The following is a 68,688-nucleotide window of genomic DNA, read 5'->3' as shown; positions in this document are numbered from 1 at the left end:
ATCTGTCTGACCCAGCGAACTCGCTCCGTCTGTCTGCCCCAGCGAACTCGCTCCGTAAGTCTGCCCCAGTGAATTCGCTCCGTCTGTCTACACCAGCGAACTCGCTCCGTCTGTGTGCTCCAGAGAAATCGCACCATCTGTCTGCCCCAGCAAACTGGCTCTGTCTCTCTTCCCGTGCGAACTCGATCTGTCTGTCCGTCTGAGCGAACTCGCTATGTCTGTATGCCCCACCAAATTCGCTCCGTCTGTCTACCCCAGCGAACTCACTCCATCCGTCTGCCCCAACGATCTCGCTCCTTCTGTCTTCCCCAGCGCACTCGCTGCATCTGTCTGCACCTGCGAACTCGCTCCGTCTGTCTGCCACCGTGAAAATGTACCTTCTGTCTGCCCCAGCGAACTCGCTCTGTTTCTCTGCCCCAGCGAAATCACTATGTTTCTCTGCCTCAGCGAACTAGCTCAGTCTGTCTGCCCCAGCGTACTCCCTCTGTCTGTCTGCCCCTGCGAACTCGCTCTGTATCTCTGCCCCAGTGAACTCGCTCAGTATCTCTGCCCCAGCTCAATCACTCTGTCACTCAGCCCCAGCGAACCCACTCTGTCAATCTGACCCAGCCAACTCCGTCTGTCTGTGTGCCCCAGCAAACTGGCTCTGTCTCTCTGCCCCAGCAAACTGGCTCGGTCAGTCTGCTCCAGCGAAATCGCTCTGTCTGTTAGCTCCAGCGAACTCGCTCTGTATCTCTGCCCCAGCGAACCCGCTCTGTCACTCTGCCCCAGCGAACTCGCTCCATCCGTCTGCCCCAGCGAACTCGCTCCGTCTGTCTGCCCCAGCAAACTCGCTCCACCTGTCTGACCCAGCGAACTCGCTCCGTCTGTCTGCCCCAGCGAACTCGCTCCGTAAGTCTGCCCCAGTGAAGTCGCTCCGTCTGTCTACCCCAGCGAACTCGCTCCATCTGTGTGCTCCAGAGAAATTGCACCATCTGTCTGCCCCAGCAAAATGGCTCTGTCTCTCTGCCCGTGCGAACTCGATCTGTCTGTCCGTCTGAGCGAACTCGCTATGTCTGTATGCCCCATCGAAATCGCTCCGTCTGTCTGCCCCAGCAAACTCACTCCATCCGTCTGCCCCAACGATCTCGCTCCTTCTGTCTTCCCCAGCGCACTCGCTGCATCTGTCTGCACCCGCGAACTCAGTCCGTCTGTCTGCCACAGTGAAAATGTACAGTCTGTCTGCCCCAGCGAACTCGCTTCATCTGTCTTCACCAGCGAACTCGTTCCGTCTGTCTGCCCCAGAGAATCTGCTCTGTCTGTCCGAGCGAACTCGCTCTGCCTGTCTTCCCCAGCGAACTCGCTCTGACTGCGAGCCCCAGCAAACTGGCTCTGTCTCTCTGCCCGAGTGTACTCGATCTGTCTGTCTGCCCCAGCAAAATCGCTCCGTCTTTCAGCCCCAGCGAACTCGCTCTGTCAGTCTGCCTCAGCGAACTCGCTCGGTCAGTCTGCCCCAGCAAACTGGCTCGGTCAGTCTGACCCAGCAAAATCGCTCCGTCAGTCTGCCCCAGCGAACTCACTCCGATTGTCCGCCCCAGCGACATTGCTCTGTCTGTCTGCCCCAGCGAACTCCCTCCATCTGTCTGCACCAGCGAACTCGCTCCGTCAGTCTGCCCCAGCGACCTCGCTCCGGCTGTCAGCCCCACCAGACTTGCTCCGTCTGTCTGACCCAGCGAACTCACTCTGTCTGTCTTCCCTTGCGAACTCGCTCCGTCTGTCTGCCCCGGCGAACTCACTCCGTTTCTCTGCCCCTGCGAAATCACTGTGTTTCTCTGCCTCAGCGAACTAGCTCAGTCTGTCTGCCCCAACGTACTCCCTCTGTCTGTCTGCCCCAGCGAACTCGCTCTATATCTCTGCCCCAGTGAACTCGCTCTGTATCTCTGCCCCAGCTCACTCACTCTGTCACTCAGCCCCAGCGAACCCAACCTGTCAATCTGACCCAGCCAACTCCGTCTGTCTGTGTGCCCCAGCAAACTGGCTCAGTCTCTCTGACCGTGCGAACTCGATCTGTCTGTCCGTCTGAGCGAACTCGCTGTGTCTGTATGCCCCACTGAAATCGCTCTGTCTGTCTGCCCCAGCGAACTCACGCCATCCGTCTGCCCCAACGATCTCGCTCCTTCTTTCTTCCCCAGCGCACTCGCTGCATCTGTCTGCACCCGCGAACTCGCTCCGTCTGTTTGCCACAGTGAAAATGTACCGTCTGTCTGCCCCAGCGAACTCGCTCCATCTGTCTTCACCTGCGATCTCGTTCCGTCTGTCTGCCCCAGCGAACATGCTCTGTCTGTCTGCCCGAGCGAACTCGCTCTGCCTGTCTTCCCCAGCGAACTCGCTCTGTCTGCGTGCCCCAGTAAACTGGCTCTGTCTCTCTGCCCGAGTGAACTCGATCTGCCTGTCTGCCCCAGCGAAATCGCTCTGTCTGTCAGCCCCAGCGAACTCGCTCTGTCAGTCTGCCCCAGCGAACTCGCTCGGTCAGTCTGCCCCAGCAAACTGGCTCTGTCTGCGTGCCCCAGCAAACTGGCTCTGTCTCTCTGCCCGAGTGATTTCGATCTGTCTGTCAGCCCCAGCAAACTCGCTCCGTCTGTCTGACCGAGCGAACTCGCTCCGTCTGTCTGCCCCAGCGAACTCGCTCCATAAGTCTGCCCCAGTGAAGTCGCTCTGTCTGACTGCCCCAGCGAACGCGCTCCGTCTGTGTGCTCCAGAGAAATCGCACCATCTGTCTGCCCCAGCAAACTGGCTCTGTCTCTCTGCCCGTGCGAACTCGATCTGTCTGTCCGTCTGAGCGAACTCGCTATGTCTGTATGCCCCACCGAAATCTCTCCGTCTGTCTTCCCCAGCGAACTCACTCTATCCGATGCCCGAACGATCTCGCTCCTTCTTTCTTCCCCAGCGCACTCGCTGCAATTGTCTGCACCCGTGAACTCGCTCCGTCTGTCTGCCACAGTGAAAATGTACCGTCTGTCTGCCCCAGCGAAATCGCTCCATCTGTCTTCACCAGCGAACTCGTTCCGTTTGTCCGCCCCTGCGATCCTGCTCTGTCTGTCTGCCCGAGCGAACTCGCTCTGCCTGTCATCCCCAGCGAACTCGCTCTGTCTGCGTGCCCCAGCAAACTGGCTCTGTCTCTCTGCCCAAAAGAACTCGATCTGTCTGTCTGCCCCAGCGAACTCGCTCTGTCTGTCTGCCCCAGCGAACTCGCTCCGTCTGTCTGCCCCAGCAAACTCGCTCCATCTGTCTGACCCAGCGAACTCGCTCCGTCTGTCTGCCCCAGCGAACTCGCTCCGTAAGTCTGCCCCAGTGAAGTCACTCCGCCTGTCTACCCCAGCGAACTCGCTCCGTCTGTGTGCAACAGAGAAATTGCACCATCTGTCTGCCCCAGCAAACTGGCTCTGTCTCTCTGCCCGTGCGAACTCGATCTGTCTGTCCGTCTGAGCGAACTCGCTATGTCTGTATGCCCCATCGAAATCGCTCCGTCTGTCTGCCCCAGCGAACTCACTCCATCCGTCTGCCCCAACGATCTCGCTCCTTCTGTCTTCTCCAGCGCACTCGCTGCATCTGTCTGCACCCGCGAACTCACTCCGTCTGTCTGCCACAGTGAAAATGTACCGTCTGTCTGCCCCAGCGAACTCGCTCCATCTGTCTTCATCAGCGAACTCGTTCCGTCTGCCCCAGAGAATCTGCTCTGTCTGTCTGCCCGAGCGAACTCGCTCTGCCTGTCTTCCCCAGCGAACTCGCTCTGACTGCGAGCCCCAGCAAACTGGCTCTGTCTCTCTGCCCGAGTGAACTCGATCTGTCTGTCTGCCCCAGCAAAATCGCTCCGTCTTTCAGCCCCAGCGAACTCGCTCTGTCAGTCTGCCTCAGCGAACTCGCTCGGTCAGTCTGCCCCAGCAAACTGGCTCGGTCAGTCTGACCCAGCGAAATCGCTCCGTCAGTCTGCCCCAGCGAACTCACTCCGATTGTCCGCCCCAGCGACATTGCTCTGTCTGTCTGCCCCAGCGAACTCCCTCCATCTGTCTGCACCAGCGAACTCGCTCCGTCAGTCTGCCCCAGCGACCTCGCTCCGGCTGTCAGCCCCACCAGACTTGCTCCGTCTGTCTGACCCAGCGAACTCACTCTGTCTGTCTTCCCTTGCGAACTCGCTCCGTCTGTCTGCCCCGGCGAACTCACTCCGTTTCTCTGCCCCAGCGAAATCACTGTGTTTCTCTGCCTCAGCGAACTAGCTCAGTCTGTCTGCCCCAACGTACTCCCTCTGTCTGTCTGCCCCAGCGAACTCGCTCTATATCTCTGCCCCAGTGAACTCGCTCTGTATCTCTGCCCCAGCTCACTCACTCTGTCACTCAGCCCCAGCGAACCCAACCTGTCAATCTGACCCAGCCAACTCCGTCTGTCTGTGTGCCCCAGCAAACTGGCTCAGTCTCTCTGACCGTGCGCACTCGATCTGTCTGTCCGTCTGAGCGAACTCGCTGTGTCTGTATGCCCCACTGAAATCGCTCTGTCTGTCTGCCCCAGCGAACTCACTCCATCCGTCTGCCCCAACGATCTCGCTCCTTCTGTCTTCCCCAGCGCACTCGCTGCATCTGTCTGCACCTGCGAACTCGTTCCGTCTGTCTGCCTCAGCGAACATGCTCTGTCTGTCTGCCCGAGCGAACTCGCTCTGCCTGTCTTCCCCAGCGAACTCGCTCTGTCTGCGTGCCCCAGTAAACTGGCTCTGTCTCTCTGCCCGAGTGAACTCGATCTGCCTGTCTGCCCCAGCGAAATCGCTCTGTCTGTCAGCCCCAGTGAACTCGCTCTGTCAGTCTGCCCCAGCGAACTCGCTCGGTCAGTCTGCCCCAGCAAACTGGCTCTGTCTGCGTGCCCCAGCAAACTGGCTCTGTCTCTCTGCCCGAGTGAACTCGATTTGTCTGTCAGCCCCAGCAAACTCGCTCCGTCTGTCTGACCGAGCGAACTCGCTCCGTCTGTCTGCCCCAGCGAACTCGCTCCATAAGTCTGCCCCAGTGAAGTCGCTCTGTCTGACTGCCCCAGCGAACGCGCTCCGTCTGTGTGCTCCAGAGAAATCGCACCATCTGTCTGCCCCAGCAAACTGGCTCTGTCTGTCTGCCCGTGCGAACTCGATCTGTCTGTCCGTCTGAGCGAACTCGCTATGTCTGTTTCACTCTGTTTCTCTGCCCCAGCGAACTAGCTCAGTCTGTCTTCCCCAGCGAACTCACTCAGTCCGTCTGCCCCAACGTACTCCCTCTGTCTGTCTGCCGCAGCGAACTCTCTCTGAATCTCTGCCCCAGCTCACTCACTCTGTCACTCAGCCCCAGTGACCCCGCTCTGTCTGTGTGCTCCAGAGAAATCGCACCATCTGTCTGGCCAGCAAACTGGCTCTGTCTCTCTGCCCTAGTGAACTCGATCTGTCTGTCTGCCCCAGCGAAATCGCTCTGTCTGTCAGCCCCAGCGAACTCACTCTGTCAGTCTGCCCCAGCGAACTCGCTCATTCAGTCTGCCCCAGCAAACTCGCTCCGTCTGTCTGACCCAGCGAACTCGCTCCGTCTGTCTGACCCAGCGAACTCGCTCCGTAAGTCTGCCCCAGTGAAGTCGCTCTGTCTGTCTGCCCCAGCGAACTCGCTCCGTCTGTGTGCTCCAGAGAAATCGCACCATCTCTCTGCCCCAGCAAACTAGCTCAGTCTGTCTTCCCCAGCGAACTCACTCAGTCTGTCTGCCCCAAGGAACTCCCTCTGTCTGTCTGCCCCAGCGAACTCTCTCTGTCTGTCAGCCCCAGCGAACTCTCTCTTGCTGTCTGCCCCAGCGAACTCTCTCTGTCTGTCTGTCCCAGCGAACTCTCTCTGTCTGTCTGCCCCAGCGAACTCGCTCTGTCTGTCTTCCCCCTCAAACTCAATCCATCTGTCTGCCCCAGCGAACTCGCTCTTGTCTGTCTGCCCCAGCGATCTCGCTCCGTCTGTCTGCCCCAGCGAACTCACTCCGTCTGTCTGCCCTTGCGAACTCGCTCCGTCTGTGTGCCCCAGCGAACTCACTCTGTTTCTCTGCCCCGGCCAAATCACTCTGTTTCTCTGCCCCAGCGAAATAGCTCAGTCTGTCTTCCCCAGCGAATTCACTCAGTCTGTCTGCCCCAACATACTCCCTCTGTCTGTCAGCCCCAGCGAACTCGCTCTGTATCTCTGCCCCAGGGAACTCGCTCTGAATCTCTGCCCCAGCTCACTCACTCTGTCACTCAGCCCCAGCGACCCCGCTCTGCCTGTGTGCTTCAGAGAAATCGCACCATCTGTCTGGCCCAGCAAACTGGCTCTGTCTCTCTGCCCGAGTGAACTCGATCTGTCAGTCTGCCCCAGCGAGCTCGCTCAGTCAGTCTGCCCCAGCAAACTCGCTCCACCTCTCTGACCCAGTGAACTCGCTCCGTCTGTCTGACCCAGCGAACTCGCTCCGTCTGTGTGCTCCAGAGAAATCGCACCATCTCTCTGCCCCAGCAAACTGGCTCTGTCTCTCTGCCCGTGCGAACTCGATCTGTCTGTCCGTCTGAACAAACTCGCTATGTCTGTATGCCCCACCGAAATCGCTCTGTCTGTCTGCCCAAGCGAACTCACTCCATCCGATGCCCGAACGATCTCGCTCCTTCTTTCTTCCCCAGAGCACTCTCTGCATCTGTCTGCACCCGCGAACTCGCTCCGTCTGTCTGCCACAGTGAAAATGTACCGTCTGTCTGCCCCAGCGAACTAGCTCCATCTGTCTTCACCAGCGAACTCGTTCCGTCTCTCTGCCCCAGCGAACCTGCTCTGTCTGTCAGCTCCACCAGACTTGCTCCGTCTGTCTGACCCAGCGAATTCAATCTGTCTGTCTGCCCTTGTGAACTCGCTCCGTCTGTCTGCCCCGGCGAACTCACTCTGTTTCTCTGCCCCAGCGAAATCACTCTGTTTCTCTGCCCCAGCGAACTAGCTCAGTCTGTCTTCCCCAGCGAACTCACTCAGTCTGTCTGCCCCAAGGTACTCCCTCTGTCTGTCTGCCCCAGCGAACTCTCTCTGTCTGTCAGCCCCAGCGAACTCTCTCTTGCTGTCTGCCCCAGCGAACTCTCTCTGTCTGTCTGTCCCAGCGAACTCTCTCTGTCTGTCTGCCCCAGCGAACTCGCTATGTCTGTCTTCCCCATCAAACTCAATCCATCTGTCTGCCCCAGCGAACTCGCTCTTGTCTGTCTGCCCCAGCGATCTCGCTCCGTCTGTCTGCCCCAGCGAACACACTCCGTCTGTCTGCCCTTGCGAACTCGCTCCGTCTGTGTGCCCCAGCGAACTCACTCTGTTTCTCTGCCCCAGCAAAATCACTCTGTTTCTCTGCCCCAGCGAAATAGCTCAGTCTGTCTTCCCCAGCGAATTCACTCAGTCTGTCTGCCCCAACGTATTCCCTCTGTCTGTCTGCCCCAGCGAACTCGCTCTGTATCCCTGCCCCAGGGAACTCGCTCTGAAACTCTGCCCCAGCTCACTCACTCTGTCACTCAGCCCCAGCGACCCCGCTCTGTCTGTGTGCTTCAGAGAAATCGCACCATCTGTCTGCCCCAGCAAACTGGCTCTGTCTCTCTGCCCGAGTGAACTCGATCTGTCTGTCTGCCCCAGCGAAATCGCTCTGTCTGTCAGCCCAAGCGAACTCACTCTGTCAGTCTGCCCCAGCGAACTCGCTCGGTCTGTCTGCCCCAGCAAACTGGCACGGTCAGTCTGCCCCAGCGAAATCGCTCCGTCAGTCTGCCCCAGCGATCTCACTCCGTTTGTCCGCCCCACCGACATTGCTCTGTCTGTCTGCCCCAGCGAACACGCTTCTTCTGTCTGCACCAGTGAACTGGCTCGGTCAGTCTGCCCCAGCGAAATCGCTCCGTCAGTCTGCCCCAGCGATCTCACTCCGTTTGTCCGCCCCAGCGACATTGCTTCGTCTGTCTGCCTCAGCGAACTCGCTTCCTCTGTCTGCACCAGCGAACTCGCTCCGTCTGTCTGCCACAGCGACCTCGCTGCGGCTGTCAGCCCCACCAGACTTGCTCCGTCTGTCTGACCCAGTGAACTCACTCTGTCTGTCTGCCCTTGTGAGCTCGTTCCGTCTGTCTGCCCCGGCGAACTCACTCTGTTTCTCTGCCCCAGCGAAATCACTCTGTTTCTCTGCCCCAGCGAACTAGCTCAGTCTGTATTCCCCAGCGAACTCACTCAGTCTGTCTGCCCCAACGTACTCCCTCTGTCTGTCTGCCGCAGCGAACTCTCTCTGAATCTCTGCCCCAGCTCACTCACTCTGTCACTCAGCCCCAGTGACCCCGCTCTGTCTGTGTGCTCCAGAGAAATCGCACCATCTGTCTGGCCCAGCAAACTGGCTCTTTCTCTCTGCCCGAGTGAACTCGATCTGTCTGTCTGCCCCAGCGAAATCGCTCTGTCTGTCAGCCCCAGCGAACTCACTCTGTCAGTCTACCCCAGCGAACTCACTCAGTCAGTCTGCCCCAGCAAACTCGCTCCACCTCTCTGACCCAGCGAACTCGCTCCGTCTGTCTGCCCCAGCGAACTCGCTCCGTCTGTGTGCTCCAGAGAAATCGCACCATCTCTCTGCCCACGAAACTGGCTCTGTCTCTCTGCCCGTGCGAACTCAATCTGTCTGTCCGTCTGAGCAAACTCGCTATGTCTGTATGCCCCACCGAAATCGCTCTGTCTGTCTGCCCCAGCGAACTCACTCCATCCGATGCCCGAACGATCTCGCTCCTTCTTTCTTCCCCAGAGCACTCTCTGCATCTGTCTGCACCCGCGAACTCGCTCCGTCTGTCTGCCACAGTGAAAATGTACCGTCTGTCTGCCCCAGCGAACTAGCTCCATCTGTTTTCACCAGCGAACTCGTTCCGTCTCTCTGCCCCAGCGAACCTGCTCTGTCTGTCAGCTCCACCAGACTTGCTAGGTCTGTCTGACCCAGCGAATTCAATCTGTCTGTCTGCCCTTGTGAACTCGCTCCGTCTGTCTGCCCCGGCGAACTCACTCTGTTTCTCTGCCCCAGCGAAATCACTCTGTTTCTCTGCCCCAGCGAACTAGCTCAGTCTGTCTTCCCCAGCGAACTCACTCAGTCTGTCTGCCCCAAGGTACTCCCTCTGTCTGTCTGCCCCAGCGAACTCTCTCTGTCTGTCAGCCCCAGCGAACTCTCTCTTGCTGTCTGCCCCAGCGAACTCTCTCTGTCTGTCTGTCCCAGCGAACTCTCTCTGTCTGTCTGCCCCAGCGAACTCGCTATGTCTGTCTTCCCCATCAAACTCAATCCATCTGTCTGCCCCAGCGAACTCGCTCTTGTCTGTCTGCCCCAGCGATCTCGCTCCGTCTGTCTGCCCCAGCGAACACACTCCGTCTGTCTGCCCTTGCGAACTCGCTCCGTCTGTGTGCCCCAGCGAACTCACTCTGTTTCTCTGCCCCAGCAAAATCACTCTGTTTCTCTGCCCCAGCGAAATAGCTCAGTCTGTCTTCCCCAGCGAATTCACTCAGTCTGTCTGCCCCAACGTATTCCCTCTGTCTGTCTGCCCCAGCGAACCCGCTCTGTATCCCTGCCCCAGGGAACTCGCTCTGAAACTCTGCCCCAGCTCACTCACTCTGTCACTCAGAGCGACCCCGCTCTGTCTGTGTGCTTCAGAGAAATCGCACCATCTGTCTGCCCCAGCAAACTGGCTCTGTCTCTCTGCCCGAGTGAACTCGATCTGTCTGTCTGCCCCAGCGAAATCGCTCTGTCTGTCAGCCCAAGCGAACTCACTCTGTCAGTCTGCCCCAGCGAACTCGCTCGGTCTGTCTGCCCCAGCAAACTGGCTCGGTCAGTCTGCCCCAGCGAAATCGCTCCGTCAGTCTGCCCCAGCGATCTCACTCCGTTTGTCCGCCCCACCGACATTGCTCTGTCTGTCTGCCCCAGCGAACACGCTTCTTCTGTCTGCACCAGCGAACTGGCTCGGTCAGTCTGCCCCAGCGAAATCGCTCCGTCAGTCTGCCCCAGCGATCTCACTCCGTTTGTCCGCCCCAGCGACATTGCTTCGTCTGTCTGCCTCAGCGAACTCGCTTCCTCTGTCTGCACCAGCGAACTCGCTCCGTCTGTCTGCCACAGCGACCTCGCTGCGGCTGTCAGCCCCACCAGACTTGCTCCGTCTGTCTGACCCAGCGAACTCACTCTGTCTCTCTGCCCTTGTGAGCTCGTTCCATCTGTCTGCCCCGGCGAACTCACTCTGTTTCTCTGCCCCAGCGAAATCACTCTGTTTCTCTGCCCCAGCGAACTAGCTCAGTCTGTCTTCCCCAGCGAACTCACTCAGTCTGTCTGCCCCAACGTACTCCCTCTGTCTGTCTGCCGCAGCGAACTCTCTCTGAATCTCTGCCCCAGCTCACTCACTCTGTCACTCAGCCCCAGTGACCCCGCTCTGTCTGTGTGCTCCAGAGAAATCGCACCATCTGTCTGGCCCAGCAAACTGGCTCTGTCTCTCTGCCCGAGTGAACTCGATCTGTCTGTCTGCCCCAGCGAAATCGCTCTGTCTGTCAGCCCCAGCGAACTCACTCTGTCAGTCTGCCCCAGCGAACTCACTCAGTCAGTCTGCCCCAGCAAACTCGCTCCACCTCTCTGACCCAGCGAACTCGCTCCGTCTGTCTGCCCCAGCGAACTCGCTCCGTCTGTGTGCTCCAGAGAAATCGCACCATCTCTCTGCCCCAGCAAACTGGCTCTGTCTCTCTGCCCGTGCGAACTCGATCTGTCTGTCCGTCTGAACAAACTCGCTATGTCTGTATGCCCCACCGAAATCGCTCTGTCTGTCTGCCCCAGCGAACTCACTCCATCCGATGCCCGAACGATCTCGCTCCTTCTTTCTTCCCCAGAGCACTCTCTGCATCTGTCTGCACCCGCGAACTCGCTCCGTCTGTCTGCCACAGTGAAAATGTACCGTCTGTCTGCCCCAGCGAACTAGCTCCATCTGTTTTCACCAGCAAACTCGTTCCTCTGTCTGCCCCAGCGAACCTGCTCTGTCTGTCAGCTCCACCAGACTTGCTCCGTCTGTCTGACCCAGCGATCTCACTCTGTCTGTCTGCCCCGGCGAACTCACTCTGTTTCTCTGCCCCAGCGAAATCACTCTGTTTCTCTGACCCAGCGAACTAGCTCAGTCTGTCTTCCCCTGCGAACTCACTCAGTCTGTCTGCCCCAACGTACTCCCTCTGTCTGTCTGCCCCAGCGAACTCTCTCTGTATCTCTGCCCCAGCGAACTCGCTCTGAATCTCTGCCCCAGCTCACTCACTCTGTCACTCAGCCCCAGCGACCCCGCTCTGTCTGTGTGCTCCAGAGAAATCGCACCATCTGTCTGGCCCAGCAAACTGGCTCTGTCTCCCTGCCCGAGTGAACTCGATCTGTCTGTCTGCCCCAGCGAAATCGCTCTGTCTGTCAGCCCCAGCGATCTCACTCTGTCAGTCTGCCCCAGCAAACTCGCTCGGTCAGTCTGCCCCAGCAAACTGGCTCGGTCAGTCTGCCCCAGCGAACTCGCTCCGTCAGTCTGCCCTTGCGAACTCATTCCGTATGTCCGCCCCAGCGACATTGCTCCGTCTGTCTGCCCCAGCGAACTCGCTCCATCTGTCTGCACCAGCCAACTCGCTCCGTCTGTCTGCCTAAGCGACCTCTCTCCGGCTGTCAGGTACCAGACTTGCTCCATCTGTCTGCCCCAGCGAACTAGCTCCATCTGTCTGCCCCAGCGAACTCGCTCCGTCAGTGTGCCCCAGCGAACTCACTCTGTTCCTCTGCCGCAGCAAAATCACTCTGTTTCTCTGCCCCAGCGAACTAGCTCAGTCTGTCTTCCCCAGCGAACTCACTCAGTCTGTCTGCCCCAACATACGCCCTCTGTCTGTCTGCCCCAGCGAACTCCCTCTGTCTGTCTGCCCCAGCGAACACTATCTTTCTGTCTGCCCCAGCGAACTCTCTCTGTCTGTCTGCCCCAGCGAACTCTCTCTGTCTGTCTGCCCCAGCGAACTCGCTCTGTCTGTCTTCCCCATCGAACTTGCTCTGTCTGTTTGCCCCAGCAAACTCGCTCCGTCTGTCTGCCCCGGCGAACTCACTCTGTTTCTCTGCCCCAGCGAAATCACTCTGTTTCTCTGACCCAGCGAACAAGCTCAGTCTGTCTTCCCCAGCGAGCTCACTCAGACTGTCTGCCCCAACGTACTCCCACTGTCTGTCTGCCCCAGCGAACTCTCTCTGTATCTTTGCCCCAGCGAACTCGCTCTGAATCTCTGCCCCAGCTCACTCACTCTGTCACTCAGCCCCAGCGACCCCGCTCTGTCTGTGTGCTGCAGAGAAATCGCACCATCTGTCTGGCCCAGCAAACTTGCTCTGTCTCTCTGCCAGAGTGAACTCGATCTGTCTGTCTGCCCCAGCGAAATCGCTCTGTCTGTCAGCCCCAGCGAACTCTCTCTGTCGGTCTGCCCCAGCGAAGTCTCTCTTTCTGTCTGCCCCAGCGAACTCTCTCTGTCTGTCTGCCCCAGCGAACTCTCTCTGTCTGTCTGCCCCAGCGAACACGCTCTGTCTGTCTTCCCCATCAAAATCGCTTTGTCAGTTTGCCCCAGCAAACTCGCTCAGTCTGTCTCCCCCAGCGAACTCGCTCCGTCTGTCTGCCCCAGCGAACTCGCTCAGTCTGTCTGCCCCAGCAAACTCGTTCCGTCTGTCTGCCCCAGCGAACTCGCTCCATCTGTCTGCCCCAGCGAACTCGCTCCGTCTGTCTGCCCCAGCGATCTTACTCCGTCTGCCTGCCCCTGCGAACTCACTCTGTCTGTCTGCCCTTGAGAACTCGCTCCGTCTGTGTGCCCCAGCGAACTCACTCTGTTTCTCTGCCCCAGCAAAATCACTCTGTTTCTCTGCCCCAGCGAAATTGCTCAGTCTGTCTTCCCCAGCGAATTCACTCAGTCTGTCTGCCCCAACGTACTCCCTCTGTCTGTCTGCCCCAGCGAACTCGCTCTGTATCTCTGCCCCAGCGAACTCGCTCTGAATCTCTGCCCCAGCTCACTCACTCTGTCAATCAGCCCCGGCAGCCCCGATCTGTCAATCTGCCCCAGCAAACTCCATCTGTCTGTGTGCCCCAGCAAACTGAATCTGTCTCTCTGCCCGAGCGAACTCACTCTGTCAATCTGCCCCAGCAAACTCCGTCTGTCTGTGTGCCACAGCAAACTGGATCTGTTTCTTGCCCGAGCGAATTCGATCACTCAGTCTTCCTCAGCGAACTCGCTCGGTCAGTCTGCCCCAGCAAACTGGCTCAGTCAGTCTAACCCAGCGAAATCGCTTCGTCAGTCTGCCCCAGCGAACTCACTCCGATTGTCTGCCACAGCGACCTCACTCCGGCTGTCAGCCCCACCAGACTTGCTCCGTCTGTCTGACCCAGCGAACTCTGTCTGTCTGCCCTTGCGAACTCGCTCCGTCTGTCTGCCCCGGCGAACTCACTCTGTTTCTCTGCCCCAGCGAAATCACTCTGTTTCTCTGTCCCACCGTACTCCCTCTGTCTGTCTGCCCCAGCGAACTCTCTCTGTCTGTCAGCTCCAGCGAACTCTCTCTGTCTGTCTGCCCCAGCGAACTCGCTCTGTCTGTCTTCCCCATCGAACTCGCTCTCTCTGTCTGCCCCAGTGAACTCTCTCTGTCTCTCTGCCCGAGCGAGGCTGATTTGTCTGTCTGCCCGAGTGAACTCGTTCCGTCTGTCTGCCCGACCGAACTCACTCTGTTTCTCTGCCCCAGCAAAATCACTCTGTTTCTTTGCCCCAGCGAAATAGCTCAGTCTGTCTTCCCCAGCGAATTCACTCAGTCTGTCTGCCCCAACGTACTCCCTCTGTCTGTCTGCCCCAGCGAACTCGCTCTGTATCTCTGCCCCAGCGAGCTCGCTCTGAATCTCTGCTCCAGCTCACTCACTCTGTCACTCAGCCCCAGCGACCCCGCTCTGTCTGTGTGCTCCAGAGAAATTGCAACATCTGTCTGCCCCAGCAAACTGGCTCTGTCTCTCTGCCCGAGTGAACTCGATCTGTCTGTCAGCCCCAGCAAACTCGCTCTGTCAGTCTGCCCCAGCGAACTCGCTCGGTCAGTCTGCCCCAGCAAACTGGCATGGTCAGTCTGCCCCAGCGAAATTGGTCCGTCAGACTGCCCCAGCGAACTCACTCCGTTTGTCCGCCCCAGCGACATTGCTCCATCTGTCTGCCCCAGCGAACTCGCTCCATCTCTCTGCACCAGCGAACACGCTCCGTCTGTATGCCACAATGACCCGCTCCGGCTGTCAGCCCCACCAGACTTGCTCCGTCTGTCTGACCCAGCGAACACACTCTGTCTGTCTGCCCTTGCGAGCTCGCTCCGTCTGTCTGCCCCGGCGAACTCACTCTGTTTCTCTGCCCCAGCGAAATCACTCTGTTTCTCTGACCCAGCGAATTAGCTCAGTCTGTCTTCCCCAGCGAACTCACTCAGTCTGTCTGCCCCAACGTACTCCCTCTGTCTGTCTGCCCCAGCGAACTCTCTCTGTCTGTCTGCCCCAGCGAACTCTCTCTTTCTGTCTGCCCCAGCGAACTCTCTCTGTCTGTCTGCCCCAGCGAACTCTCTCTGTCCGTCTGCCCTTGCGAACTCGCTCCGTCTGTCTCCCCCGGCGAAGTCACTCTGTTTCGCTGCCCCAGCGAAATCACTCTGTTTCTCTGCCCCAGCGAACAAGCTCAGTCTGTCTTCCCCAACGAACTCACTCAGTCTGTCTGCCCCAACGAACTCCCTCTGTCTGTCAGCCCCAGCGAACTCTCTCTGTGCGTCAGCCCCAGCGAACTCTCCCTGTCTGTCTGCCCCAGCGAACTTGCTCTGTCTGTCTTCCGCATCGAACTCGCTCTGTCTGTTTGCCCCAGCAAACTCGCTCAGTCTGTCTACCCCAGCGAACTCGCTCCGTCTGTCTGCCCCAGCGAACTCGCTCAGTCTGTCTGCCCAAGCGAACTCGCTCCGTCTGTCTGCCCCAGCGAACTCACTCCATCTGTCTGCCCCAGCGAACTCACTCAGTCTGTCTGCCCCAACGTACATCCTCTGTCTGTCTGCCCCAGCGAACTCGCTCTGTATCTCTGCCCCAGCGAACTCGCTCTGAATCTCTGCCCCAGCTCACTCACTCTGTCACTCAGCCCCAGCGACCCCGCTCTGTAGGTGTGCTCCAGAGAAATCACACCATCTGTCTGCCCCAGCAAACTGGCTTTGTCTCTCTGCCCGAGTGAAGTCGATCTGTCTGTCTGCCCCTGCGATATCGCTCTGTCTGTCAGCACCAGCGAACTCGCTCTCTCACTCTGCCCCAGCGAACTCGCTCAGTCAGTCTGCCCCAGCAAACGGGCTCGGACAGTCTGACCCAGCGAAATCGCTCCGTCAGTCTGCCCCTGCGAACTCACTCCGTTTGTCCGTCCCAGCGACATTGCTCTGTTGTCTGCCCCAGCGAACGCGCTCCATCTGTCTGCACGAGCGATCTCGCTCCGTTTGTCTGCCACAGCGACCTCGATCCCGCTGTCAGCTCCACCAGACTTGCTCCGTCTGTCTGACCCAGCGAACTAACTCTGTCTTTCTGCCCTTGCGAACTCACTCCGTCTGTCTGCCGCGGCGAACTCACTCTGTTTCTCTGCCCCAGCGAAATCACTCTGTTTCTCTGCCCCAGCGAACTAGCTCAGTCTGTCTTCCCCAGCGAACTCACTCAGTCTGTCTGCCCCAACGTACTCCTTCTGTCTGTCTGCCCCAGCGAACTCTCTCTGTCTGTCTGCCCCAGCGAACTCTCTCTTTCTGTCTGCCCCAGCGAACTCTCTCTGTCTGTCTGCCCCAGCGAACTCTCTCTCTCTGTCTGCCCCAGCGAACTCGCTATGTCTGTCTTCCCCATCGAACTCGCTCTGTCTGTTTGCCCCAGCAAACTCGCTCAGTCTGTCTGCCCCAGCGAACTCGCTCCGTCTGTCTGCCCCAGCGAACTCGCTCAGTCTGTCTGCCCCAGCGAACTCGCTCCGTCTGTCTGCCCCAGCGAACTCGCTCCATCTGTCTGCCCCAGCGAACTAGCTCCGTCTGTCTGCCCCAGCGATCTCGCTCCGTCTGTCTGCCCCAGCGAACTCACTCTGTCTGTCTGCCCTTGCGAACTCGCTCCGTCTGTGTGCCCCAGCGAACTCACTCTGTTTCTCTGCCCCAGCAAAATCACTCTGTTTCTCTGCCCCAGCGAAATTGCTCAGTCTGTCTTCCCCAGCAAATTCACACAGTCTGTCTGCCCCAACGTACTCCCTCTGTCTGTCTGCCCCAGCGAACTCGCTCTGTATCTCTGCCCCAGCGAACTCACTCTGAATCTCTGCCCCAGGTCACTCACTCTGTCACTCAGCCCCAGCGACCCCGCTCTGTCAATCTGCCCCAGCAAACTCCATCTGTCTGTGTGCATCAGCAAACTGGATCTGTCTCTCTGCCCAAGCGAACCCACTCTGTCTATCTGCCCCAGCAAACTCCGTCTGTCTGTGTGCCCCAGCAAACTGGATCGGTCTCTCTGCCCGAGCGAACTCGATCAGTCAGTCTGCCCCTGCAAACTCGCTCGGTCAGTCTGCCCCAGCAAACTCGCTTGGTCAATCTGCCCGAGCGAACTTGCTCTATCTGTCTGCCCCAGAGAACTCGCTCTGTCTGTCTGCCCCAGCGAACTCGCTCTGTCTGTCTGCCACAGCGACCTCGATCCCGCTGTCAGCCCCACCAGACTTGCTCCGTCTGTCTGACCCAGCAAACTAACTCTGTCTTTCTGCCCTTGCGAACTCACTCCGTCTGTCTGCCCCGGCGAACTCACTCTGTTTCTCTGCCCCAGCGAAATCACTCTGTTTCTCTGCCCCAGCGAACTAGATCAGTCTGTCTTCCCCAGTGAACTCACTCAGTCTGTCTGCCCCAACGTACTCCTTCTGTCTGTCTGCCCCAGCGAACTCTCTCTGTCTGTCTGCCCCAGCGAACTCTCTCTTTCTGTCTGCCCCAGCGAACTCGCTGTGTCTGTCTTCCCGATCGAACTCGCTCTGTCTGTTTGCCCCAGCAAACTCGCTCAGTCTGTCTCCCCCAGCGAACTCGCTCAGTCTGTCTGCCCCAGCGAACTAGCTCCGTCTGTCTGCCCCAGCGATCTCGCTCCGTCTGTCTGCCCCAGCGAACTCTCTCTGTCTGTCTGCCCTTGCGAACTCGCTCCGTCTGTGTGCCCCAGCGAACTCACTCTGTTTCTCTGCCCCAGCAAAATCACTCTGTTTCTCTGCCCCAGCGAAATTGCTCAGTCTGTATTCCCCAGCAAATTCACACAGTCTGTCTGCCCCAACGTACTCCCTCTGTCTGTCTGCCCCAGCGAACTCGCTCTGTATCTCTGCCCCAGCGAACTCGCTCTGAATCTCTGCCCCAGCTCACTCACTCTGTCACTCAGCCCCAGCGACCCCGCTCTGTCAATCTGCCCCAGCAAACTCCGTCTCTCTGTGTGCCCCAGCAAACTGGATCGGTCTCTCTGCCCGAGCGAACTCGATCAGTCAGTCTGACCCTGCAAACTCGCTCGGTCAGTCTGCCCCAGCAAACTCGCTTGGTCAATCTGCCCCAGTGAACTTGCTCTATCTGTCTGCCCCAGTGAACTCGCTCTGTCTGTCTGCCCCAGCGAAATCTCTCTTTCTGTCTGGCCCAGCGAACTCTCTCTGTCTGTCTGCCCCAGCAAACTCTCTCTGTGTGTTTGCCCCAGTGAACTCTCTCTGTCTCTCTGCCCGAGCGAGGGCGATTTGTCTGTCTGCCCGAGTGAACTCGCTCCGTCTGTCTCCCCCAGCGAACTCACTCTGTTTCTCTGCCCCAGCAAAATCACTCTGTTTCTTTGCCCCAGCGCAATATCTCAGTCAGTCTTCCCCAGCGAATTCACTCAGTTTGTCTGCCCCAACGTACTCCCTCTGTCTGTCTGCCCCAGCGAACTCGCTCTGTATCTCTGCCCCAGGGAACTCGCTCTGAATCTCTGCCCCAGCTCACTCACTCTGTCTCTCAGCCCCAGTGACCCCGCTCTGTCTGTGTGCTCCAGAGAAATCGCACCATCTGTCTGCCCCAGCAAACTGGCTCTGTCTCTCTGCCCGAGTGAACTCGATCTGTCTGTCAGCCCCAGCAAACTCGCTCTGTCAGTCTGCCCCAGCGAACTCGCTCGGTCAGTCTGCCCTAGCAAACTGGCTCGGTCAGTCTGCCCCAGCGAACTCACTCCGTTTGTCAGCCCCAGCGACATTGCTCCGTCTGTCTGCCCCAGCGAACTCGCTCCATCTATCTGCACCAGCGAACACGCTCCGTCTGTATGCAACAACGACCTCGCTCCGGCTGTCAGCCCTACCAGACTTGCTCCGTCTGTCTGACCAAGCGAAGTCACTCTGTCTGCCAGCCCTTGCGAGCTCGCTCCGTTTTTCTGTCCAGGCGAACTCACTCTGTTTCTCTGCCCCAACGAAATCACTCTGTTTCTCTGCCCCAGCGAACTAGCTCAGTCTGTCTTCCCCAGCGAACTCACTCAGTCTGTCTGCCCCAACGTACTTCTTCTCTCTGTCTGCCCCAGCGAACTCTCTCTGTCTGTCTGCCCCAGCGAACACTCTCTGTCTGTCTGCCCCAGCGAACTCGCTCTGTCTGTCTTCCCCATCGAACTTGCTCTGTCTGTTTGCCCCAGCAAACTCGCTCAGTCTGTCTCCCCCAGCGAACTCGCTCCGTCTGTCTGCCCCAGCGAACTCGCTCAGTCTGTCTGCCCCAGCGAGCTCGCTCCGTCTGTCTGCCCCAGCGAACTCGCTCCATCTGTCTGCCCCAGCGAATTCGTTCCGTCTGTCTGCCCCAGGGATCTCGCTCCGTCTGTCTGCCCCAGCGAACTCACTCTGTCTGTCTGCCCTTGCGAACTCGCTCCGTCTGTGTGCCCCAGCGAACTCACTCTGTTTCTCTGCCCCAGCAAAATCACTCTGTTTCTCTGCCTCAGCGAAATTGCTCAGTCCGTCTTCCCCAGTAAATTCACACAGTCTGTCTGCCCCAACGTACTCCCTCTGTCTGTCTGCCCCAGCGAACTCGCTCTGTATCTCTGCCCAAGCGAACTCGCTCTGAATCTCTGCCCCAGCGCACTCACCCTGTCACTCAGCCCCAGCGACCCTGCTCTGTCAATCTGCCCCAGCAAACTCCGTCTGTCTGTGTGCCCCAGCAAACTGGATCTGTCTCTCTGCCCAAGCGAACCCACTCTGTCAATCTGCCCCAGCAAACTCCGTCTGTCTGTGTGCCCCAGCAAACTGGATCGGTCTCTCTGCCCGAGCGAACTCGATCAGTCAGTCTGCCCCTGCAAACACGCTCGGTCAGTCTGCCCCAGCAAACTCGCTTGGTCAATCTGCCCCAGCGAACTTGCTCTATCTGTCTGCCCCAGAGAACTCTCTCTGTCTGTCTGCCCCAGCGAACTCGCTCTGTCTGTCGGCCCAGGCGAACTCGCTCTGACTGTCTGCCCCAGCGCACTGTCTCTCTCTCTCTCTGCCTCAGCGAACTCTCTCTTTCTGTTTGGCCCAGCGAACTCTCTCTGTCTGTCTGCCCCAGAAAACTCTCTCTCTCTGTCTGCCCCAGTGAACTCTCTCTGTCTCTCTGCCCGAGCGAGCCTGATTTGTTTTTTCTGCCCGAGTGAACTCGCTCCGTCTGTCTGCCCCAGTGAACTCACTCTGTTTCTCTGCCCCAGCAAAATCACTCTGTTTCTTTGCCCCAGCGAAATAGCTCAGTCAGTCTTCCCCAGCGAATTCAATCAGTCTGTCTGCCCCAATTTACTCCCTCTGTCTGTCTGCCCCAGCGAACTCGCTCTGTATCTCTGCCCCAGCGAACTCGCTCAGTATCTCTGCCCCAGCTCACTCACTCTGTCACTCAGCCCCAGCGACCCTGCTCTGTCTGTGTGCTCCAGAGAAATCGGACCATCTGTCTGGCCCAGCAAACTGGCTCTGTCTCTCTGCCCGAGTGAACTCGATCTGTCTGTCAGCCCCAGCAAACTCGCTCTGTCAGTCTGCCCCAGCAAACTGGCTCGGTCAGTCTGCCCCAGCAAAATCTCTCCGTCAGTCTGCCCCAGCGAACTCACTCCGTTTGTCAGCCCCAGCGACATTGCTCCGTCTGTCTGCCCCAGCGAACTCGCTCCATCTGTCTGCACCAGCGAACACGCTCCGTCTGTATGCCACAACGACCTCGCTCCGGCTGTCAGCCCCACCAGACTTGCTCCGTCTTTCTAACCCAGCGAACTCACTCTGTCTGTCTGCCCCAGCAAACTCGTTCCGTCTGTCTGCCCCAGCGAACTCGCTCCATCTGTCTGCCCCAGCGAACTCGCTCCGTCTGTCTGCCCCAGCGATCTTACTCCGTCTGCCTGCCCCTGCGAACTCACTCTGTCTGTCTGCCCTTGAGAACTCGCTCCGTCTGACTGCCCCGGCGAACTCACTCTGTTTCTCTTCCCAAGCGAAATCACTCTGTTTCTCTGCCCCAGCGAACTAGCTCAGTCTTTCTTCCTCAGCGAACTCACTCAGTCTGTCTGCCCCAATGTATTGCCTCTGTCTGTCTGCCCCAGCGAACTCTCTCCGTCTGTCTGTCCCAGCGAACTCTCTCTTTCTGTCTGCCCCAGCGAACTCTCTCTATCTGTCTTCCCCATCGAACTCGCTCTGTCAGTCTGCCCCAGCGAACTCGCTCGGCCAGTGTGCCCCAGCAAAATGGCTCGGTCAGTCTGCCTCAGTGAACTCGCTCCGTCTGTCTGCCCCAGTGAACTCACTCCGTTTGTCTGCCCCAGCAACATTGCTCCGTCTGTCTGCCCCAGCGAACTCGCTCCATCTGTCTGCACCAGCGAACTCGCTCCGTCTGTCTGCACCAGCGACCTCGCTCCGGCTGTCTGCCCCACCAAAATTGCTCCATCTGTCTGCCTTAGCAAACTGGCTCTGTCGCTCTGACCGAGCGAACTCAATCTGTCTGTGTGCTCCAGAGAAATCGCACCATCTCTCTGCCCAGCAAACTGGCTCTGTCTCTCTGCCATTGCGAACTCGATCTGTCTGTCCATCTGAGCGAACTCGCTATGTCTTTATGCCCCACCGAAATCGCACCGTCTGTCTGCCCCAGCGAAATCACTCCATCTGTCTGCCCCAACGCTCTCGCTCCTTCTGTCTTCCCCAGCACACTCGCTGCATCTGTCTGCACCCGCAAACTCGCTCCGTCTGTCTGCCAGAGTAAAAATATACCGTCTGTCTGCCCCAGCGAACTCGCTCCATCTGTCTGCACCTGCGAACTCGTTCCGTCTGTCTGCCCCAGCGAACCTGCTCTGTCTGTCTGCCCGAGCGAACTCTCTCTGCCTGTCTTCCCCAGCGAACTCGCTCTGTCTGCGTGCCCCAGTAAACTGGCTCTGTCTCTCTGCCCGAGTGAACTCGATCTGCCTGTCTGCCCCAGCGAAATCGCTCGGTCTGTCAGCCCCAGCGAACTCGCTCTGTCAGTCTGCCCCAGCGAAATCTCTCCGTCAGTCTGCCCCAGCGAACTCACTCCGTTTGTCAGCCCCAGCGACATTGCTCCGTCTGTCTGCCCCAGCGAACTCGCTCCATCTGTCTGCACCAGCGAACACGCTCCGTCTGTCTACCCCAGCGAACTTGCTCCGTCTCTCTGCCCCAGCGAAATCACTCTGTTTCTCTACCTCAGCGAACTAGCTCAGTCTGTCTGGCGCAGCGTACTCCTTCTGTCTGTCTGCCCCAGCGAACTCGCTCTGTATCTCTGCCCCAGCGAACTCACTCCGTTTGTCAGCCCCAGCGACATTGCTCCGTCTGTCTGCCCCAGCGAACTCGTTCCATCTGTCTGCACCAGCGAACTCGCTCCGTCTGTCTGCCACAGCGACCTCGCTCCGGCTGTCAGTCCCACCAAGACTTGCTCCGTCTGTCTGACCCAGCGAACTCACTCTCTCTGTCTGCCCTTGCGAACTCGCTCCGTCTGTCTGCCCCGGCGAACTCACTCTGTGTCTCTGCCCCTGCGAAATCACTCTGTTTCTCTGCCCAGGCGTACTAGCTCCGTCTGTCTTCCACAGCGAACTCACTCAGTCTGTCTGCCCCAACGTACTCCCGCTGTCTGTCTGCCCCAGCGAACTCTCTCTGTCTGTCAGCACCAGCGAACTCTCTCTTTCTGTCTGCCCCAGCGAACTCGCTCTGTCTGTCTGCCCCAGCGAACTCTCTCTGTCTGTCTGCCCCAGCGAACTCGCTCTGTCTGTCTTCCCCATCGAACTCACTCTGTCTGTTTGCCCCAGCAAACTCGCTCTGTCTGTCTCCCCCAGCGCACTCGCTCCGTCTGTCTGCCCCAGCGATCTCACTCAGTCTGTCTGCCCCAGCGAACTCGCTCCGTCTGTCTGCCCCAGCGAACTCGCTCCGTCTGTCTGCCCCAGCGAACTCACTCAATCTGTCTGCCCCAGCGATCTCGCTCCGTCTGTCTGCCCCAGCGAACTCATTCCGTCTGTCTGCCCTTGCGATCTCGCTCCTTCTGTCTGCCCCAGCGAACTCACTATGTTTCTCTGCCCCAGCAAAATCACTCTCTTTTTCTGCCCCAGCGAAATAGCTCATTCTGTCTTCCCCAGCGAATTCACTCAGTCTGTCTGCCCCAACGTATTCCCTCTGTCTGTCTGCCCCAGCGAACTCGCTCTGTATCTCTGCCCCAGCGAACTCGCTCGGAATCTCTGCCCCAGCTCACTCACTCTGTCACTCAGCCCCAGCGACCCCGCTCTGTCAATCTGCCCCAGCAAACTCCGTCTGTCTGTGTGCCCCAGCAAACTGGATCTGATTCTCTGCCCTAGCGAACCCACTCTGTCAATCTGCCCCATCAAACTCCGTCTGTCTGTGTGCCCCAGCAAACTGGATCTCTCTCTCTGCCCGAGCGAACTCGATCAGTCAGTCTGCCCCTGCAAACCCGCTCGGTCAGTCTGCCCCAGCAAACTCGCTTGGTCAATCTGCCCCAGCGAACTCGCTCTATCTGTCTCCCCCAGCGAACTCGCTCTGTCTGTCTGCCCCAGCGAACTCGCTCTGTCTGTCGGCCCAGGTGAACTCGCTCTGTCTGTCTGCCCCAGCGCACTGTCTCTCTCTGTCTGCCCCAGCGATCTCTCTCTTTCTGTCTGGCCCGGCGAACTCTCTCTGTCTGTCTGCCCCAGCGAACGCTCTCTGTCTGTCTGCACCAGTGATCTCTCTCTGTCTCTCTGCCCGAGCCAAGTCGATTTGTCTGTCTGCCCGAGTGAACTCGCTCCGTCTGTCTGGCCCAGCGAACTTGCTCCGTCTGTCTACCCCAGCGAAATCACTCTGTTTCTCTACCTCAGCGAACTAGCTCAGTCAGTCTGGCGCAGCGTACTCCTTCTGTCTGTCTGCCCCAGCGAACTCGCTCTGTATCTCTGCCCCAGTGAACTCGCTCTGTATATCTGCCCCAGCTCACTCACTCTGTCACTCAGCCCCAGTGAACCCACTCTGTCAATCTGACCCAGCCAACGCCGTCTGTCTGTGTGCCCCAGCAAATTGGCTCTGTCTCTCTGCCCAAGCGAACTCGATCTGTCTGTCTGCCCCAGCGAAATCGCTCTGTTTGTCAGCCCCAGCGAACTCGCTTGTTCAGTCTGCCCCAGCAAACTGGCTCGGTCAGTCTGCCCCAGCAAACTCGCTCCGTCTGTCTGCCCCAGTGTACTCACTGCGTTTGTCTGCACCAGCAACATTGCTCCGTCTGTCTGCCCCAGCGAACTCGCTCCGTCTGTCTGCACCAGCGAACTCGCTCTGTCTGTCGGCCCAGGCGAACTCGCTCTGTCTGTCTGCCCCAGCGCACTGTCTCTCTCTGTCTGCCCCAGCGAACTCTCTCTTTATGTCTGGCCCAGCGAACTCTCTCTGTCTGTCTGCCCCAGCAAACTCTCTCTGTCTGTCTGCCCCAGCTCACTCACTCTGTCACTCAGCCCCAGCGACCCCGCTCTGTCTGTGTGCTCCAGAGAAATCGCACCATCTGTCTGCCCCAGCAAACTGGCTCTGTCTCTCTGCCCGAGAGAACTCGATCTGTCTGTCAGCCCCAGCAAAATCGCTCTGTCAGTCTGCCCCAGCGAACCCGCTCGGTCAGTCTGCCCTAGCAAAATGGCTCGGTCTGTCTGCCCCAGCGAACTCGCTCCATCTGTCTGCACCAGCGAACACGCTCCGTCTGTATGCAACAACGACCTCGCTCCGGCTGTCAGCCCCACCAGACTTGCTCCGTCTGTCTGACCCAGCGAACTCACTCTGTCTGTCTGCCCTTGCAAGCTCGCTCCGTCTGTCTGCCCCGGCGAACTCACTCTGTTTCTCTGCCCCAGCGAAATCACTCTGTTTCTCTGCCCCAGCGAACTAGCTCAGTCTGTCTTCCCCAGCGAACTCACTCAGTCTGTCTGCCCCAACGTACTCCTTCTGTCTGTCTGCCCCAGCGAACTCTCTCTGTCTGTCTGCCCCAGCGAACTCTCTCTTTCTGTCTGCCCCAGCGAACTCTCTCTGTCTGTCTGCCCCAGCGAAATCTCTCTGTCTGTCTTCCCCATCGAACTCGCTCTGTCTGTTTGCCCCAGCAAACTCGCTCAGTCTGTCTGCCCCAGCGAACTCGCTCCATCTGTCTGCCCCAGCGAACTCGCTCCGTCTGTCTGCCCCAGCGATCTCGCTCCGTCTGTCTGCCCCAGCGAACTCACTCTGTCTGTCTGCCCTTGCGAACTCGCTCCGTCTGTGTGCCCCAGCGAACTCACTCTGTTTCTCTGCCCCAGCAAAATCACTCTGTTTCTCTGCCCCAGCGAAATTGCTCAGTCTGTCTTCCCCAGCAAATTCACACAGTCTGTCTGCCCCAACGTACTCCCTCTGTCTATCTGCCCCAGCGAACTCGCTCTGTATCTCTGCCCCAGCGAACTCGCTCTGAATCTCTGCCCCAGCGCACTCACTCTGTCACTCAGCCCCAGCGACCCTGCTCTGTCAATCTGCCCCAGCAAACTCCGTCTGTCTGTGTGCCCCAGCAAACTGGATCTGTCTCTCTGCCCAAGCGAACCCACTCTGTCAATCTGCCCCAGTAAACTCCGTCTGTCTGTGTGCCCCAGCAAACTGGATCGGTCTCTCTGCCCGAGCGAACTCGGTCAGTCAGTCTGCCCCTGCAAACACGCTCGGACAGTCTGCCCCAGCAAACTCGCTTGGTCAATCTGCCCCAGCGAACTTGCTCTATCTGTCTGCCCAGAGAACTCGCTCTGTCTGTCTGCCCCAGCGAACTCGCTCTGTCTGTCGGCCCAGGCGAACTCGCTCTGTCTGTCTGCCCCAGCGCACTGTCTCTCTTCTCTGCCCCAGCGAACTCCCTCTTTCTGTTTGGCCCAGCGAACTCTCTCTGTCTGTCTGCCCCAGCAAACTCTCTCTGTCTCTCTGCCCCAGTGAACTCTCTCTGTCTCTCTGCCTGAGCGAGGCCGATTTGTCTGTCTGCCCGAGTGAACTCGCTCCGTCTGTCTGCCCCAGAGAACTCGCTCCGTCTGTGTGCCCCAGCGAACTCACTCTGTTTCTCTGCCCCAGCAAAATCACTCTGTTTCTTTGCCCCAGCGAAATAGCTCAGTCAGTCTTCCCCAGCGAATTCACTCAGTCTGTCTGCCCCAACGTACTCCCTCTGTCTGTCTGCCCCAGCGAACTCGCTCTGTATCTCTGCCCCAGCGAACTCGCTCTGTATCTCTGCCCCAGCTCACTCACTCTGTCACTCAGCCCCAGCGACCCCGCTCTGTCTGTGTGCTCCAGAGAAATCGGACCATCTGTCTGGCCCAGCAAACTGGCTCTGTCTCACTGCCCGAGTGAACTCGATCTGTCTGTCAGCCCCAGCAAACTCGCTCTTTCAGTCTGCCCCAGCGAACTCGCTCGATCAGTCTGCCCCAGCAAACTGGCTCGGTCAGTCTGCCCCAGCGAACTCGCTCCGTCTGTCTGCCCCAGCGACCTCGCTCCGGCTGTCAGCCCCACCAAACTTGCTCCGTCTGTCTTCCCCAGCAAACTGGCTCTGTCGCTCTGACCGAACGAACTCAATCTGTCTGTCTGCCCCAGCGCACTCGCTCAGTCTGTCTGCCCCAGCGAACTCTCTCTGTATCTCTGCCCCAGCTGACTCGCTCTGTCACTCTGCCCCAGCGAACCTCTATTGTCAATCTGCCCCAGCGAACTCGGTCCGTCTCTCTGCCCCAGCGAAATGCCTCCGTCTGTCTGCCCCGGCGAACTCGCTCCGTCTATCTGCCCCAGCGAACGTGCTCTGTCTGTCTGCCTCAGCCAATTCGCTCCGGCTGTCTGTCCCAGCGAACACGCTCCGTCTGTCTGCCCCAGCGCGCTCCCTCTGTCTCTCGCCCCCAGCGAAATCGCTCCGTCGGTCTGCCCCAGCGAAATCGCTCCGTCTCTCTACCCCAACGAACATGCTCCCTCCGTCTGCCCCGGCGAAGGCGCTCCGTCCGTCTGCACCAGCGAACTCACTCCGCCTTTCTTCCCCAGCGAACTCTCTCTGACAGTCTGCCCCAGCGAACTCGCTCTGTCTGTCTGCCCCAGCGAACTCGCTCTGTCTGTCTGCCCCAGCTCACTTGCTCTGTAACTCTGCCCCAGCGAACCCGTTCTGTCAATCTGCCCCAGCGAACTCGCTCCGTCTGTCTGCCCCAGCGAACTCGCACTGTCTATTTGCCCCAGCGAACTCGCTCTATCTCTCTCTGCCAGCAAACGCGCTCCGTCTGTCTGCCCCAGCAAACTCGCTCAGTCAGTCTGCCCCAGCGAACTCGCTCTGTCTGTCTTCCCCAGCGAACTCGCTCTGTCTGTCTTCCCCAGCGAACTCGCTCTGTCTGTCTGCCACAGCAAACTCGTTCTGTCTGTCTTCCCCAGCGTTCTCGCTCTGTCTGTCTGCCACAGCGAACTCGCTCCGTCTGTCTGCCCCAGCGAACTCGCTCTGTCTGTCTGCCCCTGCGAACTCGCTCTGTCTGTCTGCCCCAGCGAACTCGCTCTGTCTGTCTGCACCAGCAAACTCGCTCAGTCTGTCTGCTGCAGCAAACGCGCTCTGTCTGTCTGCCCAAGCGAACTGGCACTGTCTCTGTGCCTGAGCGAACTCGATCTGTCTGTCTGCCTGAGCGAACTTGCTCTGTCTGTCTGCCCCAGTGAAAACGTACCGTCTGTCTTCCCCAGCGAACTCACTCTGTCTGTCTGCCACAGCGAACTCGCTCTGTCTGACTTCCCCAGCGTTCTCGCTCTGTCTGTCTTCCCCAGCGAACTCGCTCTGTCTGTCTGCCACAGCGAACTCGCTCTGTCTGTCTTCACCAGCGTTCTCGCTCTGTCTGTCTGCCACAGCGAACTCGCTCCGTCTGTCTGCCCCAGCGAACTCGCTCTGTCTGTCTGCCCCTGTGAACTCGCTCTGTCTGTCTGCCACAGCAAACTCGCTCTGTCTGTCTACCCCAGCGAACTCGCTCTGTCTTTCTGCCCCAGCAAACTCGCTCTGTCTGTCTGCCCTAGCAAACTCACTCTGTCTGTCTGCACCAGCAAACTCGCTCAGTCTGTCTGCCGCAGCGAACGCGCTCTGTCTATCTGCCCAAGCGAACGCGCTCTGTATCTCTGCCCCAGCTCACTGGCTCTGTCACTCTGCCCCAGCGAACCGGTTCTGTCAATCTGCCCCAGTGAACTCGGTCCGTCTGTCTGCCCCAGCGAACTTGCTCCGTCTGTCTGCCCCAGCGAACTCGCTCCGTCTGTCTGCCCCAGCGAATGCAATCCGTCTGTCTGCCCAATCAAATGCGCTCCATCTGTCTGCCCCAGCGAACTCGTTACGTCTGTCTGCCCCAGCGAACTCGCTCCAACTGTCTGCTCCAGCGAACTCGCTCCGTCTATCTGCCCCAGCCAAATCGCACCGTCTTTCTGCCCCAGCAAACTGGCTCTGTCTCTCTGCCTGAGCGAACTCGATCTGTCTGTCTGCGTGAGCGAACTCGCTTTGTCTTTCTGCCCCAGCGAAATTGCTCTATCTGTCAGCAACAGCCAACTTGCTCCGGCTGTCTGTCCCAACGAACCCGCTCAGTCTGACTGCCCCAGTGATCTCCCTCTGTCTCTCTGCCCCAGCGAACTCTTTCTGTCCGTATGCCCCAGCAACCTCGCTCTGTCTGCCTGCCACAGTGAACTCGCTCCGTCCGTCTGCCCCAGCGAACTCACTCTGTCTGTTTGCCATAGCGAACTCGATCTGTCTGTCTGCGGCAGCGACCTCGCTCCGTCTGTCTGCCCCGCGACTTCACTCCATCTGTCTGCCCAGCGAACCCGCTCTGTCTGTCTTCCCCAGCGAACTTGCAATGTCTGTTTGCCCAAGCGAACTCGTTCTATCTGTCTGCCCCAGCGAACTCGCTCTGTCTATCTGCCCGAGTGAGCTCGCTGTGTCTGTCTGCCCAGGCAGACTCGCTCTGTTTGTCTGCCGCGGCGAACACTCTCGGTCTACTGCCCCAGCGAACTCTCTCTGTCTGTCTGCCCAAGTGAACTCTCTCTGTCTGTCTACCCCAGTGAACTCTCTCTGTCTGTCTGCCCAGGCGAACCCGTTCTGTCAATCTGCCCCAGCGAACTCGGTCCGTCTGTCTGCCCCAGCGAACTCCCTCCATCTGTCTGCCCCAGCGAACTCGCTCCATCTGTCTGCTCCAGCGAACTCACTCCGTCTATCTGCCCCAGCCAAATCGCACCGTCTGTCTGCCCTAGCCAACTGGCTCTGTCTCTCTGCCTGAGCAAACTCGATCTGTCTGTCTGCCTGAACGAACTCGCTATGTCTGTCTGCCCCAGCGAACTCTCTCTGTCTGTCTGCCCCAGCAACCTCGCTCTGTCTGTCTGCCACAGCGAACTCGCTCCGTCTGTCTGCCCCAGCGAACTCGCTACGTCTGTCTGCCCCAGCGAACTCGCTCCATCTGTCTGTCCCAGCGAATAGGCTCCGTCTGTATGCCCCAGTGAAAACGTATCATCTGTCTGCCCCAGCGAACTCGCTCCATCTGTCTTCACCAGCGAACTCGTTCCGTCTGTCTGCCCCAGCGAACATGCTCCGTCTGTCTGCCCCAGCGAACTCACTCTGCCTGTCTTCCCCATTGAACTCGTTCTGTCAGTCTGCCACAGCGAAATTGTTCTGTCTGTCTTCCCCAGCGACCTCGCTCCATCTGTCTGCCCTAGGAACCTTGCTCTGTCTGTCTGCCCCAGCAAACTCGCTCTGTCTGTCTGCCCCAGCTAACTCGCTCCGTCTATCTGCCCGAGCCAAATCGCACCGTCTGTCTGCCCCAGCAAACTGGCTCTGTCTGTCTGCCTGAGCGAACTCGATCTGTCTGTCTGCCTTGTCGAACTCGCTATGTCTGTCTGCCCCAGCGAAATCGCTCTATCTGTCAGCCCCAGCCAACTCACTCCGGCTGTCTGTCCCAGCGAACACGCTCCTTCTGTCTGCCCCAGCGAACTCGCTCTGTTTGTCTGCAGCAGTGATCTTGCTCCGTCTGTCTGCCCCGTGATCTCGCTCCGTCTGTCTGCCCAGCGAACCCGCTCCGTCTGTATTCCCCAGTGAACTCGCTCTGTCTGTTTGCCCCAGTGAACTCGCTCTATCTGTCTGCCCAGGCGAATTCGCTCTGTCTGTCTGCCCGAGCGAACTCGCTCTGTCTGTCTGCCCAGGCGTACTCGCTCTGTCTGTCTGCCCCAGCGAACACTCTCGGTCTGTCTGCCCCTGCGAACTCTCTCGTTCTGTCTGCCCCAGTTAACTCACTCCGTCTGTCTGCCCTTGCGAACTCGCTCCGTCTGCCTGCCCCAGCGTTCTCACTCTGTTTCTCTGCCCCAGCAAAATCACTCTGTCTGTCTGCCCCAGCGAACTCTCTCTGTCTGTCTGCCCAGCGATCTCTCTCTGTCTGTATGCCCCAGCGATCTCTCTCTTTCTGTCTGTCCCAGCGAACTCTATCTCTCTGTCTGCCCCAGAGAAACCTCTTTGTCTGTCTGCCCCAGTGAACTCATTCGCTCTGTCTCCCCCAGTGAACTCTATCTGTCTCTCTGCCCCAGCGAACTCTCTCTGACAGTCTGCCCCAGCGAACTCGCTCTGTCTGTCTGCCCCAGCGAACTCGCTCTGTCTGTCTGCCCCAGCTCACTTGCTCTGTAACTCTGCCCCAGCGAACCCGTTCTGTCAATCTGCCCCAGCGAACTCGCTCCGTCTGTCTGCCCCAGCGAACTCGCACTGTCTATTTGCCCCAGCGAACTCGCTCTATCTCTCTCTGCCAGCAAACGCGCTCCGTCTATCTGCCCCAGCAAACTCGCTCAGTCAGTCTGCCCCAGCGAACTCGCTCTGTCTGTCTTCCCCAGCGAACTCGCTCTGTCTGTCTTCCCCAGCGAACTCGCTCTGTCTGTCTGCCACAGCAAACTCGTTCTGTCTGTCTTCCCCAGCGTTCTCGCTCTGTCTGTCTGCCACAGCGAACTCGCTCCGTCTGTCTGCCCCAGCGAACTCGCTCTTTCTGTCTGCCCCTGCGAACTCGCTCTGTCTGTCTGCCCCAGCGAACTCGCTCTGTCTGTCTGCACCAGCAAACTCGCTCAGTCTGTCTGCTGCAGCAAACGCGCTCTGTCTGTCTGCCCAAGCGAACTGGCACTGTCTCTGTGCCTGAGCGAACTCGATCTGTCTGTCTGCCTGAGCGAACTTGCTCTGTCTGTCTGCCCCAGTGAAAACGTACCGTCTGTCTTCCCCAGCGAACTCACTCTGTCTGTCTGCCACAGCGAACTCGCTCTGTCTGTCTTCCCCAGCATTCTCGCTCTGTCTGTCTTCCCCAGCGAACTCGCTCTGTCTGTCTGCCACAGCGAACTCGCTCTGTCTGTCTGCCCAAGCGAACTCGCTCTGTCTGTCTGCCCCAGCGAACTCGCTCTGTCTGTCTGCCACAGCAAACTCGCTCTGTCTGTCTACCCCAGCGAACTCGCTCTGTCTTTCTGCCCCAGCAAACTCGCTCTGTCTGTCTGCCCTAGCAAACTCACTCTGTCTGTCTGCACCAGCAAACTCGCTCAGTCTGTCTGCCGCAGCGAACGCACTCTGTCTGTCTGCCCAAGCGAACTCGCTCTGTACCTCTGCCTCAGCTCACTGGCTCTGTCACTCTGCCCCAGCGAACCGGTTCTGTCAATCTGCCCCAGCGAACTCGGTCCGTCTGTCTGCCCCAGCGAACTCGCTCCGTCTGTCTGCCCCAGCGAACTCGCTCCGTCTGTCTGCCCCAGCGAATGCAATCCGTCTGTCTGCCCAATCGAATGCGCTCCATCTGTCTGCCCCAGCGAACTCGCTACGTCTGTCTGCCCCAGCGAACTCGCTCCAACTGTCTGCTCCAGCGAACTCGCTCCGTCTATCTGCCCCAGCCAAGTCGCACCGTCTTTCTGCCCCAGCAAACTGGCTCTGTCTCTCTGCCTGAGCGAACTCGATCTGTCTGTCTGCGTGAGCGAACTCGCTTTGTCTTTCTGCCCCAGCGAAATTGCTCTATCTGTCAGCAACAGCCAACTTGCTCCGGCTGTCTGTCCCAACGAACCCGCTCAGTCTGACTGCCCCAGTGATCTCCCTCTGTCTCTCTGCCCCAGCGAACTCTCTCTGTCCGTATGCCCCAGCAACCTCGCTCTGTCTGTCTGCCACAGTGAACTCGCTCCGTCCGTCTGCCCCAGCGAACTCACTCTGTCTGTTTGCCCCAGCGAACTCGATCTGTCTGTCTGCGGCAGCGACCTCGCTCCGTCTGTCTGCCCCGCGACTTCACTCCATCTGTCTGCCCAGCGAACCCGCTCTGTCTGTCTTCCCCAGCGAACTTGCAATGTCTGTTTGCCCAAGCGAACTCGTTCTATCTGTCTGCCCCAGCGAACTCGCTCTGTCTATCTGCCCGAGTGAGCTCGCTGTGTCTGTCTGCCCAGCCAGACTCGCTCTGTTTGTCTGCCGCGGCGAACACTCTCGGTCTACTGCCCCAGCGAACTCTCTCTGTCTGTCTGCCCAAGTGAACTCTCTCTGTCTGTCTACCCCAGTGAACTCTCTCTGTCTGTCTGCCCAGGCGAACCCGTTCTGTCAATCTGCCCCAGCGAACTCGGTCCGTCTGTCTGCCCCAGTGAACTCCCTCCGTCTGTCTGCCCCAGCGAACTCGCTCCATCTGTCTGCTCCAGCGAACTCACTCCGTCTATCTGCCCCAGCCAAATCGCACCGTCTGTCTGCCCTAGCCAACTGGCTCTGTCTCTCTGCCTGAGCAAACTCGATCTGTCTGTCTGCCTGAACGAACTCGCTATGTCTGTCTGCCCCAGCGAACTCTCTCTGTCTGTCTGCCCCAGCAACCTCGCTCTGTCTGTCTGCCACAGCGAACTCGCTCCGTCTGTCTGCCCCAGCGAACTCGCTACGTCTGTCTGCCCCAGCGAACTCGCTCCATCTGTCTGTCCCAGCGAATAGGCTCCGTCTGTATGCCCCAGTGAAAACGTATCATCTGTCTGCCCCAGCGAACTCGCTCCATCTGTCTTCACCAGCGAACTCGTTCCGTCTGTCTGCCCCAGCGAACATGCTCCGTCTGTCTGCCCCAGCGAACTCACTCTGCCTGTCTTCCCCATTGAACTCGTTCTGTCAGTCTGCCACAGCGAAATTGTTCTGTCTGTCTTCCCCAGCGACCTCGCTCCATCTGTCTGCCCTAGGAACCTTGCTCTGTCTGTCTGCCCCAGCAAACTGGCTCTGTCTGTCTGCCTGAGCGAACTCGATCTGTCTGTCTGCCTTGTCGAACTCGCTATGTCTGTCTGCCCCAGCGAAATCGCTCTATCTGTCAGCCCCAGCCAACTCACTCCGGCTGTCTGTCCCAGCGAACACGCTCCTTCTGTCTGCCCCAGCGAACGCGCTCTGTCTGTCTGCCCAAGCGAACTCGCTCTGTAACTCTGCCCCAGCTCACTCGCTCTGTCACTCTGCCCCAGCAAACCGGTTCTGTCAATCTGCCTCAGCGAACTCGGTCCTTCTGTCTGCTCCAACGAACTCGCTCCGTCTGTCTGCCCCACCGAATGCAATCCGTCTGTCTGCCCAATCGAATGCGCTCCATCTGTCTGCCCCAGCGAACTCGCTACGTCTGTCTGCCCCCGCGAACTCGCTCCAACTGTCTGCTCCAGCGAACTCGCTCCGTCTATCTGCCCCAGCCAAATCGCACCGTCTGTCTGCCCCAGCAAACTGGCTCTGTCTGTCTGCCTGAGCGAACTCGATCTGTCTGTCTGCCTGAGCGAACTCGCTATGTCTGTCAGCCCCAGCGAAATCGCTCTATCTGTCAGCACCAGCCAACTTGCTCCAGCTGTCTGTCCCAGCGAACTCGCTCAGTCTGAGTGCCCCAGTGAGCTCCCTCTGTCACTCTGCCCCTGTGAACTCTCTCTGTCCGTCTGCCCCAGCAACCTCAGTCTGTCTGTCTGCCCCAGCGAACTCGCTCCGTCCATCTGCCCCAGCGAACTCACTCCGCCTGTCTTCCTCAGCAAACTCGCTCTGTCTTTTTGCCCCAGCGAACTCGCTCTGTCTGTCTGTGGCAGCGACCTCGCTCCGTCTGTCTGACCCGCGACCTCGCTCCGTCTGTCTGCCCAGCGAACCCGCTCCGTCTGTCTGCCCCAGCGAACTCTCTCTGCCTGTCTGCCCCAGCGAACTCTCTCTGTCTGTCTACCCCAGCGAACTCTCACTGTCTGTCTGCCCCAGCGAACCCGTTCTGTCAATCTGCCCCAGCGAACTCGCTCCGTCTATCTGCCACAGCCAAATCGCACCGTCTGTCTGCCCCAGCCTACTGGCTCTGTCTCTCTGCCTGAGCAAACACGATCTGTCTGTCTGCCTGAGCGAACTCGCTATGTCTGTCTGCCCCAAAGAACTCTCTCTGTCTGTCTGCCCCAGCAACCTCTGTCTGTCTGCCCCAGCGAACTCACTACGTCTGTCTGCCCCAGCGAATTCACTACGTCTGTCTGCCCCAGCGAACTCTCTCCATCTGTCTGTCCCAGCGAATTGGCTCCGTCTGTCTGCCCCAGTGAAAACATACCATCTGTTTGCCCCAGCGAACTCGCTCCATCTATCATCACCAGCGAACTCGTTCCATCTGTCTGCCCAAGCGTACGCGATCCATCTGACTGCCCCAGCGAACTCGCTACGTCTGTCTGCCCCAGCGAACTCGCTCCATCTGTCTGTCCCAGTGAACTCGCTCCGTCTATCTGCCCCAGCCAAATCGCACTGTCTGTCTGCCCCAGTGAACTGGCACTGTCTCTGTGCCTGAGCGAACTCGATCTGTCTGTCTGCCTGAGCGAACTTGCTCCGTCTGTCTGCCCCAGTGAAAACGTACCGTCTGTCTGCCCCAAGGAACTCGCTCCATCTGTCTTCACCAGCGAACTTGTTCCGTCTATCTGTCCCAGCGAACTTGCTCCATCTGTCTGCCCCAGCGAACTCGTTATGCCTGTCTTGCTCAGCGAACTCACTCTGCCTGTCTTCCCCAGCGAACTCGCTCTGTCTGTCTGCCACAGTGAACTCGTTCTGTCTGTCTTCCCCAGCGTTCTCGCTCTGTCTGTCTGCCACAGCGAACTCGCTCCGTCTGTCTGCCCCAGCGAACTCGCTCTGTCTGTCTGCCCCTGCGAACTCGCTCTGTCTTTCTGCCCCAGCGAACTCGCTCTGTCTGTCTGCCCCAGCGAACTCGCTCTGTCTGTCTGCACCAGCAAACTCGCTCAGTCTGTCTGCTGCAGCGAACGTGTTCTGTCTGTCTGCCCCAGCAAACTGGCTCTGTCTGTCTGCCTGAGCGAACTCGATCTGTCTGTCTGCCTGGTCGAACTCGCTATGTCTGTCTGCCCCAGCGAAATCGCTCTATCTGTCAGCCCCAGCCAACTCACGCCGGCTGTCTGTCCCAGCGAACACGCTCCTTCTGTCTGCCCCAGCGAACGCGCTCTGTATCTCTGCCCCAGCTCACTCGCTCTGTCACTCTGCCCCAGCAAACCGGTTCTGTCAATCTGCCTCAGCGAACTCGGTCCGTCTGTCTGCTCCAGCGAACTCGCTCCGTCTGTCTGCCCCACCGAATTCAATCCGTCTGTCTGCCCAATCGAATGCGCTCCATCTGTCTGCCCCAGCGAACTCGCTGCGTCTGTCTGCCCCAGCGAACTCGCTCCAACTGTCTGCTCCAGCGAACTCGCTCCGTCTATCTGCCCCAGCCAAATCGCACCGTCTGTCTGCCCCAGCAAACTGGCTCTGTCTGTCTGCCTGAGCGAACTCGATCTGTCTGTCTGCGTGAGCGAACTCGCTTTGTCTGTCTGCCCCAGCGAAATCGCTCTATCTGTCAGCACCAGCCAACTTGCTCCAGCTGTCTGTCCCAGCGAACTCGCTCAGTCTGAGTGCCCCAGTGAGCTCCCTCTGTCTCTCTGCCCCAGCGAACTCTCTCTGTCCGTCTGCCCCAGCAACCTCACTCTGTCTGTCTGCCCCAGCGAACTCGCTCCGTCCATCTGCCCCAGCGAACTCACTCCGCCTGTCTTCCCCAGCAAACTCGCTCTGTCTTTTTGCCCCAGCGAACTCGCTCTGTCTGTCTGTGGCAGCGACCTCGCTCCGTCTGTCTGACCAGCGAACCCGCTCCGTCTGTCTTCCCCAGCGAACTCGCAATGTCTGTTTGCCCAAGCGAACTCGCTCTATCTGTCTGCCCCAGCGAACTCTCTCTGTCTATCTGCCCGAGTGAACTCGCTCTGTCTGTCTGCCCAGGCAGACTCGCCCTGTCTGTCTGCTGCAGCGAACACTCTCGGTCTGTCTGCCCCAGCGAACTCTCTCTGTCTGTCTGCCCCAGCGAACTCTCTCTGCCTGTCTGCCCCAGCGAACGCTCTCTGTCTGTCTACCCCAGCGAACTCTCACTGTCTGTCTGCCCCAGCGAACCCGTTCTGTCAATCTGCCCCAGCGAACTCGCTCCATCTGTCTGCCCCAGTGAACTCGCTCCATCTGTCTGCTCCAGCGAACTCGCTCCGTCTATCTGCCACAGCCAAATCGCACCGTCTGTCTGCCCCAGCCTACTGGCTCTGTCTCTCTGCCTGAGCAAACACGATCTGTCTGTCTGCCTGAGCGAACTCGCTATGTCTGTCTGCCCCAAAGAACTCTCTCTGTCTGTCTGCCCCAGCAACCTCTGTCTGTCTGCCCCAGCGAACTCTCTCCATCTGTCTGTCCCAGCGAATTGGCTCCGTCTGTCTGCCCCAGTGAAAACATACCATCTGTTTGCCCCAGCGAACTCGCTCCATCTATCATCACCAGCGAACTCGTTCCATCTGTCTGCCCCAGCGAACATGCTCCGTCTGTCTGCCCCAGCGAACTCGCACTGTCTATTTGCCCCAGCGAACTCGCTCCATTTGTCGGCCCCAGCGATCTCGCTCCGTCTGTCTGCCCAAGCGTATGCGATCCATCTGACTGCCCCAGCGAACTCGCTACGTCTGTCTGCCCCAGCGAACTCGCTCCCTCTGTCTGTCCCAGTGAACTCGCTCCGTCTATCTGCCCCAGCCAAATCGCACTGTCTGTCTGCCCCAGCGAACTGGCACTGTCTCTGTGCCTGAGCGAACTCGATCTGTCTGTCTGCCTTAGCGAACTTGCTCCGTCTGTCTGCCCCAGTGAAAACGTACCGTCTGTCTGCCCCAGTGAACTCGCTCCATCTGTCTTCACCAGCGAACTTGTTCCGTCTATCTGTCCCAGCGAACTTGCTCCATCTGTCTGCCCCAGCGAACTCGTTATGCCTGTCTTGCTCAGCGAACTCACTCTGCCTGTCTTCCCCAGCGAACTCGCTCTGTCTGTCTGCCACAGTGAACTCGTTCTGTCTGTCTTCCCCAGCGTTCTCGCTCTGTCTGTCTGCCACAGCGAACTCGCTCCGTCTGTCTGCCCCAGCGAACTCGCTCTGTCTGTCTGCCCCTGCGAACTCGCTCTGTCTTTCTGCCCCAGCGAACTCGCTCTGTCTGTCTGCCCCAGCGAACTCGCTCTGTCTGTCTGCACAAGCAACCTCGCTCAGTCTGTCTGCTGCAGCGAACGCGCTCTGTCTGTCTGCCCAAGCGAACTGGCACTGTCTCTGTGCCTGAGCGAACTCGCTCCGTCTGTCTGCCCCAGTGAAAACGTACCGTCTGTCTGCCCCAGTGAACTCGCTCCATCTGTCTTCACCAGCGAACTTGTTCCGTCTATCTGTCCCAGCGAACTTGCTCCATCTGTCTGCCCCAGCGAACTCGCTATGCCTGTCTTGCTCAGCGAACTCGCTCTGTCTGTCTGCCACAGCGAACTCGTTCAGTCTGTCTTCCCCAGCGTTCTCGCTCTGTCTGTCTGCCACAGCGAACTCGCTCCGTCTGTCTGCCCCAGCGAACTCGCTCTGTCTGTCTGCCCCTGCGAACTCGCTCTGTCTGTCTGCACCAGCAAACTCGCTCAGTCTGTCTGCCGCAGCGAACGCACTCTGTCTGTCTGCCCAAGCGAACTCGCTTTGTATCTCTGCCCCAGCTCACTCGCACCAGCGAACCGGTTCTGTCAATCTGCCCCAGCGAACTCGGTCCGTCTGTCTGCCCCAGCGAACTCGCTCCGTCTGTCTGCCCCAGCGAACTCGCTCCGCCTGTCTGCCCCAGCGAATGCAATCCGTCTGTCTGCCCAATCGAATGCGCTCCATCTGTCTGCCCCAGCGAACTCGCTACGTCTGTCTGCCCCAGCGAACTCGCTCCAACTGTCTGCTCCAGCGAACTCGCTCCGTCTATCTGCCCCAGCCAAATCGCACCGTCTTTCTGCCCCAGCAAACTGGCTCTGTCTCTCTGCCTGAGCGAACTCGATCTGTCTGTCTGCCTGCGCGAACTCGCTATGTCTGTCTGCCCCAGCGAAATTGCTCTATCTGTCAGCTACAGCCAACTTGCTCCGGCTGTCTGTCCCAGCGAACCCGCTCAGTCTGACTGCCCCAGTGAGCTCTCTCTGTCTCTCTGCCCCAGCGAACTCTCTCTGTCCGTATGACCCAGCAACCTCGCTCTGTCTGTCTGCCACAGCGAACTCGCTCCGTCCGTCTGCCCCAGCGAACTCGCTCTGTCTTTTTGCCCCAGCGAACTCGCTCTGTCTGTCTACGGCAGCGACCTCGCTCCGTCTGTCTGCCCCGCGACTTCACTCCATCTGTCTGCCCAGCGAACCTGCTCTGTCTGTCTTCCCCAGCGAACTTGCAATGTCTGTTTGCCCAAGCGAACTCGCTCTGTCTATCTGCCCGAGTGAACTCGCTGTGTCTGTCTGCCCAGGCAAACTCGCTCTGTTTGTCTGCCGCAGCGAACAATCTCGGTCTACTGCCCCAGCGAACTCTCTCTGTTTGTCTGCCCCAGCGAACTCTCTCTGTCTGTCTGCCCCAGCGAAATCTCTCTGTCTGTCTACCCCAGCGAACTCTCTCTGTCTGTCTGCCCCAGCGAACCCGTTCTGTCAATCTGCCCCAGCGGACTCGGTCCGTCTGTCTGCCCCAGCGAACTCGCTCCATCTGTCTGCCCCAGCGAATGCAAACCATCTGCCTGCCCCAGCGAATGCGCTCCATCTGTCTGCCCCAGTGAACTCGCTACGTCTGTCTACCCCAGCGAACTCGCTCCATCTGTCTGCTCCAGCGAACTCACTCCGTCTATCTGCCCCAGCCAAATCGCACCGTCTGTCTGCCCCAGCCAACTGGCTCTGTCTCTCTGCCTGAGCAAACTCGATCTGTCTGTCTGCCTGAGCGAACTCGCTATGTCTGTCTGCCCCAGCGAACTCGCTCCGTCTGTCTGCCCCAGCGAACTCGCTACGTCTGTCTGCCCCAGCGAACTCGCTCCATCTGTCTGTCCCAGCGAATTGGCTCCGTCTGTCTGCCCCAGTGAAAACGTAACATCTGTCTGCCCCAGCGAACTCGCTCCATCTGTCTTCACCAGCGAACTCGTTCCGTCTGTTTGCCCCAGCGAACATGCTCCGTCTGTCTGCCCCAGCGAACTCACTCTGCCTGTTTTCCCCATTGAACTCGTTCTGCCTGTCTGCCACAGCGAAATTGTTCTGTCTGTCTTCCCCAGTGACCTCGCTCCGTCTGTCTGCCCCAGGAACCTTGCTCTGTCTGTCTGCCCCAGCAATCTGGCTCTGTTTGTCTGCCCCAGCGAACTCGCTCTGTCTGTCTGCCCCAGCGAACTCGCTCAGTCTGTCTGCCCCAGTGAACACGCTCTGTCTGTCAGCCCCAGCCAACTCGCTCCGGCTGTCTGCCCCAGCGAGCTCCCTCTGTCCTTCTGCCCAAGCGAACTCACTCCGTCTATCTGCCCCAGCCAAATCGCACCGTCTGTCTGCCCCAGCAAACTGGCTCTGTCTGTCTGCCTGAGCGAACTCGATCTGTCTGTCTGCCTGGTCGAACTCGCTATGACTGTCTGCCCCAGCGAAATCGCTCTATCTGTTAGCCCCAGCCAACTCACTCTGGCTGTCTGTCGCAGCGAACACGCTCCGTCTGTCTGCCCCAGCGAACGCGCTCTGTCTGTCTGCCCAAGCGAACTCGCTCTGTATCTCTGCCCCAGCTCACTCCCTCTGTCACTCTGCCCCAGCGAACCGGTTCTGTCAATCTGCCCCAGCGAACTCGGTCCGTCTGTCTGCTCCAGCGAACTCGCTCCGTCTGTCTGCCCCACCGAATTCAATCCGTCTGTCTGCCCAATCGAATGCGCTCCATCTGTCTGCCCCAGCGAACTCGCTACGTCTGTCTGCCCCAGCGAACTCGCTCCAACTGTCTGCTCCAGCGAACTCGCTCCGTCTATCTGCCCCAGCCAAATCGCACCGTCTGTCTGCCCCAGCAAACTGGCTCTGTCTGTCTGCCTGAGCGAACTCGATCTGTCTGTCTGCCTGAGCGAACTCGCTATGTCTGTCTGCCCCAGCGAAATCGCTCTATCTGTCAGCACTAGCCAATTTGCTCCAGCTGTCTGTCCCAGCGAACTCGCTCAGTCTGACTGCCCCAGTGAGCTCCCTCTGTCTCTCTGCCCCAGCGAACTCTCTCTGTCCGTCTGCCCCAGCAACCTCGCTCTGTCTGTCTGCCACAGCGAACTCGCTCCATCCGTCTGCCCCAGCGAACTCGCTCCGTCCATCTGCACCAGCGAACTCACTCCACCTGTCTTCCCCAGCGAACTCGCTCTGTCTTTTTCCCCAGCGAACTCGCTCTGTCTGTCTGTGGCAGCGACCTCGCTCCGTCTGTCTGACCCGCGACCTCGCTCCGTCTGTCTGCCCAGCGAACCCGCTCCATCTGTCTTCCGCAGCGAACTCGCAATGTCTGTTTGCCCAAGCGAACTCGCTCTATCTGTCTGCCCCAGCGAACTCTCTCTGTCTATCTGCCCGAGTGAACTCGCTCTGTCTGTCTGCCCAGGCAGACTCGCCCTGTCTGTCTGCCGCAGCGAACACTCTCGGTCTGTCTGCCACAGCGAACTCGCTCCGTCCGTCTGCCCCAGCAAACTCGCTCCGTCCGTCTGCACCAGCGAACTCCCTCTGTTTTTTTGCCCCAGCGAACTCGCTCTGTCTGTCTGTGGCAGCGACTTCGCTCCGTCAGTCTTACCCGCTACCTCGCTCTGTCTGTCTGCCCAGCGAACCCGCTCTGTCTGTCTTCCCCAGCGAACTCGCAATGTCTGTTTGCCCAAGCGAACTCGCTCTATCTGTCTGCCCCAGTGAACTCTCTCTGTCTATCTGCCCGAGTGAACTCGCTCTGTCTGTCTGCCCAGGCAGAGTCGCACTGTCTGTCTGCCGCAGCGAACACTCTCGGTCTGTCTGCCCCAGCGAACTCTCTCTGCCTGTCTGTCCCAGCGAATTCTCTCTGTCTGTCTACCCCAGCGAACTCTCACTGTCTGTCTGCCCCAGCGAACCCGTTCTGTCAATCTGCCCAAGCGAATGCGGTCCGTCTGTCTGCCCCAGCGAACTCGGTCCGTCTGTCTGCCCCAGCGAACTCGCTCCATCTGTCTGCCCCAGCGAATGCCCTCCATCTGCCTGCCCCAGCAAATGCGCTCCATCTGTCTGCCCCAGCGAACTCGCTACGTCTGTCTGCCCCAGCGAACCCGCTCCATCTGTCTGCTCCAGCGAACTCGCTCCATCTATCTGCCCCAGCCAAATCACACCGTCTGTCTGCCCCAGCCAACTGACTCTGTCTCTCTGCCTGAGCAAACTCGATCTGTCTGTCTGCCTGAGCGAACTCGTTATGTCTGTCTGCTCCAGCGAAATCTCTCTGTCTGTCTGCCCCAGCAACCTCGCTCTGTCTGTCTGCCACAGCGAACTCGCTCCGTCTGTCTGCCCCAGCGAACTCGCTACGTCTGTCTGCCCCAGCGAACTCGCTCTATCTGTCTGTCCCAGCGAATTGGCTCTGTCTGTCTGCCCCAGTGAAAACGGACCATCTGTCTGCCCCAGCGAACTCGCTCCATCTATCTTCACCAGCGAACTCGTTCCATCTGTCTGCCCCAGCGAACATGCTCCGTCTGTCTGCCCCAGCGAACTCACTCTGCCTGTCTTCACCATTGAACTCGTTCTGTCTGTCTGCCACAGCGAACTCATTCTGTCTGTCTACCCCAGCGACCTCGCTCTTTCTGTCTGCCCCAGGAACCTTGCTCTGTCTGTCTGCCACAGCGAACTCGCTCCGTCTGTCTGCCCCATCGAACTCGCTCTGTCTGTCTGCCCCAGCGAACACGCTCTGTCTGTCAGCCCCAGCCAACTCGCTCTGGCTGTCTGTCCCAGTGAAAACGCTCCGTCTGTCTGCCCCAGCGAGCTCCCTCTGTCTCTTTGCCCCAGTGAAATTGCTCCGTCTGTCTGCCCCAGTGAACTCGCTCCGTCTATCTGCCCCAGCCAAATCGCACCGTCTGTCTGCCCCAGCAAACTGGCTCTGTCGGTCTGCCTGAGCGAACTTGATCTGTCTGTCTGCCTGAGAGAACTTGCTATGATTGTCTGCCCCAGCGAAATCGCTCTATCTGTCAGCCCCAGCCAACTCACTCCGGCTGTCTGCCCCAGCGAGCTCCCTCTGTCTCTCTGCCCCAGCAAAATTGCTCCATCTGTCTGCCCCAGCGAAATCGCTCGGTCCGTCTGCCGCAACGAACTCGCTCCGTCCGTCTGCCCCAGCGAACTCGCTCCGTCCGTCTGCACCAGCGAACACACTCCGCCTGTGTTCCCCAGCGAACTCGCTCTGTCTGTTTGCCCCAGCAAACTCGCTCTGTCTGTCTGCGGCAGCGACCTCGCTCTGTCTGTCTGCCCCGAGACCTCGCTCCGTCTGTCTGCCCAGTGAACCCGCTCCGTCTGTCTTCCCCAGCAAACTCGCTCTGTCTGTTTGCCCCAGCGAACTCGCTCTATCTGTCTGCCCCAGCGATCTCGCTCTGGCTGTCTGCCCGAGTGAACTCGCTCTGTCTGTCTGCCCAGGCGGACTCGCTCTGTCTGTCTGCCCCAGTGAACACTCTCGTTCTGTCTGCCCCAGCGAACTCTCTCGTTCTGTCTGGCCCAGCGAACTCTCTCTGTCTGTCTGCCCCAGCGAACTCTCTCTGTCTGTCTGCCCCAGCGAACTCTCTCTGTCTGTCTGCCCCGGCAAATTCGCTCTGACTGTCTGACCCAGCGAACTCACTCTGCCTGTCTGCCCAGGCGAACTGACTCTGTCAGTCTGCCCCAGCGAACTGTCTCTGTAAGTCTGCCCTGGCGAACTCTCTCTGTCTGTCTGCCCCAGTGAAATCTCTCTGTCTCTCTGCCCGAGCGAAGTCGATTTGTCTGTCTGCCTGAGCGATCTCGCTATGTATGTCTGCCCCAGCAAACTCCCTCCGTCTGTCTGCCCCAGCGACCTTGCTCCGTCTGTCTGCCCCAGCGAACTTGCTCCATATGTCTGCCCCAGTGAAATTGCTCCGTCTGTCTGTCCCAGCGATCTAGCTCCGTCTGTCTGCCCCAGCAAACTCGGTCCTTATGTTTGCCGCAGCAAACTTGCACTGTCTGTCTGCCCCAGCGACCTTGCTCTGTCTGTCTGCACCAGCGAAATGGCTCCGTCTGTCTGCCTCAGGGAAGGCGCTCCGCCCGTCTTCCCCACCGAACTCGGTCTGTCTGTTTGCCCAGGCGGACTCGCTCTGTCTGTCTGCCCAGGCGGACTCACTCTGTCTGTCTGCCCCAGCGAACTCTCTCGTTCTGTCTGGCCCAGCAAACTCTCTCGTTCTGTCTGGCCCAGCTAACTCTCTGTCTGTCTGTCTGCCCCAGCGAACACTCTTTGTCTGTCTGCCCCAGCGAACTCTCTCTGTCTGTCTGCCCCAGCGAGCTCACTCTGTCTGTCTACCCCATCGAACTCACTCTGCCTGTTTGCCCCAGCGAACTTGCTCTGTCTGTCTGCGGCAGCGACCTCGCTCCATCTGTCTGCCCCGTGACCTCGCTAAATCTGTCTGCCCAGCCAACCCGCTCCGTCTGTCTTCACCAATGAACTCGCACTTTCTGTTTGCCACAGCGAACACGCTATATCTCTCTGCCCCAGCAAACTCACTCTGTCTGTCTGCCTGAGCGAACTCGCTCTGTATGTCTGCCCCAGAGAACACTCTCTGTCTGTCTGCCCCAGCAAACTCTCTCGTTCTGTGTGGCCCAGCGAACTCTCTCTGTCTTTCTGCTCCCGCAAACTCCTTCTGTCTGTTTGCCCCAGCGAACTCGCTCTGTATGTCTTCCCCATTGAACTCGCTCTGTCTGTTTGCCTCAGCGAACTCGCTCAGTCTGTCTGCCCCAGACAACTCACTCTGCCTGTCTGCCCAGGCGGACTCGCTCTGTCTGTCTGCCCCCGCAAACTCTCTCTGTCTGTCTGCCCCAGCGAAATCACTCCGTCTGTCTGCTCCAGTGAACTCGCTCAGTCTGTCTGCCCCAGTGAACTCGTCCGTCTGTCTGCCCCAGCGAACTCGCTCCGTCTGTCTGCCCCAGCAAACTCGCTCCATCTGTCTGCCCCCGCGAACTCTCTCTGTCTGTCTGCCCTTGTGAACTCGCTCCATCTGTCTGCCCCAGCGAACTCACTCTGTTTCTCTGCCCAAGCAAAATCACTCTGTCTGTCTGCTCCAGCGAACTCTCTCTGTCTGTCTGTCCCAGCGAACTCTCTCTGTCTGTCTGCCCCAGCGAACTCTCTCTGTCTGTCTGCCCCAGTGAACTCTCTCTGGCTGTCTGCTCCAGCAAACTCTCTCTGTCTGTCTGCCCCAGTGAACTCTCTCTGTCTGTCTGCCCCAGCGAACTCTCTCTGTCTGTCTGCCCCAGAGAAATCTCTTTGTCTGTCTGCCCCAGTGAACTCACTCGCTCTGTCTCCCCCAGTAAACTCTCTGTGTTTCTCTGCCCCAGCGAACTCTCTCTGTCTGTCTGCCACAGCGAACTCGCTCTTTCGGTCTGCCCCAGCGAACTCGCTCAGTCTGTCTGCCCCAGCGAACTCGCACTGTCTGTCTGACCCAGCGAACTCGCTCTGTATCTCTGCCCCAGCGAACTCACTCTGTATCTCTGCCCAAGCTCACTCGCTCTGTCACTCTGCAACAGCGAACCCGTTCTCTCAGTCTGCCCCAGCAAACTCGCTCTGTCTGCCTGCCCCAGCAAACTGGCTCTGTCTCTCTGCCCGAGCGATCTCAATCTGTCTGTCTGCCAGAGCGAATTCGCTCTGACAGTCTGCCCCAGCGAAATTGCACTGTCTGTCTGCCCCAGTGAACTCGCTCTATCTGTCTGCGCCAGCGAACTTGCTCTATCTGTCTGCCCCAGAGAACTGGCTCTGTCTCTCTGCCTGAGCGAACTCGATCTGTCTGTCTGCCTGAGCGAACTCGCTATGTCTGTCTGCCCAGCGAACCTGCTCCGTCTGTCTTCCCCAGCGAACTCGCTCTGTCTGTTTGCCCCAGCGAATTCGCTCTATCTGTCTGCCCTAGCGAACTCTCTCTGTCTGTCTGCCCGAGTGAACTCGCTCTGTCTGTCTGTCCAGGCGGACTCGCTCTGTCTGTCTGCCCCACCCAACTCACTCTGCCTGTCTGCCCAGGCGGACTCGCTCTGTCTGTCTGCCCCCGCGAACTCTCTCTGTCTGTCTGCCCCAGCGAAATCACTCCGTCTGTCTGCTCCAGTGAACTCGCTCAGTCTGTCTGCCCCAGTGATCTCGCTCCGTCAGTCTGCCCCAGCGAACTCGCTCCGTCTGTCTGCCCCAGCAAACTCGCTCCATCTGTCTGCCCAAGCGAACTCTCTCCGTCTGTCTGCCCTTGTGAACTCGCTCCATCTGTCTGCCCCAGCGAACTCACTCTGTTTCTCTGCCCCAGCAAAATCACTCTGTCTGTCTGCTCCAGCGAACTCTCTCTGTCTGTCTGTCCCAGCGAACCCTCTCTGTCTGTCTGCCCCAGCGAACACGCTCTGTCTGTCTTCCCCATTGAACTCACTCTGTCGGTTTGCCTCAGCGAACTCGCTCAGTCTGTCTGCCCCAGCGAACTCGCTCTGGCTGTCTGCCCAGGCAGACTCTCTCTGTCTGTCTGCCCCCGCGAAATCTCTCTGTCTGTCTGCCCTTGTGAACTCGCTCCATCTGTCAGCACCAGCGAACTCACTCTGTTTCTCTGCCCCAGCAAAATCACTCTGTCTGTCTGCCCCAGCGAACTCTCTCTGTCTGTCTGTCCCAGCGAACTCTCTCTGTCTGTCTGCCCCAGCGATCTCTCTCTGTCTGTCTGCCCCAGTGAACTCTCTCTGGCTGTCTGCTTCAGCAAACTCTCTCTGTCGGTCTGCCCCAGTGAACTCTCTCTGTGTGTCTGCCCCAGCGAACTCTCTCTGTCTGTCTGCCCCAGAGAAATCTCTTTGTCTGTCTGCCCCAGTGAACTCACTCGCTCTGTCTCCCCCAGTAAACTCTCTGTGTTTCTCTGCCCCAGCGAACTGGCTCTGTCTCTCTGGCTGAGCGAACTCGCTCTGTCTGTCTGCCCCAGCGAACTCTCTCTGTCTTTCTGCCCCAGCGAACTCTCTCTTCTGTCTGCCCCAGCGAACTCTCTCTGTCTGTCTGCCACAGCGAACTCGCTCTTTCGGTCTGCCCCAGCGAACTCGCTCAGTCTGTCTGCCCCAGCGAACTCGCACTGTCTGTCTGACCCAGCGAACTCGCTCTGTATCTCTGCCCCAGCGAACTGGCTCTGTCTCTCTGGCTGAGCGAACTCGCTCTGTCTGTCTGCCCCAGCGAACTCTCTCTGTCTTTCTGCCCCAGCGAACTCTCTCTTCTGTCTGCCCCAGCGAACTCTCTCTGTCTGTCTGCCACAGCAAACTCGCTCTTTCGGTCTGCCCCAGCGAACTCGCTCAGTCTGTCTGCCCCAGCGAACTCGCACTGTCTGTCTGCCCCAGCGAACTCGCTCTGTATCTCTGCCCCAGCGAACTCACTCTGTATCTCTGCCCCAGCTCACTCGCTCTGTCACTCTGCAACAGCGAACCCGTTCTCTCAGTCTGCCCCAGCAAACTCGCTCTTTCTGCCTGCCCCAGCAAACTGGCTCTGTCTCTCTGCCCGAGCGATCTCAATCTGTCTGTCTGCCCCAGTGAACTCGCTCTATCTGTCTGCGCCAGCGAACTTGCTCTATCTGTCTGCCCCAAAGAAATCGCACCGTCTGTCTGCCGCAGCGATCTCGCTCCGTCTGTCTGCACCAGCGATCTCGCTCCATCTGTCTGCCCCAGCGAACTGGCTCTCTCTCTCTGCCTGAGCGAACTCGATCTGTCTGTCTGCCTGAGCGAACTCGCCATGTCTGTCTGCCCAGCGAACCCGCTCCGTCTGTCTTCCCCAGCGAACTCGCTCTGTCTGTTTGCCCCAGCGAATTCGCTCTATCTGTCTGCCCTAGCGAACTCGCTCTGTCAGTCTGTCCAGGCGGACTCGCTCTGTCTGTCTGCCCCAGCGAACACTCTCTGTCTGTCTGCCCCAGCGAACTCTCTCGTTCTGTCTGGCCCAGCGAACTCTCTCTGTCTTTCTGCTCCCGCGTACTCCTTCTGTCTGTCTGCCCCAGCGAACTCGCTCTGTCTGTCTTCCCCATCGAACTCACTCTGTCGGTTTGCCTCAGCGAACTCGCTCAGTCTGTCTGCCCCAGCGAACTCGCTCTGCCTGTCTTCCCAGGCGCACTCGCTCTGTCTGTCTGCCCCCGCGAACTCTCTCTGTCTGTCTGGCCCAGCGAACTCTCTCTGTCTGTCTGCCCCAGCGAACTCTCTCTGTCTGTCTGCCCCAGCGAACTCTCTCTGTCTGTCTGCCCCAGCGAATTCGCTCTGACTGTCTGACCCAGCGAAGTCACTCTGCCTGTCTGCCCAGGCGAACTCACTCTGTCTGTCTGCCCCAGCGAACTGTCTCTGTCTGTCTGCCCCGGCGAACTCTCTCTGTTTGTCTGCCCCAGTGAAATCTCTCTGTCTCTCTGCCCGAGCGAAGTCGATTTGTCTGTCTGCCTGAGCGATCTCGCTATGTATGTCTGCCCCAGCAAACTCCCTCCGTCTGTCGGCCCCAGCGACCTTGCTTCGTCTGTCTGCCCCAGCGAACTTGCTCCATATGTCTGCACCAGCGACCTTGCTCTGTCTGTCTGCACCAGCGAAATGGCTCCGTCTGTCTGCCTCAGGGAACGCGCTCTGCCCGTGTTCCCAACCAAACTCGCTCTGTCTGTTTGCCCAGGCGGACTCGCTCTGTCTGTCTGCCCAGGCGGACTCGCTCTGTCTGTCTGCCCCAGCGAACTCTCTCGTTCTGTCTGGCCCAGCAAACTATCTCGTTCTGTCTGGCCCAGCTAACTCTCTGTCTGTCTGTCTGCCCCAGCAAACTCTCTTTGTCTGTCTGCCCCAGCGAACTCTCTCTGTCTGTCTGCCCCAGCGAGCTCGCTCTGTCTGTCTTCCCCATCGAACTCACTCTCCCTGTTTGCCCCAGCGAACTTGCTCTGTCTGTCTGCGGCAGCGACCTCGCTCCGTCTGTCTGCCCCGCGACCTCGCTAAATCTGTCTGCCCAGCCAACCCGTTCCGTCTGTCTTCACCAATGAACTCGCACTGTCTGTTTGCCCCAGCAAACTTGCTATATCTGTCTGCCCCAGCAAACTCACTCTGTCTGTCTGCCCGAGCGAACTCGCTCTGTCTATCTGCCCCAGCGAACACTCTCTGTCTGTCTGCCCCAGCGAACTCTCTCGTTCTGTATGGCCCAGCGAACTCTCTCTGTCTTTCTGCTCCCGCGAACTCCATCTGTCCATGTGCCCTAGCGAACTCGCTCTGTATGTCTTCACCATCGAACTCGATCTGTCTGTTTGCCTCAGCGAACTCGCTCAGTCTGTCTGCCCCAGCGAACTCGCTCTGCCTGTCTGCCCTGGCGGACTCGCTCTGTCTGTCTGCCCCCGCGAACTCTCTCTGTCTGTCTGCCCCAGCGAACTCTCTCTGTCTCTCGGGCCCAGTGAACTCGATCTGTCTGTCTTCCCCTTTGAACTCTCTCTGCCTGTCTGCCCCCGCGAACTCTCTCTGTCTGTCTGCCCCAGCGAAATCACTCCGTCTGTCTGCTCCAGTGAACTCGCTCAGTCTGTCTGCCCCAGTGAACTCGCTCCGTCTGTCTGCCCCAGCGAACTCGCTCCGTCTGTCTGCCCCAGCAAACTCGCTCCATCTGTCTGCCCAAGCGAACTCTCTCCGTCTGTCTGCCCTTGTGAACTCGCTCCATCTGTCTGCCCAAGCGAACTCACTCTGTCTGTCTGCCCCAGCAAAATCACTCTGTCTGCCCCAGCGAACTCTCTCTGTCTGTCTGTCCCAGCGAACTCTCTCTGTCTGTCTGCCCCAGCGAACTCTCTCTGTCTGTCTGCCCCAGTGAACTCTCTCTGCCTGTCTGCTCCAGCAAACTCTCTCGGCCTGTCTGACCTAGTGAACTCTCTCTGTGTGTCTGCCCCAGCGAACTCTCTTTCTGTCTGTCTGCCCCAGCGAACTCTCTTTGTCTCTCTGCCCCAGCGAACTCGCTCCGTCTGTCTGCCCCAGCAAACTCGCTCCATCTGTCTGCCCAAGCGAACTCTCTCCGTCTGTCTGCCCTTGTGAACTCGCGCCATCTGTCTGCCCCAGCGAACTCACTCTGTCTGTCTGCCCCAGCAAAATCACTCTGTCTGTCTGCCCCAGTGAACTCTCTCTGTCTGTCTGTCCCAGCGAACTCTCTCTGTCTGTCTGCCTCAGCGAACTCTCTCTGTCTGTCTGCCCCAGTGAACTCTCTCTGGCTGTCTGCTCCAGCAAACTCTCTCTGTCTGTCTGCCCCAGTGAACTCTCTCTGTGTGTCTGCCCCAGCGAACTCTCTCTGTCTGTCTGCCCCAGCGAGCTCGCTCTGTCTGTCTACCCCATCGAACTCGCTCTGCCTGTTTGCCCCAGCGAACTCGCTCTGTCTGTCTGCGGCAGCGACCTCGCTCAGTCTGTCTGCCCCGTGACCTCGCTAAAACTATCTGCCCAGCCAACCCGCTCCGTCTGTCTTCACCAATGAACTCGCACTGTCTGTCTGCCCCAGTGAACTCGCTCCGTCTGTTTGCCTCAGCGAACTCGCTCAGTCTGTCTGCCCCAGCGAACTCTCTCTGTCTGTCTGCCCCAGCGAAATCACTCCGTCTGTCTGCTCCAGTGAACTCGCTCAGTCTGTCTGCCCCAGTGAACTCGCTCCGTCTGTCTGCCCCAGCGAACTCGCTCCGTCTGTCTGCCCCAGCAAATTCGCTCCATCTGTCTGCCCCAGCGAACTCTCTCTGCCTGTCTGCCCTGGCGGACTCGCTCTGTCTTTCTGCCGCCGCGAACTCTCTCTGTCTGTCTGCCCCATAGAACTCTCTCTGTCTCTCTGGCCCAGTGAACTCGATCTGTCTGTCTTCCCATCGAACTCTCTAGGTCTGTCTGCCCCCGCGAACTCTCTCTGTCTGTCTGCCCCAGCGGATTCACTCCGTCTGTCTGCTCCAGTGAACTCGCTCAGTCTGTCTGCCCCAGTGAACTCGCTCCGTCTGTCTGCCCCAGCGAACTCGCTCCGTCTGTCTGCCCCAGCAGACTCGCTCCATCTGTCTGCCCAAGTGAACTCTCTCCGTCTGTCTGCCCTTGTGAACTCGCTCCATCTGTCTGCCCCAGCGAACTCACTCTGTTTCTCTGCCCCAGCAAAATCACTCTGTCTGTCTGCCCCAGCGAACTCTCTCTGTCTGTCTGTCCCAGCAAACTCTCTCTGTCTGTCTGCCCCAGCGAACTCTCTCTGTCTGTCTGCCCCAGTGAACTCTCTCTGGCTGTCTGCTCCAGCGAACTCTCTCCGTCTGTCTGCCCTTGCGAACTCGCTCCATCTGTCTGCCCCAGTGAACTCACTCTGTTTCTCTGCCCCAGCAAAATCACTCTGTCTGTCTGCCCCAGCGAACTCTCTCTCTCTGTCTGTCGCAGCGAACTCTCTCTGTCTGTCTGCCCCAGCAAAATCACTCTGTCTTTTTGCCCCAGCGAACTCTCTCTCTCTGTCTGTCCCAGCGAACTCTCTCTGTCTGTCTGCCCCAGCGAACTCTCTCTGTCTGTCTGCCCCAGTGAACTCTCTCTGGCTGTCTGCTCCAGCAAACTCTCTCTGTCTGTCTGCCCCAGTGAACTCTCTCTGTCTGTCTGCCCCAGCGAACTCTCTCTGTCTGTCTGCCCCAGAGAAATCTCTTTGTCTGTCTGCCCCAGCGAACTCACTCGCTCTGTCTCCCCCAGTAAACTCTCTGTGTTTCTCTGCCCCAGCGAACTCTCTCTGTCTCTCTGCCCCAGCGAACTCGCTCTGTCTGTCTGCCCCAGCGAAATCTCTCTGTCTGTCTGTCCCAGCGAACTCTCTCTGTCTGTCTGCCCCAGCGAAATCACTCCGTCTGTCTGCTCCAGTGAACTCGCTCAGTCTGTCTGCCCCAGTGAACTCGCTCCGTCTGTCTGCCCCAGCGAACTCGCTCCGTCTGTCTGCCCCAGCAAACTCGCTCCATCTGTCTGCCCAAGCGAACTCTCTCCGTCTGTCTGCCCTTGTGAACTCGCTCCATCTGTCTGCCCCAGCGAACTCACTCTGTTTCTCTGCCCCAGCAAAATCACTCTGTCTGTCTGCCCCAGCGAACTCTCTCTGTCTGTCTGCCCCAGCGAACTCTCTCTGTCTGTCTGCCCCAGTGAACTCTCTCTGGCTGTCTGCTCCAGCAAACTCTCTCTGTCTGTCTGCCCCAGTGAACTCATCTGTGTGTCTGCCCCAGCGAACTCTCTCTGTCTGTCTGCCCCAGAGAAATCTCTTTGTCTGTCTGCCCCAGTGAACTCACTCGCTCTGTCTCCCCCAGTAAACTCTATGTGTTTCTCTGCCCCAGCGAACTCTCCCTGTCTCTCTGCCCCAGCGAACTCGCTCTGTCTGTCTGCCCCAGCGAACTCTCTCTGTCTGTCTGCCCCAGCGAACTCTCTCTTCTGTCTGCCCCAGCAAACTCTCTTTGTCTGTCTGCCACAGCGTACTCGCTCTTTCGGTCTGCCCCAGCGAACTCGCTCATTCTGTCTGCCCCAGCGAACTCACACTGTCTGTCTGACCCAGCGAACTCGCTCTGTAGCTCTGCCCCAGCGAACTCACTCTGTATCTCTGCCCCAGCTCACTCGCTCTGTCACTCTGCAACAGCGAACCCGTTCTCTCAGTCTGCCCCAGCAAACTCGCTCTGTCTGCCTGCCCCAGCAAACTGGCTCTCTCTCTCTGCCCGAGCGATCTCAATCTGTTTGTCTGCCCGAGCGAATTCGCTCTGTCAGTCTGCCCCAGCGAAATTGCACTGTCTGTCTGCCCCAGTGAACTCGCTCTATCTGTGTGCGCCAGCGAACTTGCTCTATCTGTCTACCCCAAAGAAATCGCTCCGTCTGTCTGCCGCAGCGATCTCGCTCCGTCTGACTTCACCAGCGATCTCGCTCCATCTGTCTGCCCCAGCGAACTGGCTCTTTCTCTCTGCCTGAGCGAATTCGATCTGTCTATCTGCCTGAGCGAACTCGCTCTGTCTGTCTGCCCAGGCGGACTCGCTCTGTCTGTCTGCCCCAGCGAACACTCTCGGTCTGTCAGCCCCACCCAACTCGCTCCGGCTGTCTGTCCCAGTGGACACGGTCCGTCTGTCTGCCCAGCGAACACGCTCTGTCTGTCTTCCCCAGCGAGCTCGCTCTGTCTATTTGCCCCAGCGAATTCGCTCTATCTGTCTGCCCCAGCGAAATTGCTCTGTCTGTCTGCCCCAATGAAATCGCTCCGTCTGTCTGCCCCAACGAACTCGCTCCGTCCGTCTGCCCCAGCAAACTCACTCCGTCCGTCTGCACTAGCGAACTCACGCCGTCTGTCTTCTCCAGCGAACTCGCTCTGTCTTTTTGCTCCAGCGAATTCGCTCTGTCTGTCTGCGGCAGCGATCTCGCTCCGTCTGTCTGCCCCGCGACCTCGCACAGTCTGTCTGCCCAGCGAACCCGCTCCGTCTGTCTTCCCCAGCGAACTCGCTCTGTCTGTTTGCCCCAGCGAACTCGCTCTATCTGTCTGTCCCAGCGAACACGCTCCGTCTGTCCGCCCGAGTGAACTCGCTCTGTCTGTCTCCCAGGCGGCCTCGCTCTGTCTGTCTGCCCCAGCGAACTCTCTCGGTCTGTCTGCCCCAGTGAACTCTCTCGTTCAGTCTGCCCCAGCGAACTCTCTCTGTCTGTCTGCCCCAGCGAACTCTCTCTGATTGTCTGCCCCAGCGAACACTCTCTGTCTGTCTGCCCCAGTGAAATCCCTCTGTCTCTCTGCCCGAGCGAAGTCGATTTGTCTGTCTGCCTGAGCGATCTCGCTATGTATGTCTGCCCCAGCAAACTCCCTCCGTCTGTCTGCCCCAGCGACCTCGCTCCGTCTGTCTGCCCCAGCGAACTTGCTGCATATGTTTGCCCCAGCGGACTGACTCCGTCTGTCTGCCCCAGTGAAATTGCTCCGTCTGTCTGTCCCAGCGATCTCGCTCCGTCTGTCTGCCCCAGCAAACTCGATCCTTATGTTTGCTGCAGCAAACTTGCACTGTCTGTCTGCCCCAGCGACCTTGCTCTGTCTGTCTGCACCAGCGAAATGGCTCCGTCTGTCTGCCTCAGGGAACGCGCTCCGCCCGTCTTCCCCACCGAACTCGCTCTGTCTGTTTGCCCAGGCGGACTCGCTCTGTCTGTCTGCCCAGGCGGACTCACTCTGTCTGTCTGCCCCAGCGAACTCTCTCGTTCTGTCAGGCCCAGCAAACTCTATCATTCTATCTGGCCCAGCTAACTCTCTTTGTCTGTCTGCCCCAGCGAACTCTCTCTGTCTGTCTGCCCCAGTGAGCTCGCTCTCTCTGTCTTCCCCATCGAACTCGCTCTGCCTGTTTGCCCCAGCGAACTCGCTCTGTCTGTCTGCGGCAGTTACCTCGCTCCGTCTGTCTGCCCCGCGACCTCGCTAAATCTGTCTGCCCAGCCAACCCGCTCCGTCTGTCTTCACCAATGAACTCGCACTGTCTGTTTCCCCCGACGAACATGCTCTATCTGTCTGCCCCAGCGAACTCACTCTGTCTGTCTGCCCGAGTGAACTCGCTCTGTCAGTCTGCCCAGGCAGACTCGCTCTGTCTGTCTGCCCCAGCGAACACTCTCTGTCTGTCTGCCTGAGCGAACTCTCTCGTTCTGTCTGGCCCAGCGAACTCTCTCTGTCTTTCTGCTCCCGCGAACTCCTTCTGTCTGTCTGCCCCAGCGAACTCGCTCTGTCTGTCTTCCCCATCGAACTCACTCTGTCGGTTTGCCTCAGCGAACTCGCTCAGTCTGTCTGCCCCAGCGAACTCGCTCTGCCTGTCTGCCCAGGCGGACTCACTCTGTCTGTCTGCCCCCGCGAACTCTCTCTGTCTGTCTGCCCCAGCGAACTCTCTCTGTCTGTCTGGCCCAGCGAACTCTCTCTGTCTGTCTGCCCCAGGGAATTCTCTCTGTCTGTCTGCCCCAGCGAACTCACTCTGCCTGTCTTCCCCATTGAACTCGTTCTGTCTGTCTGCCACAGCGAACTCGTTCTGTCTGTCTACCCCAGCGACCTCGCTCTGTCTGTCTGCCCCAGGAACATTGCTCTGTCTGTCTGCCACAGTGAACTCGCTCCGTCTGTCTGCCCCATCGAACTCGCTCTGTCTGTCTGCCCCAAGAAAGTCGCTCTGTCTGTCTGCCCCAGCAAACTCGCTCCGTCTGTCTGCCCCAGCAAACTCGCTCCATTTGTCTGCCCAAGCGAACTCTCTCCGTCTGTCTGCCCTTGTGAACTCGCTCCATCTGTCTGCCCAAGCGAACTCACTCTGTCTGTCTGCCCCAGCAAAATCACTCTGTCTGTCTGCCCCAGCGAACTCTCTCTGTCTGTCTGTCCCAGCGAACTCTCTCTGTCTGTCTGTCCCAGCGAACTCTCTCTGTCTGTCTGCCCCAGCGAACTCTCTCTGTCTGTCTGTCCCAGTGAACTCTCTCTGCCTGTCTGCTCCAGCAAACTCTCTCGGTCTGTCTGACCTAGTGAACTCTCTCTGTGTGTCTGCCCCAGCGAACTCTCTGTCTGTCTGTCTGCCCCAGCGAACTCTCTTTGTCTGTCTGCCCCAGCGAACTCTCTCTGTCTGTCTGCCCCAGTGAACTCGCTCCGTCTGTCTGCCCCAGCGAACTCGCTCCGTCTGTCTGCCCCAGCAAACTCGCTCCATCTGTCTGCCCAAGCGAACTCTCTCCGTCTGTCTGCCCTTGTGAACTCGCTCCATCTGTCTGCCCCAGCGAACTCTCTCTGTCTGTCTGCCCCAGCAAAATCACTCTGTCTGTCTGCCCCAGTGAACTCTCTCTGTCTGTCTGTCCCAGCGAACTCTCTCTGTCTGTCTGCCCCAGCGAACTCTTTCTGTCTGTCTGCCCCAATGAACTCTCTCTGGCTGTCTGCTCCAGCAAACTCTCTCTGTCTGTCTGCCCCAGTGAACTCTCTCTGTGTGTCTGCCCCAGCGAACTCTCTGTCTGTCTGTCTGCCCCAGCGAACTCTCTTTGTCTGTCTGCCCCAGCGAACTCTCTCTGTCTGTCTGCCCCAGCGAGCTCGCTCTGTCTGTCTACCCCATCGAACTCGCTCTGCCTGTTTGCCCCAGCGAACTCGCTCTGTCTGTCTGCGGCAGCGAACTCGCTCCGTCTGTCTGCCCCGTGACCTCGCTAAATCTATCTGCCCAGCCAACCCGCTCCGTCTGTCTTCACCAATGAACTCGCACTGTCTGTTTGCCCCAGCGAACACGCTATATCTGTCTGCCCCAGCAAACTCACTCTGTCTGTCTGCCCGAGCGAACTCGCTCTGTCTGTCTGCCCCAGCAAACTCTCTCTGTCTGTCAGCCCCAGCGAACTCTCTCTTCTGTCTGCCCCAGCGAACTCTCTCTGTCTGTCTGCCCCAGCGAACTCTCTCTGTCTGTCTGCCTCAGCAAAATCACTCCGTCTGTCTGCTCCAGTGAACTCGCTCCGTCTGTCTGCCCCAGTGAACTCGCTCCGTCTGTCTGCCCCAGCGAACTCGCTCCGTCTGTCTGCCCCAGCAAACTCTCTCCATCTGTCTGCCCAAGCGAACTCTCTCCGTCTGTCTGCCCTTGTGAACTCGCTCCATCTGTCTGCCCCAGCGAACTCACTCTGTTTCTCTGCCCCAGCAAAATCACTCTGTCTGCCCCAGCGAACTCTCTCTGTCTGTCTGTCCCAGCGAACTCTCTCTGTCTGTCTGCCCCAGCGAACTCTCTCTGTCTGTCTGCACCAGTGAACTCTCTCTGGCTGTCTGCCCCAGTGAACTCACTCGCTCTGTCTCCCCCAGTAAACTCTATGTGTTTCTCTGCCCCAGCGAACTCTCCCTGTCTCTCTGCCCCAGCGAACTCGCTCTGTCTGTCTGCCCCAGCAAACTCTCTCTGTCTGTCTGCCCCAGCGAACTCTCTCTTCTGTCTGCCCCAGCGAACTCTCTCTGTCTGTCTGCCACAGCGAACTCGCTCTTTCGGTCTGCCCCAGCGAACTCGCTCAGTCTGTCTGCCCCAGCGAACTCGCAGTGTCTGTCTGACCCAGCGAACTCGCTCTGTATCTCTGCCCCAGTTCACTCGCTCTGTCACTCTGCAACAGCGAACCCGTTCTCTCAGTCTGCCCCAGCAAACTCGCTCTGCCTGCCTGCCCCAGCAAACTGGCTCTGCCTCTCTGCCCGAGCGATCTCAATCTGTCTGTCTGCCCCAGCGAACTCGCTCTGTCTGTCTTCCCCATCGAACTCGATCTTTCTGTTTGCCTCAGCGAACTCGCTCAATCTGTCTGCCCCAGCCAACACGCTCTGCCTGTCTGCCCAGGCGGACTCGCTCTGTCTGTCTGCCCCCGCGAACGCTCTCTGTCTGTCTGCCCCAGCGAACTCTCTCTGTCTGTCTGGCCCAGCGAACTCTCTCTGTCTGTCTGCCCCAGCGAACTCTCTCTGTCTGTCTTCCCCAGCGAACTCTCTCTGACTGTCTGCCCCAGCGAACTCGATCTGTCTGTCTTCCCCATCGAACTCTCTCTGTCTGTCTGCCCCAGCGAAATCACTCCGTCTGTCTGCTCCAGTGAACTCGCTCAGTCTGTCTGCCCCAGTGAACTCGCTCCGTCTGTCTGCCCCAGCGAACTCGCTCCGTCTGTCTGCCCCAGCAAACTCTCTCCATCAGTCTGCCCAAGCGAACTCTCTCCGTCTGTCTGCCCTTGTGAACTCGCTCCATCTGTCTGCCCCAGCGAACTCACTCTGTTTCTCTGCCCCAGCAAAATCACTCTGTCTGTCTGCCCCAGCGAACTCTCTCTGTCTGTCTGCCCCAGCGAACTCTCTCTGTCTGTCTGCCCCAGTGAACTCTCTCTGGCTGCCTGCTCCAGCAAACTCTCTCTGTCTGTCTGCCCCAGTGAACTCATCTGTGTGTCTGCCCCAGCGAACTCTCTCTGTCTGTCTGCCCCAGAGAAATCTCTTTGTCTGTCTGCCCCAGTGAACTCACTCGCTCTGTCTCCCCCAGTAAACTCTATGTGTTTCTCTGCCCCAGCGAACTCTCCCTGTCTCTCTGCCCCAGCGAACTCACTCTGTCTGTCTGCCCCAGCAAACTCTCTCTGTCTGTCTGCCCCAGCGAACTCTCTCTTCTGTCTGCCCCAGCGAACTCTCTCTGTCTGTCTGCCACAGCGAACTCGCTCTTTCGGTCTGCCCCAGCGAACTCGCTCAGTCTGTCTGCCCCAGCGAACTCGCACTGTCTGTCTGACCCAGCGAACTCGCTCTGTATCTCTGCCCCAGCGAACTCACTCTGTATCTCTGCCCCAGTTCACTCGCTCTGTCACTCTGCAACAGCGAACCCGTTCTCTCAGTCTGCCCCAGCAAACTCGCTCTGCCTGCCTGCCCCAGCAAACTGGCTCTGCCTCTCTGCCCGAGCGATCTCAATCTGTCTGTCTGCCCCAGCGAACTCGCTCTGTCTGTCTTCCCCATCGAACTCGATCTTTCTGTTTGCCTCAGCGAACTCGCTCAATCTGTCTGCCCCAGCGAACACGCTCTGCCTGTCTGCCCAGGCGGACTCGCTCTGTCTGTCTGCCCCCGCGAACGCTCTCTGTCTGTCTGCCCCAGCGAACTCTCTCTGTCTGTCTGGCCCAGCGAACTCTCTCTGTCTGTCTGCCCCAGCGAACTCTCTCTGTCTGTCTTCCCCAGCGAACTCTCTCTGACTGTCTGCCCCAGCGAACTCGATCTGTCTGTCTTCCCCATCGAACTCTCTCTGTCTGTCTGCCCCAGCGAAATCACTCCGTCTGTCTGCTCCAGTGAACTCGCTCAGTCTGTCTGCCCCAGTGAACTCGCTCCGTCTGTCTGCCCCAGCGAACTCGCTCCGTCTGTCTGCCCCAGCAAACTCTCTCCATCAGTCTGCCCAAGCGAACTCTCTCCGTCTGTCTGCCCTTGTGAACTCGCTCCATCTGTCTGCCCCAGCGAACTCACTCTGTTTCTCTGCCCCAGCAAAATCACTCTGTCTGTCTGCCCCAGCGAACTCTCTCTGTCTGTCTGTCCCAGCGAACTCTCTCTGTCTGTCTGCCCCAGCGAACTCTCTCTGTCTGTCTGCCCCAGTGAACTCTCTCTGGCTGACTGCGCCAGCAAACTCTCTCTTTCTGTCTGCCCCAGTGAACTCATCTGTGTGTCTGCCCCAGCGAACTCTCTCTGTCTGTCTGCCCCAGAGAAATCTCTTTGTCTGTCTGCCCCAGTGAACTCACTCGCTCTGTCTCCCCCAGTAAACTCTATGTGTTTCTCTGCCCCAGCGAACTCTCCCTGTCTCACTGCCCCAGCGAACTCGCTCTGTCTGTCTGCCCCAGCGAACTCTCTCTGTCTGTCTGCCCCAGCGAACTCACTCTTCTGTCTGCCACAGCGTACTCGCACTGTCTGTCTGACCCAGCGAACTCGCTCTGTATCTCTGCCCCAGCGGACTCACTCTGTATCTCTGCCCCAGCTCACTCGCTCTGTCACTCTGCAACAGCGAACCCGTTCTCTCAGTCTGCCCCAGCAAACTCGCTCTGTCTGCCTGCCCCAGCAAACTGGCTCTGTCTCTCTGCCCGAGCGATCTCAATCTGTTTGTCTGCCCGAGCGAACTCGCTCTGTCAGTCTGCCCAGGCAGACTCGCTCTGTCTGTCTGCCCCAGCGAACACTCTCTGTCTGTCTGCCCCAGCGAACTCTCTCGTTCTGTCTGGCCCAGCGAACTCTCTCTGTCTTTCTGCTCCCGCGAACTCCTTCTGTCTGTCTGCCCCAGCGAACTCGCTCTGTCTGTCTTCCCCATCGAACTCACTCTGTCGGTTTGCCTCAGCGAACTCGCTCAGTCTGTCTGCCCCAGCGAACTCGCTCTGCCTGTCTGCCCAGGCGGACTCACTCTGTCTGTCTGCCCCCGCGAACTCTCTCTGTCTGTCTGGCCCAGCGAACTCTCTCTGTCTGTCTGCCCCAGTGAACTCTCTCTGTCTGTCAGACCCAGCGAACTCACTCTGCCTGTCTTCCCCATTGAACTCGTTCTGTCTGTCTGCCACAGCGAACTCGTTCTGTCTGTCTACCCCAGCGACCTCGCTCTGTCTGTCTGCCCCAGGAACATTGCTCTGTCTGTCTGCCACACTGAACTCGCTCCGTCTGTCTGCCCCATCGAACTCGCTCTGTCTGTCTGCCCCAGCAAAGTCGCTCTGTCTGTCTGCCCCAGCAAACTCGCTCCGTCTGTCTGCCCCAGCAAACTCGCTCCATCTGTCTGCCCAAGCAAACTCTCTCCATCTGTCTGCCCTTGTGAACTCGCTCCATCTGTCTGCCCAAGCGAACTCACTATGTCTGTCTGCCCCAGCAAAATCACTTGTCTGTCTGCCCCAGCGAACTCTCTCTGTCTGTCTGTCCCAGCGAACTCTCTCTGTCTGTCTGCCCCAGCGAACTCTCTCTGTCTGTCTGTCCCAGTGAACTCTCTCTGCCTGTCTGCTCCAGCAAACTCTCTCGGTCTGTCTGACCTAGTGAACTCTCTCTGTGTGTCTGCCCCAGCGAACTCTCTGTCTGTCTGTCTGCCCCAGCGAACTCTCTTTGTCTGTCTGCCCCAGCGAACTCTCTCTGTCTGTCTGCCCCTGTGAACTCAATCCGTCTGTCTGCCCCAGCGAACTCGCTCCGTCTGTCTGCCCCAGCAAACTCGCTCTATCTGTCTGCCCAAGCGAACTCTCTCCGTCTGTCTGCCCTTGTGAACTCGCTCCATCTGTCTGCCCCAGCGAACTCACTCTGTCTGTCTGTCCCAGCAAAATCACTCTGTCTGTCTGCCCCAGTGAACTCTCTCTGTCTGTCTGTCCCAGCGAACTCTCTCTGTCTGTCTGCCCCAGCGAACTCTTTCTGTCTGTCTGCCCCAGTGAACTCTCTCTGGCTGTCTGCTCCAGCAAACTCTCTCTGTCTGTCTGCCCCAGTGAACTCTCTCTGTGTGTCTGCCCCAGCGAACTCTCTGTCTGTCTGTCTGCCCCAGCGAACTCTCTTTGTCTGTCTGCCCCAGCGAACTCTCTCTGTCTGTCTGCCCCAGCGAGCTCGCTCTGTCTGTCTACCCCATCGAACTCGCTCTGCCTGTTTGCCCCACCGAACTCGCTCTGTCTGTCTGCGGCAGCGACCTCGCTCCGTCTGTCTGCCCCGTGACCTCGCTAAATCTATCTGCTCAGCCAACCCGCTCCGTCTGTCTTCACCAATGAACTCGCACTGTCTGTTTGCCCCAGCGAACACGCTATATCTGTCTGCCCCAGCAAACTCACTCTCTCTGTCTGCCCCAGCGAACTCGCTCTGTCTGTCTGCCCCAGCGAACACTCTCTGTCTGTCTGCCCCAGTGAACTCGCTCCGTCTGTTTGCCTCAGCGAACTCGCTCAGTCTGTCTGCCCCAGCGAACTCTCTCTGCCTGTCTGCCCTGGCGGACTCGCTCTGTCTGTCTGCCCCAGCAAAATCACTCTGTCTGTCTGCCCCAGTGAACTCTCTCTGTCTGTCTGTCCCAGCGAACTCTCTCTGTCTGTCTGCCCCAGCGAACTCTTTCTGTCTGTCTGCCCCAATGAACTCTCTCTGGCTGTCTGATCCAGCAAACTCTCTCTTTCTGTCTGCCCCAGTGAACTCTCTCTGTGTGTCTGCCCCAGCGAACTCTCTGTCTGTCTGTCTGCCCCAGCGAACTCTCTTATTCTGTCTGCCCCAGCGAACTCTCTCTGTCTGTCTGCCCCAGCGAGCTCGCTCTGTCTGTCTACCCCATCGAACTCGCTCTGCCTGTTTGCCTCAGCGAACTCGCTCTGTCTGTCTGCGGCAGCGACCTCGCTCCGTCTGTCTGCCCCGTGACCTCGCTAAATCTATCTGCCCAGCCAACCCGCTCCGTCTGTCTTCACCAATGAACTCGCGCTGTCCGTTTGCCCCAGCGAACGCGCTATATCGGTCTGCCCCAGCAAACTCACTCTGTCTGTCTGCCCGAGCGAACTCGCTCTGTCTGTCTGCCCCAGCGAACACTCTCTGTCTGTCTGCCCCAGTGAACTCGCTCCGTCTGTTTGCCTCAGCGAACTCGCTCAGTCTGTCTGCCCCAGCGAACTCTCTCTGCCTGTCTGCCCTGGCGGACTCGCTCTGTCTGTCTGCCCCCGCGAAATCTCTCTGTCTGTCTGTCCCAGCGAACTCTCTCTGTCTGTCTGCCCCAGCGAAATCACTCCGTCTGTCTGCTCCAGTGAACTCGCTCAGTCTGTCTGCCCCAGCGAACTCTCTCTGTCTGTCTGTCCCAGCGAACTCTCTCTGTCTGTCTGCCCCAGCGAACTCTCTCTGTCTGTCTGCCCCAGTGAACTCTCTCTGGCTGTCTGCTCCAGCAAACTCTCTCTGTCTGTCTGCCCCAGTGAACTCTCTCTGTCTGTCTGCCCCAGCGAACTCTCTCTGTCTGTCTGCCCCAGAGAAATCTCTCTGTCTGTCTGCCCCAGTGAACTCACTCGCTCTGTCTCCCCCAGTAAACTCTCTGTGTTGCTCTGCCCCAGCGAACTCTCTCTGTCTCTCTGCCCCAGCGAACTCGCTCTGTCTGTCTGCCCCAGCAAACTCTCTCTGTCTGTCTGCCCCAGCGAACTCTCTCTTCTGTCTGCCCCAGCGAACTCTCTCTGTCTGTCTGCCACAGCGAACTCGCTCTTACGGTCTGCCCCAGCGAACTCGCTCAGTCTGCCTGCCCCAGCGAACTCGCACTGTCTGTCTGACCCAGCGAACTCGCTCTGTATCTCTGCCCCAGCGAACTCACTCTGTATCTCTGCCCCAGTTCACTCGCTCTGTCACTCTGCAACAGCGAACCCGTTCTCTCAGTCTGCCCCAGCAAACTCGCTCTGCCTGCCTGCCCCAGCAAACTGGCTCTGCCTCTCTGCCCGAGCGATCTCAATCTGTCTGTCTGCCCCAGCGAACTCGCTCTGTCTGTCTTCCCCATCGAACTCGATCTTTCTGTTTGCCTCAGCGAACTCGCTCAATCTGTCTGCCCCAGCGAACACGCTCGGCCTGTCTGCCCAGGCGGACTCGCTCTGTCTGTCTGCCCCCGCGAACGCTCTCTGTCTGTCTGCCCCAGCGAACTCTCTCTGTCTGTCTGGCCCAGCGAACTCTCTCTGTCTGTCTGCCCCAGCGAACTCTCTCTGTCTGTCTTCCCCAGCGAACTCTCTCTGTCTGTCTGCCCCAGCGAACTCGATCTGTCTGTCTTCCCCATCGAACTCTCTCTGTCTGTCTGCCTCAGCGAAATCCCTCCGTCTGTCTGCTCCAGTGAACTCACTCAGTCTGTCTGCCCCAGTGAACTCACTCCGTCTGTCTGCCCCAGCGAACTCGCTCCGTCTGTCTGCCCCAGCAAACTCTCTCCATCTGTCTGCCCAAGCGAACTCTCTCCGTCTGTCTGCCCTTGTGAACTCGCTCCATCTGTCTGCCCCAGCGAACTCACTCTGTTTCTCTGCCCCAGCAAAATCACTCTGTCTGTCTGCCCCAGCGAACTCTCTCTGTCTGTCTGTCCCAGCGAACTCTCTCTGTCTGTCTGCCCCAGCGAACTCTCTCTGTCTGTCTGCCCCAGTGAACTCTCTCTGGCTGTCTGCTCCAGCAAACTCTCTCTGTCTGTCTGCCCCAGTGAACTCATCTGTGTGTCTGCCCCAGCGAACTCTCTCTGTCTGTCTGCCCCAGAGAAATCTCTTTGTCTGTCTGCCCCAGTGAACTCACTCGCTCTGTCTCCCCCAGTAAACTCTATGTTTTTCTCTGCCCCAGCGAACTCTCCCTGTCTCTCTGCCCCAGCGAACTCGCTCTGTCTGTCTGCCCCAGCAAACTCTCTCTGTCTTTCTGCCCCAGCGAACTCTCTCTTCTGTCTGCCCCAGCGAACTCTCTCTGTCTGTCTGCCACAGCGAACTCGCACTGTCTGTCCGACCCAGCGAACTCGCTCTGTATCTCTGCCCCAGCGAACTCACTCTGTATCTCTGCCCCAGTTCACTCGCTCTGTCACTCTGCAACAGCGAACCCGTTCTCTCAGTCAGCCCCAGCAAACTCGCTCTGCCTGCCTGCCCCAGCAAACTGGCTCTGCCTCTCTGCCCGAGCGATCTCAATCTGTCTGTCTGCCCCAGCGAACTCGCTCTGTCTGTCTTCCCCATCGAACTCGATCTTTCTGTTTGCCTCAGCGAACTCGCTCAATCTGTCTGCCCCAGCGAACACGCTCTGCCTATCTGCCCAGGCGGACTCGCTCTGTCTGTCTGCCCCCGCGAAAGCTCTCTGTCTGTCTGCCCCAGCGAACTCTCTCTCTCTGTCTGGCCCAGCGAACTCTCTCTGTCTGTCTGCCCAAGCGAACTCTCTCTGTCTGTCTGCCCCAACGAACTCTCTCTGTCTGTCTGCCCCAGCGAACTCGATCTGTCTGTCTTCCCCATCGAACTCACTCTGTCTGTCTGCCCCAGCGAAATCACTCCGTCTGTCTGCTCCAGTGAACTCGCTCAGTCTGTCTGCCCCAGTGAACTCGCTCCGTCTGTCTGCCCCAGCGAACTCGCTCCGTCTGTCTGCCCCAGCAAACTCTCTCCATCTGTCTGCCCAAGCGAACTCTCTCCGTCTGTCTGCCCTTGTGAACTCGCTCCATCTGTCTGCCCCAGCGAACTCACTCTGTTTCTCTGCCCCAGCAAAATCACTCTGTCTGTCTGCCCCAGCGAACTCTCTCTGTCTGTCTGTCCCAGCGAACTCTCTCTGTCTGTCTGCCCCAGCGAACTCTCTCTGTCTGTCTGCCCCAGTGAACTCTCTCTGGCTGTCTGCTCCAGCAAACTCTCTCTGTCTGTCTGCCCCAGTGAACTCATCTGTGTGTCTGCCCCAGCGAACTCTCTCTGTCTGTCTGCCCCAGAGAAATCTCTTTGTCTGTCTGCCCCAGTGAACTCACTCGCTCTGTCTCCCCCAGTAAACTCTATGTGTTTCTCTGCCCCAGCGAACTCTCCCTGTCTCTCTGCCCCAGCGAACTCGCTCTGTCTGTCTGCCCCAGCGAACTCTCTCTGTCTGTCTGCCCCAGCGAACTCTCTCTTCTGTCTGCCCCAGCAAACTCTCTCTGTCTGTCTGCCACAGCGTACTCGCTCTTTCGGTCTGCCCCAGCGAACTCGCTCAGTCTGTCTGCCCCAGCGAACTCGCACTGTCTGTCTGACCCTGCGAACTCGCTCTGTATCTCTGCCCCAGCGAACTCACTCTGTATCTCTGCCCCAGCTCACTCGCTCTGTCACTCTGCAACAGCGAACCCGTTCTCTCAGTCTGCCCCAGCAAACTCGCTCTGTCTGCCTGCCCCAGCAAACTGGCTCTGTCTCTCTGCCCGAGCGATCTCAATCTGTTTGTCTGCCTGAGCGAACTCGCTCTGTCAGTCTGCCCAGGCAGACTCGCTCTGTCTGTCTGCCCCAGCGAACACTCTCTGTCTGTCTGCCCGAGCGAACTCTCTCGTTCTGTCTGGCCCAGCGAATTCTCTCTGTCTTTCTGCTCCCGCGAACTCCTCTGTCTGTCTGCCCCAGCGAACTCGCTCTGTCTGTCTTCCCCATCGAACTCACTCTGTCGGTTTGCCTCAGCGAACTCGCTCAGTCTGTCTGCCCCAGCGAACTCGCTCTGCCTGTCTGCCCAGGCGGACTCACTCTGTCTGTCTGCCCCCGCGAACTCTCTCTGTCTGTCTGCCCCAGCGAACTCTCTCTGTCTGTCTGGCCCAGCGAACTCTCTCTGTCTGTCTGCCCCAGCGAACTCTCTCTGTCTGTCTGCCCCAGCGAACTCACTCTGCCTGTCTTCCCCATTGAACTCGTTCTGTCTGTCTGCCACAGCGAACTCGTTCTGTCTGTCTACCCCAGCGACCTCGCTCTGTCTGTCTGCCCCAGGAACATTGCTCTGTCTGTCTGCCACAGTAAACTCGCTCCGTCTGTCTGCCCCATCGAACTCGCTCTGTCTGTCTGCCCCAGCAAAGTCGCTCTGTCTGTCTGCCCCAGCAAACTCGCTCCGTCTGTCTGCCCCAGCATACTCGCTCCATCTGTCTGCCCAAGCGAACTCTCTCCGTCTGTCTGCCCTTGTGAACTCGCTCCATCTGTCTGCCCAAGCGAACTCACTCTGTCTGTCTGCCCCAGCAAAATCACTCTGTCTGTCTGCCCCAGCGAACTCTCTCTGTCTGTCTGTCCCAGCGAACTCTCTCTGTCTGTCTGCCCCAGCGAACTCTCTCTGTCTGTCTGTCCCAGTGAACTCTCTCTGCCTGTCTGCTCCAGCAAACTCTCTCGGTCTGTCTGACCTAGTGAACTCTCTCTGTGTGTCTGCCCCAGAGAACTCTCTGTTTGTCTGTCTGCCCCAGCGAACTCTCTTTGTCTGTCTGCCCCAGCGAACTCTCTCTGTCTCTCTGCCCCAGTGAACTCGCTCCGTCTGTCTGCCCCAGCGAACTCGCTCCGTCTGTCTGCCCCAGCAAACTCGCTCAATCTGTCTGCCCAAGCGAACTCTCTCCGTCTGTCTGCCCTTGTGAACTCGCTCCATCTGTCTGCCCCAGCGAACTCACTCTGTCTGTCTGCCCCAGCAAAATCACTCTGTCTGTCTGCCCCAGTGAACTCTCTCTGTCTGTCTGTCCCAGCGAACTCTCTCTGTCTGTCTGCCCCAGCGAACTCCTTCTGTCTGTCTGCCCCAGTGAACTCTCTCTGGCTGTCTGCTCCAGCAAACTCTCTCTGTCTGTCTGCCCCAGTGAACTCTCTCTGTGTGTCTGCCCCAGCGAACTCTCTGTCTGTCTGTCTGCCCCAGCGAACTCTCTTTGTCTGTCTGCCCCAGCGAATCATCTCTGTCTGTCTGCCCCAGCGAGCTCGCTCTGTCTGTCTACCCCATCGAACTCGCTCTGCCTGTTTGCCCCAGCGAACTCGCTCTGTCTGTCTGCGGCAGCGACCTCGCTCCGTCTGTCTGCCCCGTGACCTCGCTAAATCTATCTGCCCAGCCAACCCGCTCCGTCTGTCTTCACCAATGAACTCGCACTGTCTGTTTGCCCCAGCAAACACGCTATATCTGTCTGCCCCAGCAAACTCACTCTGTCTGTCTGCCCGAGCGAACTCGCTCTGTCTGTCTGCCCCAGCGAACACTCTCTGTCTGTCTGCCCCAGTGAACTCGCTCCGTCTGTTTGCCTCAGCGAACTCGCTCAGTCTGTCTGCCCCAGCGAACTCTCTCTGCATGTCTGCCCTGGCGGACTCACTCTGTCTGTCTGCCTCAGCAAAATCACTCTGTCTGTCTGCCCCAGTGAACTCTCTCTGTCTGTCTGTCCCAGCGAACTCTCTCTGTCTGTCTGCCCCAGCGAACTCTTTCTGTCTGTCTGCCCCAGCGAACTCTCTCTGTCTGTCTGCCCCAGCGAACTCGATCTGTCTGTCTTCCCCATCGAACTCTCTCTGTCTGTCTGCCCCAGCGAAATCACTCCGTCTGTCTGCTCCAGTGAACTCGCTCAGTCTGTCTGCCCCAGTGAACTCGCTCCGTCTGTCTGCCCCAGCGAACTCGCTCCGTCTGTCTGCCCCAGCAAACTCTCTCCATCTGTCTGCCCAAGCGAACTCTCTCCGTCTGTCTGCCCTTGTGAACTCGCTCCATCTGTCTGCCCCAGCGAACTCACTCTGTTTCTCTGCCCCAGCAAAATCACTCTGTCTGTCTGCCCCAGCGAACTCTCTCTGTCTGTCTGTCCCAGCGAACTCTCTCTGTCTGTCTGCCCCAGCGAACTCTCTCTGTCTGTCTGCCCCAGTGAACTCATCTGTGTGTCTGCCCCAGCGAACTCTCTCTGTCTGTCTGCCCCAGAGAAATCTCTTTGTCTGTCTGCCCCAGTGAACTCACTCGCTCTGTCTCCCCCAGTAAACTCTATGTGTTTCTCTGCCCCAGCGAACTCTCCCTGTCTCTCTGCCCCAGCGAACTCGCTCTGTCTGTCTGCCCCAGCGAACTCTCTCTGTCTGTCTGCCCCAGCGAACTCTCTCTTCTGTCTGCCCCAGCAAACTCTCTCTGTCTGTCTGCCACAGCGTACTCGCTCTTTCGGTCTGCCCCAGCGAGCTCGCTCAGTCTGTCTGCCCCAGCGAACTCGCACTGTCTGTCTGACCCAGCGAACTCGCTCTGTATCTCTGCCCCAGCGAACTCACTCTGTATCTCTGCCCCAGCTCACTCGCTCTGTCACTCTGCAACAGCGAACCCGTTCTCTCAGTCTGCCCCAGCAAACTCGCTCTGTCTGCCTGCCCCAGCAAACTGGCTCTGTCTCTCTGCCCGAGCGATCTCAATCTGTTTGTCTGCCTGAGCGAACTCGCTCTGTCAGTCTGCCCAGGCAGACTCGCTCTGTCTGTCTGCCCCAGCGAACACTCTCTGTCTGTCTGCCCGAGCGAACTCTCTCGTTCTGTCTGGCCCAGCGAACTCTCTCTGTCTTTCTGCTCCCGCGAACTCCTTCTGTCTGTCTGCCCCAGCGAACTCGCTCTGTCTGTCTTCCCCATCGAACTCACTCTGTCGGTTTGCCTCAGCGAACTCGCTCAGTCTGTCTGCCCCAGCGAACTCGCTCTGCCTGTCTGCCCAGGCGGACTCACTCTGTCTGTCTGCCCCCGCGAACTCTCTCTGTCTGTCTGCCCCAGCGAACTCTCTCTGTCTGTCTGGCCCAGCGAACTCTCTCTGTCTGTCTGCCCCAGCGAACTCTCTCTGTCTGTCTGCCCCAGCGAACTCACTCTGCCTGTCTTCCCCATTGAACTCGTTCTGTCTGTCTGCCACAGCGAACTCGTTCTGTCTGTCTACCCCAGCGACCTCGCTCTGTCTGTCTGCCCCAGGAACATTGCTCTGTCTGTCTGCCACAGTAAACTCGCTCCGTCTGTCTGCCCCATCGAACTCGCTCTGTCTCTCTGCCCCAGCAAAGTCGCTCTGTCTGTCTGCCCCAGCAAACTCGCTCCGTCTGTCTGCCCCAGCATACTCGCTCCATCTGTCTGCCCAAGCGAACTCTCTCCGTCTGTCTGCCCTTGTGAACTCGCTCCATCTGTCTGCCCAAGCGAACTCACTCTGTCTGTCTGCCCCAGCAAAATCACTCTGTTTGTCTGCCCCAGCGAACTCTCTCTGTCTGTCTGTCCCAGTGAACTCTCTCTGTCTGTCTGCCCCAGCGAACTCTCTCTGTCTGTCTGTCCCAGTGAACTCTCTCTGCCTGTCTGCTCCAGCAAACTCTCTCGGTCTGTCTGACCTAGTGAACTCTCTCTGTGTGTCTGCCCCAGAGAACTCTCTGTTTGTCTGTCTGCCCCAGCGAACTCTCTTTGTCTGTCTGCCCCAGCGAACTCTCTCTGTCTGTCTGCCCCAGTGAACTCGCTCCGTCTGTCTGCCCCAGCGAACTCGCTCCGTCTGTCTGCCCCAGCAAACTCGCTCCATCTGTCTGCCCAAGCGAACTCTCTCCGTCTGTCTGCCCTTGTGAACTCGCTCCATCTGTCTGCCCCAGCGAACTCACTCTGTCTGTCTGCCCCAGCAAAATCACTCTGTCTGTCTGCCCCAGTGAACTCTCTCTGTCTGTCTGTCCCAGCGAACTCTCTCTGTCTGTCTGCCCCAGCGAACTCCTTCTGTCTGTCTGCCCCAGTGAACTCTCTCTGGCTGTCTGCTCCAGCAAACTCTCTCTGTCTGTCTGCCCCAGTGAACTCTCTCTGTGTGTCTGCCCCAGCGAACTCTCTGTCTGTCTGTCTGCCCCAGCGAACTCTCTTTGTCTGTCTGCCCCAGCGAATCATCTCTGTCTGTCTGCCCCAGCGAGCTCGCTCTGTCTGTCTACCCCATCGAACTCGCTCTGCCTGTTTGCCCCAGCGAACTCGCTCTGTCTGTCTGCGGCAGCGACCTCGCTCCGTCTGTCTGCCCCGTGACCTCGCTAAATCTATCTGCCCAGCCAACCCGCTCCGTCTGTCTTCACCAATGAACTCGCACTGTCTGTTTGCCCCAGCAAACACGCTATATCTGTCTGCCCCAGCAAACTCACTCTG

Source organism: Carcharodon carcharias, chromosome 13, assembly GCF_017639515.1.
Source record: "Carcharodon carcharias isolate sCarCar2 chromosome 13, sCarCar2.pri, whole genome shotgun sequence".
In the NCBI taxonomy this organism is placed as follows: domain Eukaryota; kingdom Metazoa; phylum Chordata; class Chondrichthyes; order Lamniformes; family Lamnidae; genus Carcharodon; species Carcharodon carcharias.
Note: the sequence above shows the minus strand (reverse complement) of the source record.